Raw genomic sequence first — 72,089 nt, forward strand, 5'->3', positions numbered from 1 at the left:
ACTGCTCCAAAACCGCCACAACAAAGTCTGACTACAGTTTGAAACTGCATATGGGGACAAAGATCGTACTTTTTGGAGAAATGTCCTCGGTCTGATGAAACAAAAAAAGAACTCATTGGCCATAATGACAATCGTTATGTTTGGATGAAAAAGGGGGAGGCTTGCAAGTCGAAGAACACCATCCTAACCGTGAAGCACAGGGGTGGCAGCATCATGTTGTGGGGGTGCTTTGCTGCAGGAGGGACTGGTGCACTTCACAAAATAGATGGCATCATGAGGTAGGAAAATTATATTGAAGAAACATCTCAAGACATCAGTCAGGAAGTTAAAGCTTGGTCGCAAATGGGTCTTCCAAATGGATAATGAACCCAAGCGTACTTCCAAAGTTGTGGCAAAATGGCTTAAAGACAACAAAGTCAAGGTATTGGAGTGGCCATCACAAAGCCCTGACCTCAATCCCATAGAAAAATGTGTGATCAGAACTGAAAAAGCGTGTGCGAGCAAGGAGGCCTACAAACCTGACTCAGTTACACCAGCTCTGTCAGGAGGAATGGGCCAAAAGTCACCCAACTTATTGTGGGAAGCTTGTGGAAGTCTACCTGAAATGTTTGACCCAAGTTAAACAATTTAAAGGCAATACTACCAAATACTAATTGAGTGTATGTAAACTTCTGAACCACAGGGAATGTGATGAAAGAAATAAAAGCTGAAATAAATTGTTCTCTCTACTATTATTCTGACATTTCCCATTCTTAAAATAAAGTGGTGATCCTAACTGACCTAAGACAGGGACTTTTTACTAGGATTAAATGTCAGGAATTGTGAAAAACTGAGTTTAAATGTATTTGGCTAAGCTGTATGTAAACTTCCAACTTCAACTGTAGGTTAAGCACATTAAAGAAAAGTACAGTACAGCACAATAGAGTTGAGTACACTAATGTACTACACTGAACTACTGTTCTGTGTTGTACTCCACTGAGCTCTACTGTGCTGTACTTTGAGGTCAAAACTTGTTAAATATAGACGTCTATGGTTCAGATTTGGCAGATCTGGTCTGGACCAGACCAACCAAATTTGGTCTGGTTTTGGGGGCAGAGCTCAATAAAATATTAGCCAGTGTGTAGAATAATACCAAATATGCAAAGGAGGATATTGCATATTTATACCTATTTAGGATACATCACCATGAAGAGAATGATATTCCTATCCCTAATTATGCATTTATCTGTAGTAGAGACCAGGGACCCATGATGAAATTCTGTTTCTGGGTGTAAATCCACTTCACTTACTGTAATTCAATAACAGAAATCGATTTTTTTCCCAAAGTCAATGTGTCATGTCAAGCTCGCACCCCATTCTTTCTGCAGACATCATTGAGTTGTATACTTTGTTAAACTTCGAAATCAATGTTTTTTGTTTGGCATACATTTTAAGTGAAAAATCAGAGTCAATGCAATTCCATTACCTTGGAATTGCCCTCCGTTTATGGGGAGTCAGAATTTGCACGGTAAGTGCCAAGACACAGGAATATGGGTTATGAAGGTGGTATGAAGTGCTTACATATTAGGTACCCTTCAAACAGTGAAAATTGTGATATTGAATAATCCTCTTTGACGTTTTGCTCTCCTCTCAGCTTGGCAAAACATCTAGCTAAAAACCAACACTTCAACTATGTAGCCCAATGGCTGTGCTTTAATGTGCAAGGTCTCCAAAACAAATATTAAAAGTATTACAAGTGGGGTGGTGAGACCCCTCCTTTGAGGGAGGATTGACTTTTTTGGCAACACTCATCTTCGCTAGGTTCTTAATAAGCACTACAGGACCATGACATGTTTCAGACTGATGGAGATGGAGATTCATTGAGCCATTCTATGTCCTATATTCAAGGATCCGCTCATTCTTTCACAAGACTTATGAAAGCTTCAGGGTCAGTTTCCCAAACACAGATTAAGCTTAGTCTCAATTGAAACAACTTTTTAGCCCAGGTCTAGGCTTAATCTAAATCCAATAAAACATTTCTCAGAGTTCCTGAAACAGTAGCCACAAACTCTGTCTACATTCACACGATGTTAAGTTAACATGTCCAAACCAGACATCAAACATTTGAATGACAATGGCATCGCACCTGGGACACTGACAACACTGTTCTGAAGATTCTAAGTGACGACTGATGTTCTCAACGACCACTTCTCCAATCAATAAAAGACTCCTGCCATGTTTTCCTTGACAACGTCCTCCACTTCCGACACGGTCATCGTCCTCTCTTTCTGCACTTCCCTCCACTCATACCGGTCTACAGCATTCGGTCTCAATCTTCATTCACTGAACAACATGATGCACATAGCTTCTCATAACATTGCCCTGTCCTTGGCTCTTGTTTCACATAACGCTGTGGTCCAGCGACAAATATCGTTCAAAGTTAAATGAGACATCATTTGATAGCAACTGGATTCCTTGGTTGTCAATGGAAGGACCTGCACACAGTGTTGGCTTTAAAGTCACACCAAGAGTTGTGCATAGTTATTGAGGAAAGATATTGCAATTCATGATTATAACAAAAACACTGGGCTCACCTCATGTCATACCAACAGCCATACAAAATGTGTGGTTCTCCAATTTAGGTCCTGGAGACCTAACTTTACTGGGTGATAAGGGATTTATTCCAGCCCATCACCTGACTTGATTCAAATAGTCATCCAAACATGCATCTTCAGTCTGGGCCATAATTTGTAAAGTCAGGTGTGTTACTGAAAGGCTGAATGAACACCGAATATACTGGACCGAATATATACTGGACCGAGTACACCGAATATACTGGACTAGCGTCTCTGGTTTAAAACGTCCAGGCTCTGTGATCTGCTTATGTCAAAACCCATTTGTACAGTTCAAGAGTGGGCATTGGGGTTGAACGTATGTTGTTCAAAGCTCTGTAAACACACACACACAAAATAAGTTTTTGACCGCATCATTAGTTGATAGTCATAACCCTGCCAAACACTGACATTGATTGCCTCTTCTTGCGTGAGTAGCCTAACCATAGCGTTAAAGTATCATATTAAAAGTGAAATTGGGTTGAATTTAAGCAGTAAGAGGCCATATATTAGCATCGAATAATAACAGAAACCGAGCGCTCTACACTACCGTGACATGAGTGGCCACACGGAAATCTTGAAAGGTGGCTGGTTCTCGCTGCGCAAGAAACAAAACTATGAGTAAAATGTCGAGATATACATTACAACTTACCTTTTAAACCCTAGAAGTGTAGATGAATTTCCTTCATGACCTTTAAAGCCATATGAGAAATGTAATACTTTCGTTTATTATAAGTGGGGTGGGGGGGTATCGTTGATTCGATCTTCCACCAATTCAAAAATATGGGGAAACGACCGGTGCACTTTCGGCGCCTCAAAACCATACATGAACTGATATATTCCTTTATGTATTCTTCGGTTCTTGCCTTATAAAAGTACGTCAACCAGTTAACATTAACGTTACTACTCTCCTTTCGACCACCAAGATTCACTTTCCACTGGAAAACGCATCAAAATGATATTATACATCCCAATCGTTTCTTGAATTCTTCACAGTAAAATTATTGCAATAATGATATATCCACAACTTGTAAATTCCCACAAAAGGTTTGTTAAAGCTTTAAAACTATCGAGAGAAAAGAAAACGCTTACGGAATTGATGCAATTCTTTTTTTTCCTTTCCAGCTTCCAGCCAACTTAAACCAGTATTAAATCCAACAATAAACTTTCTTCAAATATTTCATATGGATTATGTTTGACATAATTTCTTCCGTTGGAACATTCCTGTTAGAATACAGAAAATTAAGTTTTCTTCTGAAAATGTGAAATTTAAAGTTGAAGCATTTACTCCATCATGGTGGCCATGTTTAGGAGAGACCTAAGCACTGCCTGTCAACGTTAGGCGCGGAAATAGGTCCATTTAAATATTAAATTACACGTATTATATAAAATAATGGTCCAGGAGGAATAAACCATTTATAAAAAATGAGCTTATGCAAAGGCACAAATACAAATATATGTAAATTGCAGCGTTTTTGGTCAGATCGCGTAATACATGTTATGAAAAAAAGTCTCACTGACCCTGCGGAGTGATACATTGGAGCACTATCCAGGTAAAGAGACTTCTCAGTCATCAGCCAAGAACTCTCAAAAAATGGACCTGGAGTTTTTAAGAAGAGTGGATGGGATTCTGTTCGCGTGGCCATGCATATTCTCTCTATTTTGATTCATATCTGCTGGTTTTATTCAAGAGAGCACAGTGGCAACATACTTATTATTTTGTGATAAGTTATTATGGTTGCAAAATAAGTCAATAGATTATAATTGGTTATTATTGGTATATATTGTTAAAATAAATAAAATAACAATATAAAAATACAAAACATAAGACTATTCTACTACCTGGCAGAAGTGCATAACATCATGAATTGCATTTTGCCTTACGCTACAGAAAATTATTAGGGTAATTGTGGGAGTTCTAATAGAGTTATGAATTGTTTTACTTTGCTAAACATATTATGAGTTGATTATTAAACATTAAGGTATCAAACACACTTAAAGCACATCTTAATGTGCCAAATGTGCCATTTCTTTTTTGTCAAAGGGAGTCACAAATTACATTTAAACACCAGGCATCAACTTCCTTGAGGGGGCAAATAAGACACCCATACATTCACTTACATCCGCCTATCATAGTGTTACTTTATCTATTGATTCTGCTCAGCTCTTTTCTTTAGATTTCTTTTTCTCATTGATCAGTGGGATGCACTCTGGGGGTCAAGGAGGGGATGGAGGAAGTCCAGACTGGTCCAGGTGCAGGAGGAAATGAGCTTCATGGGTTGAAAGAGGCTCCACTGTCTCATAGGACAGTGCTTCACTGATTCACTGAGTGCTCAGACCTCACTTATATCCTCCTCTTGTGTCCTTAGTTCTGTGTGCGTCTGTGTCAATGAAAGTGTGCTTCTTCTCTGCCGTGAAGTGTTTTGAGTAGTGGTAGGACTCGTATAAATATAGTCTGCACTATGTTTCCCTACCCACCATCAGCACACTAAGCCATCACTGTATATGACAATAATGTTTGATTTAAAAAAAAATATCTGTGAATAACCTTCCCCAAAAAGCATCCAGTATATATCCACATCCATATAATAGACGTTGGGAGTTGTTCTGATGGATGACACATGGATACAGTTAGATGATATCCCTCTTCACTCATATGGTATACCACAATAACACACTGTGCTTTTGTTGCAATTATACAGCCTAGATCAAGCTAAAGGTTCATTCAAATGTTACCTTTTGTCATCCCAAATCATTTCTAATTCATTCAAGGAGGTCTTATTTTGAGATAATATTGGATTCATTTTGAATTGCTAATGCAGGGCCTTTCTCTTTCAAGCTCAATTGTATATACCTTGAAAGGGACTGCACCACTCTCTTCCCTGTCATATTATGCAATCCTAATGGAGCCCCCTCTCCCTATTCAACCCAAGCCCTTTGAAACTTGAGAATTCAAAATAACAAAATAATATTAATTGAATTTGCACCAATCTATATAATTGGTCTGAATTAGCCCATTTTCTCACATCATGCAGTGGTTTAACATTGAGAGACGTGGGCAATACATTTACAAATTACTCCAGCTGGAGGTCTCCTGCTGAAGCAACCCAGTGGCTACCACTGTTTCACACCTGTAACAGGCTACCTTAGGCAGTGGCAACTAGAATATACCGATTATATCCTCTATGTCTCCTCTTTTACTCTAATATTTGATGATACAACATGACTGCAGTGAGGTTTTATTCATAAACCTCTACACCATGGTAACTTTGCAATTTTTTTAAAATCCGGACAATAATTATGGAGATGTGATGGAACGACAAATGCATGCCACATACGAGACTAGTTAAGACCATTCCCTCTGGATTTCATGGAGTTAGGTTAAATGGCAACTTCCATTATGTTTTACCTTACAGTATATATCACAATTTCTCAAAGCTTAAATACAACACACACAATCACGGCCGTCGAATGAAGAGGACCAAGGTGCAGCGTGGTTAGCGTACATAATCCTTTATTTATTATGACGCCAACAATAAACAACCCAAAACAACCGTGAAGCTAACGGCCTATGTGCCACAAACAAAGTTAACCTCCCACAAAGACAGGTGGGAAAAAGGGCTACCTAAGTATGGTTCTCAATCAGAGACAACGATAGACAGCTGTCCCTGATTGAGAACCCTACCCGGCCAAAACATAGAAATACAAATTATAGAACTAAAGAACATAGAATACGCACCCCAAATCACACCCTGACCAAACCAAATAGAGACATAAAAATGATCTCTAAGGTCAGGGCGTGACACACACACACACACACATACACATACACATCTGTTTAACACCTAAACACATTGCGAAATAACAAACTAAGAATCATTGGTCTCATGTCTTCTAATTAAGGATATGTTGTTGAACACACTGCTTCTTCACCCCAGGCTTGAACTACTAAATGGTATCATTCAGAGCCATAAGCCCTCCCCAGGCGTCAAGCCTTTTGCTAACTGCTGAAGAACACAAAGAAAAAATCAACAGCAATAAACAAATCAATTAAGAGGAACTGTCTTTCTTTTGTGCTGCTTGACATCCATTTGGTTTTCTGGGCCAAAGTTAAAGGCTGCTGTGCTGTCGTGGTCTTGAAGTCTGTCGGTTGAATGTGGGCAAGGGGACCCTGTTAAAATCAGTAAGTAAGCAAATTCATAATTCATAATAAAATAATATTGAGCCTGTGCATTACATTGATTGATAGTTTGTGCTGACAAAATGAAATCTGGGGGTTGAGCTATCCGGCCTCTGAGTGGGATGTTTTGAAATAGTATGGTTGCTGGTGCTTCAGCAAGCTAGAATCAAGGTAATGCCTTTACAGCCAAGATCAACACCTTGTGAATGTGGATTATGATGGAGAGTATGGGTTATTATTGATTATCAAACATGACAGAGGATATGAATATGCATAATTTTATCTTAATGTTGAGAGAGACATTCAAATTGGTTTTGACTAGATGGGATGCAGATCATATCAGAACTTTGTAGCAGGTTAGAAGAATTAATGTAGCAGGTTGGGATAATTAACATAGCAAGTTGGGATAATTAACGTACCAGGTCAGGATAATTAATGTAGCAAGTTAGGCGAATTAGGTTAAGGTAGGAAATTGGGATTAGGGTTAGCTAAAATGCAAAAAAATTGCAACTTTTGAGGTGACTTTGACATCAGCTGCATCCCTTTTAACCATGATCATTCAAGGTGATTGACAGTATATCTATAAGGCAGCCAATTCTGAAGAACAACAACACAGTTGTGCCCTTGACCACACTTGCTTGTATAGAAAATCTAAATTGCAACATAAAAAACCTTCAAATCCAACCTTTTTGACAGAGTAAGGGTGAGTCGGAGAGATGAGAATTTTGCTTTGCTCTTTCTATGATAGAAGAGAATTGATCTGAACATTTTCAAGAAAATAAGGAGCCTTAAGCCATATCGACCAGGAGCAAAGCTTAAAGAGAGAACACAAAGAATACAATGTGAAATGACTTGGCAACTGCTGGGCGATCAGCACAGACTTGTACTGCCACGAGGCCATTGTGTTTAATGCTTATCGACTGAAACCAACTGCACACTCCAAATACAAAGGATGTCATCATTATAGGTGGGCTATTTATCCCGAACTGAGGACATCCAGAACTGAGGACACAATATAGTTTCCTCCGTTCTGGATGTCAGTTCATTCTAATGAAAAAAATGTGTATATTTACAGATTTCACCTTTAATATTCATATTTCTTCTAACACTGTTGAGAAGTTTAATTAAATAAGCCCAGCTGTCACTCAACAGAGGTCTGAAGTTGAATGTACCTTTTAAACACAACACACAAAAGATTTTCACAACCCATCTATGCAGCAATTTGTCCTAAAGTTGGATGGGTTGGGGGATACATACAGTGTGTGCAACAGTCTATGCTGTCCTTGTGGGCTATTTAGTTAATACCCTGAGGGATAAATCACATGACATGGAACAATGGTGGACCAGAGTGAACAGCTGCTGGAGGGGTGGGTACTTTTACCAACTCCTCTTAGAGTAATAACAAACCATTCAGTGCCTAATTACTCAGTAAGGCTTGCCTTATAGAACAGAGAGCCGTGAAACAATACAGGGATCCACAGGGAGGGAACAAAACCCTGCTATTATGTACAGTACAGCTGGTCTCCGTCAATGAGCTACTAGCAGTCTGGGTTCCACAGGACGCGTGACTGATAGATAATTACTGTGTAATTAGTTGTGTTTCTCCAGGGCATCGCTATGGGATGCTGGCTGGGTGTCAAAAGTCAAAGGATAATTGGGTAGGGTGAGAGTAGTCCTGCTTGAACATGAAGACCCCATTTAAATAGTAGTGCTTGCCAGCTTGACCAAGCACTCCCCATATTACAAGCAAGGTAATAACCTAGGAATTGATGAGGCTCAACAGTCCATGAAACTGTTTTAAACTATTACCCTAAAAATTTACTAGAATAGAGATTAAGGAAGTCCTATAGAGGGCGAGTTTGGTTTGACAGTTATCCCAGACTGTACATGAATCTGGATGACTGACCTACAGAGGCTCTGCTCCATATACTCTACCCTTGAACTGTCTGTGAAATATACTCTATAAGAGTGTTAACAGACATACACACAGACATATTTGTACACACAATCTATTGATGGCTTATTTTATAGAAAACTCTCTCTGTCTAACTGTCATATATCCTCTTTTCCAAAATACTTTAGACTAAAGAAGATCTCAGTTATATGAAGGGTAATTTCACTTTTAGAGTCTACAGTATTCACACCCCACATTTTGTTGTGTTACAGCCTGAATTTAAAATGGAGTCAATTTAGATTTTTGTTGTAACTGGCCTACACATAACATCCCATAATGTAAAAGTGGAATTATGTTTTTCTACATTTTAACAAATTAATTAAAAATGAAAAGCTGAAATTTCTTGAGTCAATAAGTATTCAACCCCTTTCTAATAGCAAGCCTAAATAAATGTAATAGTATAAAATTGCTTAACAAGTCACATAAGTTGCATGGCCTCACTCTGTGTGCAATAATAGTGTTTAACATGATTTTTGAATGACTACCTCATCTCTGTACCCCACATACAATTATCTGTAAGGTCCTTCAGTTGAGCAGTGAATTTAAAAACAGATCCACCACAAAGACCGGGGAGGTTTTCCAATGCAGCGCAAAGAAGGGCACCTATTGGTAGATAGGAAAAAAATAAAAACACCAGACATTGAATATCCATTTGAGCATGGTGAAGTTATTAATTACACTTTGGATGTTGCTTCAATACACCCAGTCACTACAAAAATACAGGCGTCCTTCCTAACTCAGTTGCAGGAGAAGAAGGAAACCATTCCGGGATTTCACCATGAGGCCAATGGAGACTTTAAAACAGTTAGAGTTTAATGGCTGTGATAGGAGAAAAATGAGGATGGATCAACAACATTGTAGTTATTCCACAATAGTAACCTAATTGAAAGAGTGAAAAGAATGAAGCCTGTACAGAATAAAAACATTCAAAAACATACATCCTGTTTGCAACAAGGCACTAAAGTAATACTGCAAAAAATGTGCAAAGCAATTAACTTTTTGTCAGGCAAATTCAATACAACACATTACTGAGTACCACTCTCCATATTTTCAATCACAGTGGTGGCTCCATTATGTTATGGGTATGCCTCTAATCGTTAAGGACTGGGGAGTTTTTCAGAATAAAAAGGAAATGGAATGGAGCTAAGCACAGGCAAAATCCTAGAGGAAAAATTGATTGTCTGCTTTCTACCAGACAGTGGGAGATGAATTCCCCTTTTCAGCAGGACAATAAACTAAAACACAAGGCAAAATGTACACCGGAGTTGCTTTCCAAGATAGTGAATGTTCCTCAGTGGCCGAGTTACAGTTTTGACTTAAGTCTACTTAAATCGCCATTGACCCCCCCCCCCTCCTTTTTGTACACTGCTGCTACTCGTTGTTTATCATCTTTATGCATAGACACTTCACCCCTATCTACATGTACAAATTACCTCAACTAACCTGTACACTGACTCGGTTCCAGTACCCCCTGTATATAGCCTCGTTATTCTTGTGTTACTTTTCATTATTATTTTTTACTTTAGTCTATTTGGTTATTATTTTCTTAACTCTTCTTGAACTGCACTGTTGGTTAAGGGCTTATAAGTAAGCATTTCACGGTAAGGTCTACACTTGCTGTATTCGGCGCATGTGACAAATAAAGTTTGATTTAGGCTGGGTTTCTATACAGCACTTTGTGACATCAGCTCATGTAAGAAGGGCTTTATAAATATAGTTGATTGATTTGATCTGAAATTCTATGGCAAGATGTGAAAATGGTTGTCTAGCAATGAGATCAACAACCAATGTAAGAGACCTTGAGGAAATTTGAAAATAATAAATAGGCAAATATTACACAATCTAGCTGTGGAAATATCTTAAGAGACTAATCGCTGCCAATGTTGCTTCTACAAAGTATTGACTCAGGGGTGTGAATACTTATGTAAATTAGAAATTTCTGTATTTAATTTTCAATAAATTTGCCAGAATTTCTAAAAACATGTTTTCACTTTGTCATTCTGGGGTATTGTGTGTGGATGGGTGAGAAAAAAATGTATCTTGAATTCAGGCTGTAACACAACAAAATGTGGAAAAAGTCAAGGGGTATGAATACTTTTTGAACTCCAGATACAGACTGATCCAGTTTAATTTCCTCCATCAGCTCTATATCACCCCATTTAGACTGCACAAGTTCAACCCTGATATCTCCTCCCTATGTTTTAGTTTGTCTTGAATGTTGTTAATTGGAAAATGCAAAAATAAAATATTGAAAAAAAATTAAGTATTCAGACTATTTTCAAAACATTTGCAACCTCTGTAACAGTTGCCCTATCTTACTTATTTTTTATTGATTTATTATTTTACAAATGACACAAACATCAACCATAATAGCATCCACATCTGGTGGATTAAAATAATCCAACAAATGTAAGAAATAAAATCACTAAAAGTTGCTGTAGTGTCTAATATCAGTTTAACACATCCAGAATCAGAATAGAATTCAATCAATTGAGTTCAACAACATCTTCATAAAAACTGAACACCCCCTTCCATAACACAAAAAGAGGAGCATTTAGCACCTCTTGTACTTGTGGTGGTGCATGCAGCTGAAAACACCTGCTTTCTGTCCTTGGTCACCTCTCCTTTGGAGAACAGCACTCTGTGTGTCACTAGCCTCTGCCAGGCCCTGCTGATGTAGGCCTTGTCAAAGTTTGAAGCATGAGAGGAGGACCACTGTCTCCAGGAGGAAGACGATGAGGATGGCTCAGAGGGCCCAGGTGTCATGGCCCCCACGTCAGCCTGAGCCGAGTGCCCGTAGTTCCTCATGATGGCGTGCGTGGTGGCAAACACCACTATACGGTAGTCTCTCCGCAGCCGATCCAGGAGCTCTGAACACTTCCTGAGGTTGGCTTCCTGCTTGGCCACGCTCTCCCCTCCCCCACTCCGGTCCACCCAATAGAAGGATGAGATGCTGTCGATGACCAATAGGCACATAGTGGGCCGGCTGCTGAAGGTATTCTCCAGGTAGTGCAGTGTGAGAAGCAGCTGGACTGAGCTGGAGCAGTTAACCACAAAGAGTCGGCCTAGGCAGGCTCGCACCCTCTCCTCAGGCTCTACCGCCGCCCCACTAACCTCTCCTTTTGCGTCCTCCCCCAGGCGCTGCTCCAGTACTGTCACCAGCCTCAGCATGTCAAAGTTGTAGTCGGTGTCCACGTACATGACTTCCACTTCCAGGCCCCCCCGGTCGGCTGGGAGGATGCAGTGGGTCACCAGATGGTACATGGTCTCAGTCTTTCCACTTCCCTCGGTGCCATGGAACTCCACTACGTCACCTGGAGAATGAATGTAAAAGAAATGTCAACTATGTGACTACTGTAATAATTTATTTATATGGCCTGATGATGCCACGTTTATACATCAGGGCAAAGTACCTTGAATAGGTCCAGCACCATCAGGAAAGATGTGCGGTTCAATGTCCCTCAATGACCGTCTCCCCTCCAACCTAGCAAACAACTGAAAGAAAATACATACTCATTTAGAAAACAACATAATATTTTCATGATCCATACGCCACTTCTGATTTTACTTTGATAACAAAGTACTTCTAGCTGCTAACTTGAAGTTCAGGTTTACCTTCGGTATTCATATCTGGCCAAAAGCAGGAAAACAGCTGATCAGAACCAGGAAGTGACTGTGAAATGTTTGTAGATCTAAGCTAACTGCGATGTGTCTCTGTGGTTACTAGATCGTTGTATGGAAGTGCGTAACTGTTAACAATGTTAGTTATCGCGTACATACTCGTTAACCTTTATGGAGTGTGTGTCGAAAGGGTTAGAAAAGCACGAAAGAGTTATAAAAGAGCACGTACAAAGAAAGGGTTGGTTAGCTAAGCACATGGGGATATACTTGATGGAAGGGTGCACATCGCCATATACATCATGTTACCACGTTACTTTATTAAAAACCTTTCGTTAGATACTTATTACACTTATATGGTAACGTTAATTTGCAACATACTTGTGCACCGTTCTCTGTCATTTTGGCAGTAGTTGTCATCCCTTGTATCTGTCAGGAAAAAAGAACGCGCTTTTTCAAATCGACTTCCTGCTTTTGGTATTTTACCGTAATACCTGACACAGACGAGCTATATGCATTGTTGCCGAATCTTTGGTACACATAATGAAAAGTAGTTAAGCATAATTTCTATTAATCCTAACTTTATCAATAATAAAGTATATTAACTCGTGTGACATAATATTATTTTCCTGCTTTTCATTGGGCGCGTGAGTAATGGTTACAGCATAACAAGGTTGCCAAAACTTCGCGTCCAGAGAGGAAACAGTGGAGTTCAGATGCCACCTTGCGTTGTTTATATTGAAATACATTGGTGGTATTCTGGCAGCGTTTTACAGGCAGCACAATTCTGATATTTTTTTCCACATCAGATATTTTTAAGAGCTGATCTGATTGGCCAAAATATCAATTAGTGAAACAAATATCAGAATCGGGCTGCCTGTCTAAAACCATCCTTCATTTAGGCTACCGAGTGGCGCAGCCGTTTAAAGCACTTCATCTCAGTGCTAGTGTAACCGATGTGAAATGGCTAGCTAGTTAGCGGAGTGCGCACTAATAGCGTTTCAATCGGTGACGTCACTCGCTCTGAGACCTTGAACTAGTTGTTCCCCTCTGCAAGGGTTGCGGCTTTTGTGGCGCGATGGGTAACGATGCTTGTCGGTGCGTGTCAGTTGTCTATGTGTGCACTAATAGCGTTACCTGTTCGAGCCCACGTAGGTGCGAGGAGAGGGACGGAAGCACTAGAGACATCTAGAGACTAGAGACATCAGACCTTGTTCCGATCCCGGGTTATCGGGAGTCCCATATGGTGGCGCACAATTGGCCAGGTGTTGTCCGGGACAGGCGAGGGTTTGGCCGGGGTTAGGCCATCATTGTAAAATAAGAATTTATTCTTAACTGACTTGCTAGTTAAATAAAGGTTAAATAACAAAAATGTGGTTGTTATAATAAAGTCGTTTTTTTCTTTAACAGCTGATTCAGCAACCATTCTACATGACAGAGCAGAGTATGAGAAACTGATTCACGGTCAGGTGTGCGAGTTCCCAATACTACGCTCGAGTGGGGAACGGAGCCAGCTCGTTTACATTTTTTCCCATCTTCCCTTTGACTCTTCCCTTCCCTTTGACTATGGAAATACGCTCGCTGTCAAACTATTGATATAAACTATTGATATAAATAACGTTAGAGGGAAATAAGCGAGCACGGTGCAGAGCAATCAGCCTTCTATCCAACCTTCAATAATACACTGTATTTAAACGAACTTTTTGATACAGTTGTTGCAAATAATCTATGGTGTTTTGGGGACATTCTTTCGTCATCATGAGCATGGCAGTCCACCCACCACCTTGCGTGATAGATTGTGGGATTGGGTGAGTTTGTTTGCTTGAAAAAGCTGAGCTTGCATTCTAGGTATGTGATCTGCCTCGAAAATTACAGTTACTAAGGTTATGTTGCCAGGTCGCAGTTGTAAATGAGAACTTGTTCTCAACTGACCTACCTGGTTAATTAAAGGTGAAATAAATAAAACATGTTATGCCACCAATCACACAACCTTTTGCCACCCGACTCTGTTCCACTCTGCAAGTGGAAAGCACCTTCTCAGTTAATGGTAACATGATAATAAGATTAATAATATATTATTACAATATATTATTAAAAAAACAGAGTTTAGGTTAGGTATGCTTTTAATGTAAATACAGTGCCAGTAGCTAACTGTAGTATTCTCCTCTATTGAGATAGTAATACTGTAGGACAGAATAGTCTAAACTAGTTTTGAAAAAGTTAAGCTGAAGTTTGTTATTATTGGTTCATGCAGGACACATGACTAAGGAGTAAATAGGTCAAATGGCCTGTCACCTGGAGGGGGGAAAACCCCATCAGAGATGGGTCATAGTGGTATGATTTTGCTGTGGCTTTGCTACATGGGTTGTTCAAATTCTCTTTTGATGGGAAAATACATAACTTTTTTACATTTTATAGCAAGGCTACAAATCATTTAAAATGGATCAACATTAAATCGTATCCAGGCTTGTTGCAAAAACATTACATCTATTAGTGGTATGAGCCTGCAGTAAATTACAGCATAGAATCAAACAAATTAAGATTTTTGCAGACCTTCAGCTTTCTGAATCTGAAGGCTAGGCCTGTACACTCACAGGTGTGATTAACTTGATGAATAACTCAGCCAGTGGGCAGTACATTAGTTAAGGACTCTATTAATTAAACCACTGCATGTTTTGAGTAACAATATCAATTTTAGACGAGATTACTTTTTCCTCCATGATGAATTAGCATGGTTAAACAGGAAGTTATACTTAATCAGAAAGGCTGGGATCGAGACACAACCTGGTGTTGTGAATTTATAATAGGGAACTAATTCCAAAATGTTTCGGTTGTTTCTGAAATGTTAATTGCAAATTGATTAGGATAGAAAATATTGCCAAATGCATTCTGCTTTGTCCGTGGTACAGACAATAAATACAGTGCCTTCAGAAAGCATTCATACCCCTTGACTTTTTCACATTTTGTTGCCTGAATTTAAAATGGATTAAATTAAGATTTTGTGTCACTGGCCTACAATACCCCATAAAGTCAAGGGGGAATTATGTCTTTAGAACTGTTTTTGCATGTACTCACTGTGTGCAATAATAGTGTTTAAAACTTTTTAGGGATAGGGGTTCAGCATTTTCACTTTGGATGAATAGCGTGCCCAGAATGAACTGCCTCCTACTCTGTCCCAGATACTATTGGATAAAAAACACTCTGAAGTTTCTAAAACTGTTTGAATGATGTCTGTGAGTAAAACATAACTCATATGGCAGGCTAAAACCTGAGAAAAAATCCAAACAGGAAGTGGGAATTCTGAGGCTGGTCGATTTTCAACTCATCGCCTATTGAAATTCCAGTAGGATATCAAATCAAATTTATTTATATAGCCTTTCGTACATCAGTTGATATCTCAAAGTGCTGTACAGAAACCTAGCCTAAAACCCCTAACAGCAAGCAATGCAGGTGTAGAAGCACGGTGGCTAGGAAAAACTCCCTAGAAAGGCTAGAAAAGCCGATGATACCCCCGGACAGGGCCAAACAGGAAGGATATAACCCCACCCACTTTGCCAAAGCACAGCCCCCACACCACTAGAGGGATACCTTCAACCACCAACTTACCATCCTGAGACAAGGCAGAGTATAGCCCACAAAGATTTCCGCCACGGCACAACCCAAGGGGGGGGCGCCAACCCAGACAGCAAGATCATGTCAGTGACTCAACCCACTCAAGTGACGCACCCCTCCTAGGGACGGCATGAAAGAGCACCAGTAAGCCAGTGACTCAGCCCCTGTAATAGTGTTAGAGGCAGAGAATCCCAGTGGAGAGAGGGGAACCGGCCAGGCAGAGACAGCAGTGTGCAGAACGAACTTCCAGAACCAGGACGAGAACTGAGGACCCCGGTCAGAGACCATGTCCACTGGCAGTCCATGGATCTAGAAGACGTGCCACACCATGAGCTGGGCCGTCGCTTTGGCAGAGGGTAGCTTGGGGAGAGGAATGAAGTGGGCGGCTTTGGAAAACCGATCCACTACGGTCAGGATGGCAGTGTTGCCATCAGACGGGTGGAGACCCGTGACAGAGTCCAGGGATATGTGAGACCAGGGACGGTGAGGGACAGGCAGAGGTTGAAGGAGACCAGTTGGGGCTTGCAGAGGAGTCTTGTCCTGTGCACAGATTGTGCATGCAGCGATGAACACGAAGACGTCAAAAACCATGGTAGGCCACTAGAAGCGTTGTCACACAAAGGCCAGGGTCCGATGGGAGCCCCGGTGGCAGGCAAGCCTGGAGGAGTGGGCCCACTCCAGGACCGAGGAGCGGACCGCGTTAGGAACGAACATCCGTTTATCTGCCCCACCCCCCCGGGGTTCAGCTGGGAATGCTGCACCTCACGAACATGCTTCCCTATTCCCCAGCTGAGTGCCGTCGCCAGGCACGAGGTGGGAAGGATGGTCTCAGGTTCCAGGGTTGTAGCCGTAGGGCTATAGAGGCGTGACAGCGCATCTGGCTTGACATTCTTGGATCCTGGCCGGTATGGGAGGGAGAAGTTGAAATGGGTGAACAGCAGGGCCCACCTAGCTTGCCTGGAATTGACGCGCTTGGCTGTGTGGAGATATTCCAAGTTCTTGTGGTCGGTCCACATAATGAATGGATGTTCCGCCCCCTCCAGCCAGTGCCTCCATTCCTCCAATGCCATCTTCACCGTGAGCAGCTCACAATTCCCCACATCGTAGTTCCTCTCTGTGGCGTTGAGGCGGTGGGAGAAGGCGGCGCAGGGATGTAACTTGAGGTCCAGGGCAGAACACTGAGACAGGACAACCCCACTCTGATATCCGAAGCATTGGCGTCCACCACGAACTGGCCGGACGAGTCAGGATGAACCAAGATGGGAGCTGTGGTGAAGCGGTGTCTGAGATCCCAGAACGCCGGTCAGCAGCTGGGGACCATGTGAACGGAACCTTGGGAGAGGTGAGTGCAGACAGGGGGGGGGGGGGGGGGGGGAGAAGACGAGGATGTCATTGAGGTAGACGAAGACAAACAAGTTCAACATGTCGAGGAGAACATCATTAACCTGGAACACAGCATGGGCATTGGTAAGGCCAAATGGCATGACCAGATACTTGTAGTAACCGCTGGCCGTGTTGAAGGCAGTCTTCCACTTGTCCCCTTCCCGTATTTGCACCAGGTGGCAGGCTGTTCTGCATAGGTCCAGCTTGGAAAACACGGTGGCCCCCTGGAGCGGCTCAAAGGCAGAGGAGTTGAGTGGTAGCGGGTAGCGGTTCTTCACCATGATGTCGTTGAGACCTCAGTAGTCGAAGCACGGGCGCAGGGTTTTGTCCTTCTCCACAAAGAACCCTGCACCGGCGGGGGAGGCAGAAGGACGGATGAACCCTGCAGCTAGGGAGTCCTCAATGTAGGTCTCCATAGCCTTGGTCTCCAGACCCGACAGAGAGTACAGTCATCACCGGGGCGGAGTGGTGCCTGGGAGAAGGTCAATCCCACAGTCATATTGTCGGTGCGGCGGAACGAAGTGGCCCGGGCCTTACTGAACACCTCTTGGAGGTCCTGGTACTCCGCAGGAATGGCGGAGAGGTTTGGTGCAACTTCCGAGCCCCCAGGAAGACGTCCTGGGGCAGGCTGCACAGACTTCAGGCAATGGACGTGGCAGAACGGGCTCCAGCCCATGATGGCACCAGCAGACCAGTCAATGAGGGGATTGTGTCGTTGGAGCCAGGAGAATCCCAATACCACGGGAACCTGAGGAGACTTAATGAGCAGGAATTGAATCGTCTCGCTGTGGTTCCCTGACACACGTAAGATGATGGGGGTGGTAATGTGGGTGACCTGGCCTGTAGAGCACCTGTCCAGCGCTCTAACGTCCATGGGAATGGAGAAGGGCTGAGTGGAGATGTTCAGCTCGGAAGCTAGTGTACCATCCATAAAGCTCTCATCGACCCCAGAGTTGATGAGTACCTGGAGAGATTTTGACTGGTTCCCCCACAGCAACATGGCATGAAAAATGATGCGAGTAAGGGGAGAGGAACAGTTTTGCGTAAGGCCCACCAGAGTACTCACTCCTACCGGTGAGCCTGGTCTTTTAGTGGACAGGTGGAGGCGAAATGACCAGGCCCCCAATACAGGCAACTCTTAGTGTGAAGCCTGTATAGCCATTCAGCTGGAGATAGCCTAGCTCTGCCTAGTTGCATAGTCTTGGTAAGAGGTGAATCGCATTCTTCGGAGGAACTCGGGTAGCCTCGGATTCTCTCGGCAACAGACGTCGGGGACTTCCGGGATGTCTCAGAGGTGAGGTGGAATCGACTCTCCTTCCTTTGTTCCCGTAGTCGCCCATCGATCAGAAAGGTCAAGGCGATGAGCGAGTCGGAATCGTTCGCTAGTTCCCGGGCTGCAAGCTTGTCCTTTACTTCCTCTGATACTCCGTGCAGGGACAGCGCTTCCGACATGTCAAACAGCGTTCCAGGCACTATCAGCTACCAATGTGCTGAAATCCACCTCATCGTCTGCCGCACTGCGGGAGTCTTGCCGAAGCAACTTCCGGGCAGCCTCTCTCCCGGACAATGGAGCCTCAAAAACTCTTTACCTCCGCCATGAACTCTTCCAGACTGAAGCATATGGCCGACTGTTGTTTCCATACTGCGTAGCCCAGGCGAGAGCCCTCCCGGATATCAGCGTGATGAGGTACGATATCTTAGAAAGGTCAGAGAGGAAGGAGGAGGGCTGCAGCTCGATGATGAGGGAACACTGAGCGAGAAACTTCCCATCTCTTTCTTCCCAGACTATGCCGACAGCGTTGCTTGTGATCGTGCCGCTTTCAACGATATCAAGATTCTGCTACATGGACGCCCGACGTTCGGTATGGTGTGGCTTTTCCTGCACGACTCCGTATAACATACGTTCCAAGACCCCCATAAGGCAATGGCCTTCGTAAATCCAAACATTCTACAGTGGATGGACGAAGCAAATGGCTGAATGTTCACCTATTTGGCGATTAGGGTAATAGACGAATGTGTCTACCACTGCAGACTCAGTCTCTCTTTTGTAGATACTGTATAGCGTTGCCAGTATCAGTTGATATTGTTATTATTAGGTAATGTTAGTGCCTTAGTTCTGGTGAGATAATTCTCTTTTTGGTTTAACGTTTTATTTTATTACCATGAAGTGGCTCGTTTATATTTCTCGATGGTACCCGTATCTAGGATAGATAAAGCACAGTTCTATTATTAGGTTACGTCATTTCTTTAAACACGTTGCTGCTAACTTAGTGGTATTGCTGTAAGATGTTATATCTAAAATGTTTTATACTATCTTTTAAAACAGCCTAGTTTTGAGTTGTAAGTATTTCTTATGCGCAACTTGTTTTAAATCCTTCACTATTTCAGCAGGGCTCTCTACTCGATAGGTTTAGTGTTCCCCACTACAAGCACAATATGTGTGGATATTGTGAGCGGACCCAGTACTTTGAGGTAGCTCTAAAGCAGAAAGGTGGAATAAACGAGTCAGGAGCAGGTTTTCTTAATTGAACAATGTTCTCTTTTGAGGTATTTCTTTCATCTTAAACACTCCAACATAATCAAGGACGATTTTTCAAGGAAAAAACAAATATTTTTTCTCAAGAACAAGGAACACAAGGAGAGTATCTTTAAACTATAACATAAATCACGGGTGTGTCACCACCTTCCCAATCCGTCCATGGAGAGCTCCCTTCGAGTGGTCATACGGATCCATGGTAACCATTCCCAAGAGGTGGTGTCCCCTTCTTCTCCCTTCCAAAAGGTATGTCCTCTCCTTTGTAGAAGAAAACACTCTTTTCTTTCTTCCCCTTCTGCCGGTTCCCTCCTCTCTCTTGTAGGGGAAAGATAATTGCTCAGCTGTGGGTTTGATTTGATTTTGATTTACTTAATTGCCTTTGATCACCTTGACTCACATGCCGGGCTGGGCTACTGTCCGTGGGAGCAGCCTGCCCTCTGGTGGTCCCAGCACAATATCTTTTCATGGGGATTAGCGTTTACCTTGTTCTATTAGGTGACCAGGGTGGGTTTACTTTTTCATACCAGACTTCAGAGTATTGTTTGTTAATGTTTTCTATTTTTCTTCAACTTTTTACATTTTTAATTTGCTATTTTTGAAAAATGTTTAATGGATCAGTTGTTGTAATCTGGCATCTATCCTTTTCTCACCTGAAATACATGGCTAGGCCTAATATCATGAGGGACAGCTGCTTGCTCAGTCACTTTTACTAGCTGGAATGTTACATCTTTAAATCATCCAGTGAAACGTAAAAGGGTTCTTTATCATTTAAATCACCTTAAAGTAGATATCAGCTTTTTTCAGGAGACACATCTCTGCACTTTCAACCACTCTCGTAAAACCTCTTACAGCTACCCCCCCCCCCCCTTCTTTCAATTTCCGCCTGAAGACATACCCAAATCTAACTGCCTCTAGCTCAGGCCCAGAAGCAAGGATATGCATATTCTTGGTACCATTTGAAAGAAAACACTCTGAAGTTTGTGTAAATGTGAATTGAATGTAGGAGAATATAACACAATAGATCTGGTTTTGATAATACAATGAAAAAAACATACGTTTTTTCTTTTTAATTGTTGTATCATCATCTTTAAAATGAACAAGATAAAACAAACATTCAGATATGAATATGGGGACAATTTCAGTGAAAAACATAAGAGGGCAACAGTACTTGTGCAAAGTTTCAGAATGATAACTTCCAAAATGAGTGTGCTACATGACATTTATCATGAAGTCACCCAGGTGTCCCACACAAGTAGCCCAAATGTACCCAAGTGGCCAAATTGGTGAAGCTATACATTTTGAAACAAATAACTATATACAAAATACCAAAATGGTATTCTAACACACCCCCCAAAAAAATGGAGGGGGAAAAATTGGGGGGAAAAAATATTATAAAATATATATACACTTACAAAATAACATGGGTAACTATTTACACACTTTCAATATTTGGAAGACCCTCAGTCCTCTATCAAATCAATTTATATAGCCCTTCGTACATCAGCTAATATCTCAAAGTGCTATGAGGGGTGGCCTGCTGCTGGGTTTTTGCCCTCCTACGGCCTCCTCCACGTCTCCTGATGTACTGGCCTGTCTCCTGGTAGTGCCTCCATGCTCTGGACACTACGCTGACAGACACAGCAAACCTTCTTGCTACAGCTCGCATTGATGTGCCATCCTGGATGAGCTGCACTACCTGAGTCACTTGTGTGGGTTGTAGACTCCGTCTCATGCTACCACTAGAGTGAGAGCACCGCCAGCATTCAAAAGTGACCAAAACATCAGCCAGGAAGCATAGGAACAGGTAAGCATAGGTAACAGCTGAACATGCGTGTTACCGAAACTGCTGTGCGTAACGAGTTTTGCTCCTTCCAGTATGAATCTTCAATGGCGAATGACGGTCTTTACGCCGGAGTTTACTACATGGGTTGGTCTTCCAAAACACAAACATTACATATTGCCGTTTACCTCTGCTCATTGGCTATCTACCCAGCTAGATTTCAAGACGATCAGTGGTCATTGGGTTAAAATACAGTCAATCAACGAAACAGCGGTCATATAATTGGTGCACAATGAGGTCCTTACTTGTTGTCTTCCAATCGGTTTCTTTGGGTCAATACGTCCAGCGAAATGACCCATCAAGTTTGGTCGTGTTACAAACAAACAGTTGATTGCAAGGAAACAAAACATGACTGGATAAAGTCAGGTTTAGTCTGTGTACTTACGTCGAATGTTTTGTCGAAAATTGAATGACACGAAATTCAACGAGATAAGCGTTCACAAACTGTTTCTTGTTAGGCTATAAAAATGGATTTAACCGAACAAAAGACCATTCATTGTGTAACAATGAGCCTTGGGATTGCAAACAGAGCAAGATCTTCAAAGGTAAACTATTTATTTCATTGCAATCTGTGATTTTGTTACACCTGTGCTGGTTGAAATAGTCATTTGGTATGGGGCTCTGTGCTCAGATAATCGCATCGTATTCTTTTGCAGTTAATCCTTTTTTAAATCTGACAACGCAGTTGGATTAGCAAGATTCTAGGCTTTTGAAGCATGTGAGACACTTGTATTTTCAGGAATGTTTAATATGACTATTTGTGGCGATCACCGTATGTTGTCGAATTTAAACCCGGTACCGATATCCGTAGCGCAGAGAAGTTAAAAGGAGGGTAGATCGGTCAATCATATCGTTCCAATGTTCCTTCTAAAACTAGAGGAGCAGCCATTTTAATGAGTAAAAACATACCGTTCTCAATGTTAAGTGTAGAGGCAGACTAAGCAGGCCGTTTCATTATTGTAGTAGGAAGACTGTATAATACACCTGTTATCTTCGCTAACATTTATGCACCAAATTGGGATAACAGTTCATTCTTCACAAATTTATTTTCTTGATTACCAAATATGGACACACACCACCTAATACTAGATGGTGATATGGATTGTGTACTGTCACCCAATCTGGATCGTAGCTCTCCTAAGGTATCATCTTAATCAAAGACAGTATCCACAAATCAGATATTTCTGAAGACAAATGGCATATCTGATGTGTGGTTTTTCCACAATCCTCTCACCATTTCATAAGACCTTCTCATGAATAGACTACTTCTTCCTAGACAATACTTTTCTGCCACTTATCACAGAGTGTGATTACCAAGCTATAGTCATTACGGATAATTCTACTTCTACTATGTGACCACCGGTACTGCTGCTCATTCTGTGCACCAGTTACAGAGTTCTACGTCACCGGCCTCTAGGCGTCACTGAACTGTCTCATTACGCACACCTGGTTCCCATTCTCCACTGATTAGTAATTGTATATATGTGCCCTCTGTTCACCATTGTCTTGTTGGTTATTGTTCCCATGTCTGTTGGTCTTGAAAGAACCTGTGTTTTGTTATTTTGGCTTTTGTGGTGTGTATTGTGTAATCTTGCTCTTTTGTTTGGGTTACATTCCTGTGTTTTTGTATACGTGTTTGTTTTGGGCTTCGTCCCTGTGGCTTTCATGGCATGTTGTATTTTGGGTGGACTATTAAACCTGTCTCCAATCATTTATACAACGCGACACTAAAACGACTTATTGTAGTGAGGTGCGTACTGGCGGCAGAGAAGTCAGGCGCAGGAGAGAGAAAACTGATTTACAACGCCGTTGTTTAATATCCATAAACCACCGTCAACAGAACAATACAATAAATGGGACAAACAAAACCCGGTAAATACCAGCATACAGTGCACAAGCACTACAACAAACAATTACGGACAAGGACATGGGGGAGAACAGAGGGTTAAATACACAAAATGTAATTGAAGGAATTGGAACCAGGTGTGATGGAAGACAAGACAAAACCAATGGAAAGTGGATCAGCGATGGCTAGAAAGTCGGTGACTTCGAATGCTGCCCGAACAAGGAGAGGGACCAACTTCGGCAGAAGTCATGACACTTACACCAAATACACAGCCTAATTATCGCCCTTGACGGCTTAACTCACTACTGATATCAGAAGAAACCTTTTGCTTTTAATAATCTCAAATGTAGATATTTCTAAAGCTAAATCAAACCCCTGCTATGTCTCCTACAACAGTATGGGAATCTTATCTAAGGGGCCAAATTTTCTTGTACAGAGGAAGATTAAGGAACTGAGTGCAATATTCAACGCCTAGGGTAATTTCATTTTGGACATGGCTTATTCACTCTTCATCTGCAGATTTACTAAAACAACATTTGACACTTCAAACAGTTTGCTCTTCTTTCAACTCGACAAGCTGAACATCTAATTAGTACATTTCAATACGAAGGGTACTATGGTGTTGAATGCTGAACTGTAGTCAATGAACAGCATTCTTACATAGGCAATTGCATCGTCCGTGGACCTATTGGGCCGGTATGCAAATTGCAGTGGATCTAGGGTGATGGGAAAGGTGGAGGTGATATGATCCTTGACTAGTCTCTCAAAGCACTTCATGATGACAGAAGTGAGTGCTATGGGGTGATTGTCATTTAGTAAAGTTACCTTTGCCTTCTTGGGTACAGGAACAATGGTGGCCATCTTGAAGCATGTGGGGACAGCAGACTGGGATAGGGATTGATTTGAATATATCCGTAAACACACCAGCCAGCTGGTTTGTGCATGCTCTGAGGACGGACTAGGGATGCCGTCTGGGCCGGCAGCCTTGCGAGGATTAACACGTTTAAATGTCTTACATCGGCCATGGAGAAGGAGAGCCCACAGTGCTTGGTAGCGGGCTGCATCGGTGGCACTATATTATCCTCAAAGTGGCCAAAGAAGGTGTTTAGTTATTCTGGAAGCAAGACATTGTTGTCTGTGACGTGGCTGGTCCAAGATTGTCTGTAGACCCTGCCACATACGTCTCGTGTCTGAGCCGTTGAATTGCGACTCCACTTTGTCCCTATACTGACATTTCTCTTGTTTGATTGCATTGGAGGGAATAACAACACTGTATTTGGTGATATTCCCGGTCACCTTTCCATGGTAAATGTGGTGGTTCGCGCTTTCAGTTTTGCACGAATGCTGCCCTCAATCCACAGTTTCTGGTTCGGGTAGGTTTTAATGGTCACATTGGGTACAACATCTCCTATGCACTTCCTTATAAATTCACTCACTGAGTGAATTTAACCGGGTAAACATCAGGGCCCATCTCCTTGCCTGGAGTTGAGGTGCTTGGCAGTGCGGAGATACTCCAGGTTTTTGTGGTCGGTCCACACAATGAACGGATGTTCCGCCCCTTCTAGCCAGTGCCTCCATTCCTCTATTCGCTCTCGTCGGCCCCAGAGTCAATGAGGACGCGGAGAGATTTGGACTGGTTTCCCCACAGCAGAATGACATGAAAAGGGGTGCAAGTAAGGGAAGCAGGAAAGTTCTCCATATGACCCACCAGAGTACTTGCTCCTACCGGTGAGCCTGGTCATTTACCGGGCAAGAGGACACAAAATGATCAAAAGTCCTGCTACAGACAGCTCCATGTGTTGATCCTGTGTTGCCGTTCCGCTTGTTGAATGTTACCGTAATTGCTGGACTATTAAGCGCACCTGAATATAAGCCGCACCCACTGAATTTAATTGTTTTTATTTATTTTGTACATAAATAAGCCGCACGTGTCTATAAGCCGCAGGTGCCTACCGGTACATTGAAACAAATGAACTTTACACAGCCTTTAAACGAAACACGGCTTGTAACAAAAATAAATAGCCTTTAAACGAAACACGGCTTGTAACAAAAATAAATAGGCTTTAACGAAACAGGCTTGTAACATTTTTTTTTTTTTAAATAGCAGTAAACAATAGCCTACCAAGAAAGTCCTTGGTCACTATCTTCCTCCTGTGCACTGAAACCACTGAAGTCATCTCCTTTGGTGTCGGAGTTGAATAGCCTCAGAATTGCTTCATCCGATGTTGGATCGTTTTCATTGCGCTCTCCTCACTTTCAACCGGAGGCAAACTCATCCAAGCCTCATTTTCTAGTTTGGGCCATCTGCTTTTCTTTCCTCTGAAAACTTTTGTTGTCTTTTTGCACTAAGTCAGTTTCTCACGCTGCTGTTTCCAACGTCTTATCATCGACCCATTAAGGCTCCCGTGCAGCAGCACTATTTCCTTTTCCAACAGCCAGAACGATCGCCTTCAAATTGAAAGCCGCATCATATGCATTTCTCCGTGTCTTTGCCATGATGAGGGTGACAAAATGACTACCGTAATCAGAATGATGGAAAGTTTGAGCGCGCTCGATTTACGTCACATTATGTGACGGTGCTCAGTTTTTTGGCCATGAATTTGTGAAAGCGGGAAAAATCCATAAATTAGCCGTGTCATTGTATAAAGCGCAAGGTTCATAGCGTGGGAAAAAAGTAGCGGCTTATAGTCCGGAAATTACGGTATATCCTTTTAAGCTTTGAAAAGAGACTTTTACACCCAGACTTGGACCACACACCCACTCCACTGAATAGCAGGCTAGTGATTGCTTTGCAATGCTTGCAGTTAGTCACTGATTCCTTCCAAAGCAGTCATTGTTGAATTTGCATTTTCCAACTTCTTGTGTAATGTTTTTGTCCAATGGCCGATGAGCACCGATACATTTTGTCTATAATTTCTCTCTTCATTATTTCTCTTGAAATGACAAGGATTGAAAAGGATTTGCCAGTAGATTGTCTACTTGATTCATGATGATGACTGCTAGCTTGCTAGCTAAGATTTTGAAAGTATGATGTTGACATGATCAGTCTACGGTAGATATAATATAACGTGATTTGACGTCATTTTATCTGTGGCCAAAGACCTTGAGCCTTCTTGGATGTACACTTCTAATGTAACTCTATGGCAGCACCCAAGGGGCTTGAATTTCCGAGCTCTACCCGTAGATTTTGCGGTGACGTAGTGTCCCATGAGTGACAGAACACTGAGCCAATCACGGCGCAACTAGAAAACATTACCAACCCCTACGCTCCGCATTTTCCGCTGGCTTCCCCTCCATCACAGAAAGCACTGAGCTAGGCTGAAACACCTGTATTTTGGAGCTGCCTTACTCAAGAAAGCAAAAGAGACCAAGTTTGTATATATAAAAAAAATATATTTTTTCCATTGTTTGCATACTGATATGCCAAAATAACATGCAAAACAGGCAAAAAAAATGTTTTTATGACGGGTCTTCACTGAAGGGGACGATTTATAACCATCCCTTCCCTGATAGAAACAGCCCTGTACCATGGGTTTGTTTACCCAAGTGTTGTATACTGCTACATCAGTCCAGACATTGTGAAGGAATTCACCAAACATGACAAGGACCCTGGGAAATGGACAAAGTGGTACAAAGGCATAAATGCCATCAGTAAATCTGAATCCAACATAGAAAGCGTTCCTATCCAACGTCTTTGTCCAGAAATATTATTTCATCCAGATGTATTTATTGATATTCTGATTTCTGAATATTGGCTTGCATTTATTTTACACTACACTATAAGTATCTAGTGAGAACTATCATGACAACAGTTATCAACTAATGTTGTTACCCAATAAGGATCCAATTTTTATAAATCGCTAATTTGAAATAAGTATCTTCGAAGAAGCACCAATTGTCATCATGTTAGTTATCAGCAATAAACAGAAATCATTGTTATGCAGAATGAAAATGTTGGATTATTCTCATTTAAACATTCACTTTTAATACCCACTAAATCTGCTCCTGTGTTTTACAGTTGCCAACCCAGATTTCATGCAGCCCATCTCAGATATAGTCGATGAGGTTATAATGAACTGTCCAATAGATGTCAGAAGACCTCCATGTAATGTATGATTTCAACACAGGGCATTCGACAGAGTGGTGTAATAGGGAAATGCATATCTTTCAAGTTTAACCATTCAAGTAGGAATATATATATTTTTTTATATGTCAGACTTGCTCTACAATACATTTAGTACAATAATTTATTGAGTGTCGTGTTGAATTTAAGTGTGGATTGAGAATAGTTTTTCATATTTTGTCCACCGGGCGTCAGTGTGTACCTTGTTGACTTACTGGCAGATGCATGTTGGCCTTGGGTGGAAGTAAGGAAGGCTCCCAGACTTGAACACGCAAGCTGACTTAGTCAATGGCCATTTCAGTTCACTTTCTACTCTTCATGATAGCTTAATCTCTTGGCAGTTAGCTTGGATAATACCAACACAACATAAAACTCTTCTAATACAGAATGAGTTAAAATTATCTTGCTCTCATGTATTGTACATTTTTATGATCCCATGCCACTCATTTGCATATCAAATTAAAATATAATTTACAAGAGGAAGACCTGTGTTATAATACTAGAACAGTCACTGCATCTCTGCAAGGCAACAAAATAAACAAATATAAAAATCAACAGAAATAGGGATTATATTGTATGATCAAAGCTGGTAAACAAACCATTATGCAAAAACGAACAATAGAAAATAAACATTTACAAAAAAACACTGAAACATTGAGACAAGTTAATGAACTTGTAAGAGCCCAGTGAGCTAACTGCCTGAATGAAAATCCTGATAATCTTCTGGACAATTTAATACATTTAACAATTCATTGACCATCCTAGCTAACAAGCAGCAGAGTCATAACATCTGAGGTGGACTATAAGCCCAAATTGAAAGGAGGTCATCTGCAGTGAAACGTTCTGCTGCTGGGCTTTCATCTCCTCTGACACTGCTAGTTAATGGATTCAGAAAGGAAAGAGGGATGAAGGAAGGAGAAGGATGAAAAATAAAGGGAGAGAGGAACTTTTTATTATTCCAACCCATCCCAATCTAAACAACAGCATACATTTCCTCCCAAAGCCTCCAAAGTTCGTTAACAAAGGATTTAACCTCTTGACCTGTAACGACGAAGGATCGCTGGTTGATCCCATATTATCGCTGGGCGTTAATATTTAATTTGGGTCAAGTGAGCGGGTCCGGGTATCCCTGAGCCTTGTCATCTCTCTCTCTCTCGGTCTCGTCTCTGTCTCTCTCTGTCTCTGTCTATATAATCTCTGTCTACTGTAGTAATGTCTGTATAGAACCACTGTCTAATGTAGTAATGTCTGTATAGAACCCCTGTCTACTGTAGTAACATTGCTCGTCCATGCATAACATTGATCTAAAAGTTACTCTAGAAATAGTACTGGTGGGAGATCTGGAGAGATCGGGTCAGTCAATTACTAATATACTAATACTCTTAGTAAAATTTTTTATCTTCAACTCGCAGTCTGTGGATTATATTCGATTAGATAGATTGAAATTGTATGTTAAACATCACAGCATAGTTGAAAGATATATGGTGTGTAGAAAACTGAAGAGGGTGGCCAGCAGAGATAGGTGGGATGGGCTAAGGGAAGCTGAGGGTTGTGGAACTGGAGACAAGTGGGAGTGGAGTTACTGGGCAGGGGATAGAATGGCGGTTAAAGATAAAAGTATAAAAAACAAAGTTAAAACATAACAAAAAGTTGTTTGAATGACACCGAGGGACAGTTTTTTTTTTTTTTTTTACAGCTAATGCCGGTTTGACTGAGGATGATGCTGTGCAGGTGTTTGTACACATGCATATACACACAAAGTCATTAAAATAAAATACACGGACACACACACACACATGTAAATAGAGCCATACATGCACTGAAACATATACAGTTGGCCTCGCTGTTATGATTTTTGTTGTACTTGATGTCTTTTGTTTTTTGCATTGTTATTTTCTGTTTCCTTTTGTATTTCTCTTTTTTTCTCTTTTGTTCATTTTCTTGGTCTCGGTGGGGGGGAGGAATGGAATAATTATTTTATTTGTATCTTATTTTCTCGGTGGGGGGGGGGACTGTGGGAGGGGGGTTTCGTAGCTTGGGCCGGTGGCTGATGGATCGCTGGTTCGGGTCCCCATTTGCTCGTCTATGTTTTCATATTCTTAATTCCATTCCTTTACTTGTAACGGTTCTCGTCTGGTGAAGGAGAAGAGGACCAAAATGCAGCGTGGTAAGTGTTCGTCATAATTTAATTGAAACTGAACACTACACAAAAATAACAACGAGGAGAAAACGAAACAGTTCTGCAAGGTGAACAGACACTAAAACAGAAAATAAACACCCACAACCAAAATGGGGAAAACAGGCTACCTAAGTATGATTCTCAATCAGAGACAAACGATCGACAGCTGCTTCTGATTGAGAACCATTCCAGGCCAAACACAGAAATATAACCACATAGAAAAAAGAACATAGACTACCCACCCCAACTCACGCCCTGACCAACCTAACACGTGACATTACTAGATTTGTGTGTATTGGGTATATGTTGTGTAATTGTTAGACATTACTTGTTAGATATTACTGCACTGTTGGAGCTAGAAGCATTTCGCTACACCCACAATAACACGTGTTAAACACTTATATGTGACCAATAAAATTGGATTTGATTTGATTTTATAGAATCTCTGTCTACTGTAGTAATGTCTATATAGAACCACTGTCTAATGTAATAGTAGACAGTGGTTCTATACAGACATTACTACAGTAGACAGTGGTTCAATACAGACATTATTACAGTAGACAGTGGTTCTATGTAGACATTGTGGTAATGTCTGCATAGAACCACTGTCCACTGTAGAAATGACTGTATAGAACCACTGTCTATTGTAGAAATGTCTGAATAGAACCACTGTCTACTGTAGAAATGTCTGTATAGAACCACTGTCTACTAAGCCTAATGATGCTATGTCTGGTCTTATCCAACCTGATCTGCTTTGAAGTGCTGAGATAAATTCTCTTGTTGTTGTTTTACATTTTTCAATCACAGCCTGAGATTGTCCAGGTTTGTCACTCAAAAAAGGACTATGAGGAGTATCTGCTGCCATAACCCATTGTTTGGTACCATGTCTAATGTTGGAACTCCCACCTACCTACAGAACTTGTTGTTCACCCCGGCCTGGATTCAGTCCTTGCATCATGATTGTTGTCCTTACTTTTCCACCGTAGCACTCTAACCTACCACACGAGAACCCCTTCGACGTTGACGCACAATGAAATGTGTCAACTACAGTATATTGTACAATCAAGGCGTATTTCCACTTAGGACGTACCCCAGTGTTTTACCCAAAAGGCTCAGGCTTTTGTGTTTTGAGTTCCACCTCCACAGCCTGGCCCCGCTGGACCTGCTCTTACTTGGAGCCAAGGCCCTGGCCACTGGTACTTTTCAGGAGGCATTTATATAACAATGGCTAAATGTGAACATGGGTTAACACCATACCACGGTTAACACCTTCGCACAAAGAACTGTCTTGATGATGCAAAGGTTGTTAATTCTTCTCTTCACAAGTCCTTAGCGTCAGCCCTAGCGATTTGGAAACAGAGTTCGCCAAAAATAACACTAGAGCAGACATTAAATCACTGGTGACACACTGGGGCTGTATTGGAAAAAAACCATTAGTTTACAGTAGGCTACTTAAAAGTAATGTAAAGGACAAAAGTCATTGAATTAGACAGACCTCCTATAGCACAAAAACAGTGACTGGTAAATATTCTCATTGCAGTATCATTGCAGACTATTTAATAGAGTTAAAGAAAGAAACAATATAAACTGGAACACTTTGGTTGAAGCCATAAACTGAAGACTGTTTTCTTGTATCGACTTTGTTTGTTTTACACTCTTAAGACTACCTTTAGATCCCAGGCTGCATGAATCATGTGGGAAGGCAACCAATGCTACTTCTGGAGCAGCTCAAGTTTGTCCAATATCCATAGAATGTCATGCTTTGAAATTGTATATAGAATATATAAATACTTCAGAATGAGTTTATATTTGTATTAAGTATAGTTGATCAGAATATGTGGGTAATAAACAGATGTAGACCATGTGCTGTACTTCATTGACTTGAAATAGTGTATATTCATATGAAATCACACTGTATTTGTCACACGCGCCGACTTCAACAGGTGTAGTAGACCTTACCTAAATGTGAAAGAAGAGATTTAGTTTTATTAGGTCTAAAATTATTGATCCAATTATTTTTGTCCGCCACATAGGATGGATTAACCTTAAATTATCTAAAAGATATAATAATATTTAAGTATTTATTCATGTATTATTGGGTATTAGACTTTGGATGTTATATCCTTAAGGACATGTGCTCGCTAAAAATACAACTAAAAACTGCTGTATGAGGCTAATGTGAATAAAGGTACTTGGCACCTTCATGGCTTTTTGTTTCTGGTTGATAGTTAATGCGAGGCTTTGCAAGACAGACATGCAGTAAATTACTGTTTTTAGTACCGGGAAACAATTATTAGTGACCTAATTAATTTGTTTATTATAGCCATTTCAAGAAAGTATATTCTGTACGCTTTGTAGTCGTACAAATTCAGCCAAATTGCAAAATTATTAGAGTTGTCACGACTTCTGCCGAAGTTGGTCCCTGTCCTTGCTCGGGCGGCATTCGCCGGTCGACGTCACCGACCTTCTAGCCATCGCTGATCCACTTTTCATTTTCCATTGGTTTTGTCTTGTCTTCCATCACACCTGGTTCCAATTCCATCAATTACATGTTGTGTATTTAACCCTCTGTTTCCCCCCCATGTCTGTAACTGTTTCTTGTAGTGCTTGTGCACGGTATGCTGGTATTTACCGGGTTTTGTTTGACCCATTTATTGTATTGTTCTGTTGACGGTGGTTTATGGATATTAAACGACACCGTTGTAAATCAGTTTTCGCTCTCCTGCACCTGACTTCTCTGTCGCCAGTACGCACCTCACTACAGGAGTGCAGTTTCCGTCCTGGGGTTTTTCAGTCACTGTGTCCAATGTCTATGGCCAATGGATTGTATGGTGTAAAAATACTACTGATTTTCTTATTTGTTTCATGTGATATTAATAGCATAAGTATTCTTTCTGATATTAGCCCATGTCATGGTACCCTATTCTTCCTGATCAGAGTTCTATCCGGTAACGCTCAACATTAGAAACATTAAGAGGCTGTCTTGCAAACTTGGACAACAAGTTTCTCCAGGGCCTCAACACACCATAAAGATGTCCTCTTGTTCTTAATGATCTCTCGGATTGCTTTACACTGGAACTAGGAGCTGTCTGGGTGAATTTGGCACAACCCTCCCAGGACACACAGTAGCTTTGATCCAGAGACAATCTGTGGGCGTCACCTGTCAATTGTTCTCTCAGCAGTTTACCTGAGGAATAACCTTGGCGGCCCATTGACCTTCTTCTTGCACTGTATTATGTGTATTATGGTATGCCTAGGATCAAACAAGGGCAACATTTTATGCACCTTTTAAGACTCTGAAATGTTCCACATGGAAACCTGTTGTAGATAGATGAGCTCTTGGAAAGTATCAGAATCAAGGCACTATTACTTTGGGGCAGGGTCCTCAAACCAGATTCCAGATTCACTACAGCTCACTGTTGAATTAGGTACAAGGTTTGGGAAATGCCCTTTTAAAACATCATCCAACATCTTTACGGAGAACGGTTCTATTAAGAATGCTTTAAAGAACCATGCAGGGGTATTTTGTCTTGTCAGCTATATTATATTGATATAATTCCATTTATAATTGGTTCGTAATTGTGTTAATTGACAAATGTTGAATCAGGTTTGCTAGCGCCCTAAGGAGAGAATTGAGAACTAGTTGACACAGGGACATATGTCAGTCTTTCAGAAGACACTGTCACTGGCAATAGTCATATTTGAAATGTAATGGCATAACAGAACAGATTAGATAAACTGGAATGTATGATACTTTCACTCACGGGTACACAAAACATGACTTTGCGCAAACCACGGCACCCAAATATTTGAATGAGCCACCGCCCCTACATTTTAAATATCATTAAAAGAGGAAATATCCCTTTTCTGAACTACAAAGACCCATTCAAGGGCTCTAAGGTTTCTTTTAGTCATTATGGGACCACATAGGACCATCACCCTTCCCAAAGAACCCTTGAGGAAGTGTGAAGAGAAGATGCATGCATGCTACCGCAACTCATAAAGCGTGTCTTTAAAATTGCCCTGTGGGACACTAATACGCAGTTGTGGTTCCTGAGTTAAACAATTGACATAATGCATTGCACTAATCTCCCACAAGACTCTCACAGATCAAACACTATATCTTTCAAAGTGATCATCTAGTATTTGAGCAGGCTTTTGACAAAGGAGTTCCACCGTTAGTGTGGTATGTACCCTGAAAAATAGGAATCGCTATCCGTGATGACATCTTTCCTTGGCAGTTCATTGTATAAAAAAAGTCTATCCGAAATGACATGGTGGATGGAAGTTGCAGAGGGAAGCCGGGTGCTGATGCCAGACAAGAGGGATGTAGCCCTGGCCAGTGAACAATGTGTCAAACCGAACTGTCATTTGTTTATGCTGTGAAACCAGTGGACAGAAAAATGTGGGGCTTTGTCAAATAACATGGTGAGTTCCAATGAGTTACTCAACATTGGGCATGGCTATTACAGTATAACTGTTAAAAGTGCCCGTAAGCTCTTGATACCTGACTAAATAACAGCCATTTTGATTCAGATGAACATTTACTTAGCTGCTCCTGACATACCTTGGAGAAATGTTAAGTATACAGATGTAGGATCTCAATTTGAGCCAGGAAACAGCAGGAAACTAGTTCTGAAGTAATAGTACAATTTGAATTACTTCAGAAGCCTTTTTAAACCTCTAATACACTACAAAGTTACTAAGTTTAAAATTTTTTGCATTGCAGGAATGTTCTCCTGCAACAGGGCGATCAAATTGAGATCCTACATCTGTAGCAGTCTACTGTTGCTGACCAGGCTGTACAGAGACATACCATTATTCTATGCCTTACAATAAGACACCATAACAAGCTTCCAATAGGTAATAAAGTATTATTCCTGTGATACTTTAAGTAAAGTGTCCCCAAAGTTTTTCCATTATTTTGTTTCCCCTTCCTTCACTGCTTAACTTTGTCCTCCTTTATCAGGCCTGGCTATTATCTCTCTCCTCCTATTAGAGGTGTGGAATCTGGATGCTCCAGTCCAGCGGGACTCATTACAGAAGGGAAAGTCTGGGTGGATGTCACCCTTGGTTTGGAGCTCATATCTAATTAGAATTAGTACATAATCAGACCCTATCAACATACTGTTACCCTGCACACAGGGGGGAAATGGAGGCCAATGAATTCCCATACAGTCAAACACTGGCCTAAACAGTATCTGGAAACATTTCCTTGTTTGAATCATTTATTACATTTTGTTAATATTTTCTTTACTTGTTTATTGGGAAATTTTTAAAGGCAAAATAACTAGTAATTCTCAACAAAAATAGTGCCTGCCTGCCTGCCTGCCTGCCTGCCTGTCTGTCTGTCTGTCTGTCTGTCTGTCTGTCTGTCTGTCTGTCTGTCTGTCTGTCTGTCTGTCTGTCTGTCTGTCTGTCTGTCTATTTCTGTGTGTGTGTGTGTGTGTGCGTGCGTGCGTGTTTGCACACTCTTGCTTGTGTTGGTGCGTGCATGCATGTGTGTGCTTCCATGTACTGTCTGTCTGTGTGTGTGTGTGTGTGTTCAGTGTGCGTAGCGATTAGTCTGTCATATCTTCTCTCCTCCCACACCAATAAATCTGGTTATTATATTGTGCACAAATTACCTCACATCAGCAGAAATGCTGTTGGTAGCAGAGCAATTTCATGACCTGCACGGTCCGCAGGGAATCATTAAATCAGTGGGACAAATATTTAAATCAAATGTTTGTTGAGAAGGAAAGGAGTATCTGCGAAATGGCCAAACTCAGCTGAATGTTCATTGTTTTAATACAGATATATTGTGGGACAGCTGTCCCCAAAAGCTCATGGATATCTTTACATGAATGTCTATATGGGTATATACTGTACGTGCAAGGCGCAGGCTGTCGCAAGATTATTATTTGCATAATATGTCATGATGCATGACAGAGTGACACATTCAGATAAGACGTGATGTGTCACAGCAGTAATATAACGTGTTAGCTAATGATTTGAATTTAAGTATATGAAGATTCATATGTAAAATTAACCAAGACATAATATGAACCAAAACAGACGACGTGTTTGTGTAGCCTATTCCCCACAACACTGATTAGCAGACAAACTCACTTTATCTGCATTTCAAATACAATGGGGGAAACCGTGGTCGTGTGTTGCTCATCAGACGTTTTTGCTAAGATTCTGAAAGGGTCTGTGTAACAAATGCATTCCTTATTTGCAGGTTCTTGTTAAGTACATGTAAGGAAAATTTGTTTTGATCAAAGAAGTTTCAATCAATGCTGTGAATGCAAAATGGACAAAATCCAGCTGTCCTCCAGCGACACCATGGTGCTACCCTACAGAGTTACATGTGAATATATCTAGTAGAGTTGAATTTAAAAAGGATCAATATATACATATATTTTTTAATTCAGTGAGGAGGATGGTCCTCCCCTTCCTCCTCTGAGGAGCCTCCATTGCTGTAATTGAAGTGATCGATTTAGGCTTTCAGTCAGTGGGACAAATATTTAGGCTCTCAGCCACAAGCTCCCCTCACATAATCGTAATCACATAAAGAGCCAATCCGCGGTTGAAACAATAACAAGCGGACACACCGCCTCTGTTTTGGTAAAGAGCTGAGGGATGGGGCAGGAGAAATGTAACAATTCTCAAATTCATAGACCGAGCTATGGATGCAAGGACTGACCATCCATGATATCAACAATTATAATTTGAACCATATTTTGAAGTTACACCGTGTTTGTTTACATTTACATTGTTTACAAACATTGGGGTAAAACAATTTAAAGTAATACTGATAAAAATGAGGCAAAGCAATTCACTTTTTGTTATGTTTGGGGCAAATCAACACAACACCGTAGAGTGGAAGGTAGTCTAGTGGTTAGAGCGTTGGGACGTAATCATAAAGGTTGCTTGTTCAAATCCCTGAGCCAGCAATGTAGAAAAATCTGCCCTTGCATAAGGCAATTAACCCCCACAACTGCTCCCTGGGTGCTGATGATGTGGACATTGATTAAGTTGTTTGGTTAAATGCAGAAGACACATTTCGATGGAATGCATTCAGTTGTGCAACTGACCAGTTATTCCCATTAATGAGTAACACTTTCCATATTTTCAAGAATAAATTGAATGGAAAAATCCTAGAGGAAAACCTGGTTCAGTCTGCTTTCAGCAGGACAATAACCTAAAACACAAGGCCAAGAAGACAGTGAATGTTCCTGAGTGGCTGAGTTACAGTTTAACTTAAATCAAATTTTTATTTATTTATTGGCAATACCTGAAAATGGTTGTCTAACAATGATCAACAACCAAATGGACAGAGATTGAACATTTTTGAAAAGAATAATGGGCATAATTACCCAGAAAGACTCTGCTTCTACAAAGTATTGACTCAGGGGTGTGAATGCTTATGCAAATCAGATACTTCTGTATTTAAATTTGAATACATTTGCAAACATGTCTTAAAACCTGTTGGGGATGGGGGCGCTGTTTAGACTATTTATGCTAATTTGGCTAATTTTTGAAACGGCTTCCCACAAAATCCTTGATCGTACAATATGCATATTATTATTATTATTGGATAGAAAACAGTCTATAGTTTCTATAGGAGTTGAAATTTTGTCTCTAAGTGGAACAGAGCCCATTCTACAGCAATTTCCCTGACATGGAGTCAGATTTGAGAAATGTTGGCCACTCTTCTGAAGTCAGTTAAAAGGGCACTGTCGTTGCTATGACTATACGGACACTTCTTACGTCTTCCCCTGGATGCCTTTACGTGATGACGATTCCAATGGGGTCGATTGCGCGTTCACAGGCCCCACAAATGAAAAAACCCTGAAGCTAGTCATTCTTTTGGAGCTGCGTCATGCGCCTAGAGGACACCGGCCCGCACCTTTTCCAAGCATTAGTGAAGGGGGTAATATTACTCGGGTCATGTTTCTACTCGTTATGGGAGTTAAAAACATCATAAGGTAGTTAATTTAAAGCGTTTTATAGCAATTTATATCCGTTTAGTGCGATTTTGGGACATTTATTTTTGCAACGATGTGAAAAGTTGGGCACGCTTTTCAGTTCATCCCGAACGCAGTTGACATTTCCACATGGCAAGAGGACAGCTTTCCACCAAAAGACGATTTCTCCCAAGAAAGGATCCTTTGCCCAAGATACTGATGGAAGAACAGCTCAAGGTAGGACATTTTTATTATGATAAATCGTGTTTCTGTCGAAACATTTTAGTGGCTTAGGACGCCATGTTTTTTGACGTAGCTTCGCTTGGCGCAAATTGTATTGAAAAGTAAGGATAAATTAAAAAATGTAATAACGCAATTGTATTAAGAATTAAATTGTCTATCAATCCCTGTCCACCCTATATTTTTTAGTCACGTTTATGAGTATTTATGTATAAGAGTAGATCACTGTCTAAGTGGCGCAAGGACTTTTTCTTTACCAGCTTGTCTACATTTCACATTGTCTAACCATGATTTTGGTGGCTAAATATAAACATTTTCGATCAAACTGTATATGCATGTTGTAATGTGATGTTACAGGAGTGTCATCGGAAGAATTCTGAGAAGGTTAGTGAAAAAATTAATATCTTTTGGCGATGTTGACTTTTATCGCTCACTTTGGCTAGAATCAATGCTGGGCTGCTAATTGCTATGTGCTAAGCTAATATAACGATTTATTGTGTTTTCGCTGTAAGACACTTAGAAAATCTGAAATATTGTCTGTATTCACAGGATCTGTGTCTTTCGATTCGTGTATGCTGTGTATTTTTACGAAATGTTTGATGATTAGTAGTTAGGTAAACACGTTGCTCATTGTAATTATTCTAGTCCATTTGTGACGGTGGGTGCAATTGTAAACTATGCCATATACCTGAAATATGCACTTTTTTCTAACAAAACCTATCCCATACCATAAATATGTTATCAGACTGTCATCTAATGAGTTTTTTTGTTGGTTAGGGGCTATAAATATCTTAGTTTAGCCGAATTGGTGATGGCTACTGGTGTTGGTGGACAAATAAAAGATGGTGGATTATGCTAATGTGTTTTTAGGTAATAGATGTACATCTTTACATATTGTGTCTTCCCTGTAAAACATTTTAAAAATCGGAAATGTTGACTGGATTCACAAGATCTGTGTCTTTCATTAGCTGTATTGGACTTTAATGTGTGAAAGTTAAATATTTAAAAAAAATATTTTTTTTGAATTTCGCGGCACTGGTTTTTCAGTGGGGGGGGAGGGGGGGGTGTGCCGCTAGCGCCACGCTGATCCTAGACAGGTTAAAATATGTTTTAACTTTGTCATTATGGGATATTGTGTGTAGATGGGTGAGAAATAAAATATATTTAATCCATTTTGAATTCAGTCTGTAACACAACAAAAGGTGGAAGGGTGTATAAACACTTTCTGAAGGAACTTATATTATTAATTTACAACTTTGAAAATTGATGTAGTAACTGCAGATTGCCCTTTTCTGCTTCGATATTGATACACACCAAGGTCAGGAGTACACACACACACACACACACACACACACACACACACACGCACACACATGGCTAACACTTGCCTTCTTGACTGTCAGGGCTCTCAGTGTCCTTGACTTGATTGATTGCATATATTCGTTTTTATGGTATAATTGTTTTCAGGGTATGTTTTCATATGGTACATCTTGAAGTAGAGGGATATGTGTTGTACGCTCCTATGAGAGGAATTTAACAACAGGACTGAACCAACATATGCTGTGGCTTTGAGATTTGACTTAATGTTTTTACAGCTTACAGCCTATGGGTTTCTGATCCCTGGATCATTAAGTTAACAAATTTGTTCCAGTATGTCAAATTATTCCAAAAAGATTGTATCAGACATTATATTATCTGATTCGTTTTTATGTGGTCCTCCTCTCTTGCATATTTCTAGGACACGTGGTTTGAAGGAGATGCCAGAGAGGTTCTGTGCAGTAGTGGGAAGGACGTTTGGCAAGGTACATTGGACAGACATTAGGTGAGTATCATGAGAGACTTCATAGTCAAGCTCAGATATATGCTTCCCAAAGGGGGATCATATTTGGCTGTGAGACTTCCCCTACCTACGCTACAGTAGTAATCCTCCCAAGACCCACATGGGCATGCTATTAGGAATGTTAACCTAACATTTTCTTTGTCCTACATGGCCAGTTATGGATACCCACCCTATCCGAGCACACATCTATGACATGGTCCTATTGGACAGGAGTTGGTGCCATGGTACATTAGTCAACATGACATATGTCAATTAGATGTGTGTCCCTCAAATCGGCAAATGGGAAGTAGTGTACACAGAAGAGACATATTATTCTCAACAGATCTGGAACGAGGCCAAATTATTTCCAAATTTTATTCCTGTATTCTATAAATTTAATTTATTATGCAAGGAAATTGTTCTGTTTGCAATCATGGCACTGAAGAATGCCCAATACAGAGAGTACTCAGTTACAGTAGTTATTCTAATCTGTCAGTGATGCTTTCTTCTTGTTTGAAGAAGCAACTTCATCCATACACACACATTGCCAAGTTGACTGATCCTTTTAGAGTCTATTTTTGGCCCAGTGCAGTCAAAAACATGATTTACCTGTGATTTATATACACTGCTCAAAAAAATAAAGGGAACACTTAAACAACACAATGTAACTCCAAGTCAATCACACTTCTGTGAAATCAAACTGTCCACTTAGGAAGCAACACTGATTGAAAATAAATTTCACATGCTGTTGTGCAAATGGAATAGACAAAAGGTGGAAATTATAGGCAATTAGCAAGACACCCCCAATAAAGGAGTGATTCTGCAGGTGGTGACCACAGACCACTTCTCAGTTCCTATGCTTCCCGGCTGATGTTTTGGTCACTTTTGAATGCTGGCGGTGCTCTCACTCTAGTGGTAGCATGAGACGGAGTCTACAACCCACACAAGTGGCTCAGGTAGTGCAGCTCATCCAGGATGGCACATCAATGCGAGCTGTGGCAAGAAGGTTTGCTGTGTCTGTCAGCGTAGTGTCCAGAGCATGGAGGCGCTACCAGGAGACAGGCCAGTACATCAGGAGACGTGGAGGAGGCCGTAGGAGGGCAACAACCCAGCAGCAGGACCGCTATCTCCGCCTTGTGCAAGGAGGAGCACTGCCAGAGCCCTGCAAAATGACCTCCAGCAGGCCACAAATGTGCATGTGTCTGCTCAAACGGTCAGAAACAGACTCCATGAGGGTGGTATGAGGGCCCGACGTCCACAGGTGGGGGTTGTGCTTACAGCCCAACACTGTGCAGGACGTTTGGCATTTGCCAGAGAACACCAAGATTGGCAAATTCACCACTGGCGCCCTGTGCTCTTCACAGATGAAAGCAGGTTCACACTGAGCACATGAGCACATGTGACAGACGTGACAGAGTCTGGAGACGCCGTGGAGAACGTTCTGCTGCCTGCAACATCCTCCAGCATGACCGGTTTGGCGGTGGGTCAGTCATGGTGTGGGGTGGCATTTCTTTGTGGGGCCGCACAGCCCTCCATGTGCTCGCCAGAGGTAGCCTGACTGCCATTAGGTACCGAGATGAGCTCCTCAGAGCCCTTGTGAGACCATATGCTGACACATGCACATTTGGACAGTTTGATTTCACAGAAGTGTGATTGACTTGGAGTTACATTGTGTTGTTTAAGTGTTCCCTTTATATTTTTGAGTAGTGTATATTTCCACACTATGAGGTTAGAATAATGATTATAATGCTCTTTTAGTGTAAGAGCTGTTTGAAAAGACAGCCTGTCATTTCAGCCTGTTTTGGTGCGATGGAGTTTTGTCCTGCCTGGTGACCAGTTCCAAACCTCTCTGCCAATAAAAGCTACTTTTCAGTTTTCCTCCCCACTCAGACCACTCCGTCAGTCCTAGCAAAATTCTTGCTTGAGAAATTGCTCTTTACTAAGAAGATATTTTTTATTATTTTTGACAGTTTTAATTGACAACAACCATAGTAACATATTTAATTGTTACCCAAATTTGATGATATGATATTGAGATAAAAAATGCATTGGACCTTTAAGCATTAGGGTGGCCTCTTATCAAACAACTAAGTTAAACAGCTAAATGAGCTAAATGAAATGCTTCAAGCCAGAATGCTTCAAGACATCTAAAATGTCTATCAAATGTTCTACAACTGAACTTTGGTTTAAGGCCTTGGAAATTACATTCTCAGGACTCATGTGTCAACAGGCCCAGACAGAAGGGGGGGGGGGGGGGGGGGGTGATAGCCAGGTTCTTTCTTGGCAGAATGATAAAGCTACATTTGAATTACAGATTCAGAAAGGGCATCAATCGTTGCAAAAGCCTGTTTGATTACATGGCTGTGCATTGATCAGGATTCAGAGATAGGCTATCTGGACTCACGGGGCTTACTGAGACTCTGTGTCTCTCAGAGCCGGTGTTAGATACTCGTTACAGTATTTAAATGCCTGGGTCTGTGTTAACAGTAACAGGCGGGTTCTTCACAAAGCTACTTGGGTCATTTGTCTGAAAGGCAGCAGAAATTGTTTTTAAATGATCTGCCGGCTAAAAGCCTCAGGTAGTGTTGTAGACTGTAGACACCGTCCAAGACTCTGTGGGGAGAAGAATGAATTCAACATAATGGAGGCAATAATAAGCACTCACATTGTTTTGTTTCCGAACTTGATCATGTTTAGTCTTACAGCAATGGGAGCTTTTAAAATGGTTACAGATGAATTTGGGGCAGTGGAGAAAATGTTTTTGTATTATACTGTTAGTCAAGCACCAATTTGACAGGACAAGGTTGTGTCTTTATGTGTGCAGATTGGAGTTTTCCTTATTACATCTCGCTGTAAGGGCGAGGACAGAAAAAAATGATTGGATAAATGTGGGCATGAAATGTGATTGGTTAATTTATAGCAAGTCATTCCAATTGGTATGATTAGAGTTTGGGTTATATTTAGGTGACTGGTTAAGATTAGGGTGGGACTTGAACCAGAAACCTTGTGTATGACAATCCATGTGTTGCGACCTCTACTAGCAAGCCTTTAATTTATTTCACTCTCACAAGGTGTTGTAATCTCAGCCACTGACTGTATTGAGCTTTCATCCAACCAATCACATTCACTTTACCCTCGAGGCACAGCTGTCCTCAAAACAAGTTTGAGTAAGGAAAACACCACTGAGTTTATATGCACGACCAAACAAGTCCCGCCTCATGCTAAAGCATATGAAGAATACAGTTAATGGTATTTGCTGTGCACTCAGTCCCCAGATTTTTGCAAAGAACCCAAATACACCACCATCATATTAACATTCACTTCCTCTGCCTTCAACGGTACTTGAATGGTGTTTCATCAAATCCTCTGTATTCAAACAAACACTTCCCCACGGTTATAACATGCCCTTTTATTTCATACGTGACTAGCTTGGCGCCTTAGAAAGCATAACAACACAATGCTGATTATCCGCTCATGGCCGTGTCTCGCTCATGTTTCACCACACACATTCATCACGCCACAGTGTAGAAAACTTCACCTGAAGGACACAGTCTTTTCAAGACAAGGACACACATCTGTCACCCATTCTTTCTTCAATGTTATTTAGATTCCTACTTAGCAAGATGAGCCTTCTTCCATCACTTCTTTGACATTAAACAGCCAGAGGGTGGCCTTGGTGTCTGGTATCCATGTAGGTCTACATATGTTTGGCCTTGGTATCTGGTATCCATGTAGGTCTACATATGTTTGGCCTTGGTATCTGGTATCCATGTAGGTCTACATATGTTTGGCCTTGGTATCTGGTATCCATGTAGGTCTACATGTGTTTGGCCTTGGTGTCTGGTATCCATGTAGGTCTACATATGTTTGGCCTTGGTATCTGGTATCCATACAGGTCTACATATTTTTGGCCTTGGTATCTGGTATCCATACAGGTCTATATGTGTTTGGCCTTGGTATCTGGTATCCATACAGGTCTACATATGTTTGGCCTTGGTATCTGGTATCCATGTAGGTCTACATATGTTTGGCCTTGGTATCTGGTATCCATGTAGGTCTACATATGTTTGGCCTTGGTATCTGGTATCCATGTAGGTCTACATATGTTTGGCCTTGGTATCTGGTATCCATGTAGGTCTACATGTGTTTGGCCTTGGTATCTGGTATCCATGTAGGTCTACATATGTTTGACCTTGGTATCTGGTATCCATACAGGTCTATATGTGTTTGGCCTTGGTATCTGGTGTCCATGTAGTATACCTGTCACCTGAATGCTCTCTAGATATGCAGGTAGCCTGGCGGTTAAAAGCCTTGGGCCAGTAACCGAACGGTCGCGGGTTTGAATCCCTGAGCCGACTCTGTGAAAAATCAGTCGATGTGATTTTGAGTAAGGTACTTAACCTTAATTGGTCCTGTAAGTCGCTCTGGATGAGAGCAACTACATATGCTAAATGTAAAATATGAGCAAAGTAACACTCAGGTACTATATGTGGTTGGTGCCATTGAGAGGGAAGTGTTTGGTGCCATTGAGAGGGAAGTGTTTGGTGCCATTGAGAGGGAAGTGGTTGGTGCCATTGAGAGGGAAGTGGTTGGTGCCATTGAGAGGGAAGTGTTTGGTGCCATTGAGAGGGAAGTGTTTGGTGCCATTGAGAGGGAAGTGTTTGGTGCCATTGAGAGGGAAGTGTTTGGTGCCATTGAGAGGGAAGTGTTTGGTGCCATTGAGAGGGAAGTGTTTGGTGCCATTGAGAGGGAAGTGTTTGGTGCCATTGAGAGGGAAGTGGTTGGTGCCATTGAGAGGGAAGTGTTTGGTGCCATTGAGAGGGAAGTGTTTGGTGCCATTAAGAGGGAAGTGTTTGGTGCCATTAAGAAGGAAGTGTTTGGTGCCATTGAGAGGGAAGTGGTTGGTGCCATTGACAGGGAAGTGGTTGGTGCCATTGAGAGGGAAGTGTTTGGTGGCATTTAGAGGGAAGTGGTTGGTGCCATTGAGAGGGAAGTGGTTGGTGCCATTAAGAGGGAAGTGTTTGGTGCCATTGAGAGGGAAGTGGTTGGTGCCATTGAGAGGGAAGTGTTTGGTGCCATTGAGAGGGAAGTGTTTGGTGCCATTGAGAGGGAAGTGTTTGGTGCCATTGAGAGGGAAGTGTTTGGTGCCATTGAGAGAGAAGTGGTTTGTGCCATTAAGAGGGAAGTGTTTGGTGCCATTGAGAGGGAAGTGTTTGGTGCCATTGAGAGGGAAGTGTTTGGTGCCATTGAGAGGGAAGTGGTTGGTGCCATTGAGAGGGAAGTGTTTGGTGCCATTGAGAGGGAAGTGGTTGGTGCCATTGAGAGGGAAGTGTTTGGTGCCATTAAGAGGGAAGTGATTGGTGCCATTGAGAGGGAAGTGGTTGGTGCCATTGAGAGGGAAGTGGTTGGTGCCATTGAGAGGAAAGTGGTTGGTGCCATTGAGAGGGAAGTGGTTGGTGACATTGAGAGGGAAGTGGTTGGTGACATTGACAGGGAAGCAGTTATTGACAGGGAAGTGTTTGGTGCCATTGAGAGGGAAGTGGTTGGTGCCATTGAGAGGGAAGTGGTTGGTGCCATTGAGAGGAAAGTGGTTGGTGACATTGAGAGGGAAGTGGTTGGTGCCGTTGAGAGGAAAGTGTTTGGTGCCATTGAGAGGGAAGTGGTTGGTGACATTGAGATGGAAGTGTTTGGTGCCATTGACAGGGAAGTGGTTGGTGACATTGACAGGGAAGTGGTTGGTGCCATTGACAGGGAAGCATTTATTGACAGGGAAGTGTTTGGTGCCATTGAGAGGGAAGTGGTTGGTGCCATTGAGAGGAAAGTGGTTGGTGCCATTGAGAGGAAAGTGGTTGGTGCCATTGACAGGGAAGTGGTTGGTGCCATTAACATTCCCCTCTAGCGAACACTCTCAGAGCTATGTTCTCCTATAATACTTAATTTCACTTCTGGTTTGTTAGGGTTGATCCTCAACTAACCAAGTAAATAGTTGAATCAACTACTAACACTTGACTTTAGGTCACTGTCATAAGACTGCATTATGATATACAGTATATATATATATATATCATAACACACAAATACTTTTACTCATTATAGTGATATTGTTTGTCATGGTCTATTTTAAAACAGCAGATATTACCGTCACCACGACATAATGTCATGGCAACATTTTCAGCTTAAAGAACTGCAACTTAGCCCCCCATGAAGATGCAATTATAAACATTCAACTTTTTAGGACAGGCACTTTTTCTGTTGCTATTGAAGTCTGTAAAGGCTCCTGTCTCATCATATTCTGTATAATGACACTTGTGATATTTCTGTGACATTTTTGGTGATACCTTTTTCACATTGCGATCCCTGTGTCCCATTTTCAATTACAACTCTGTGTATCTGTAGACAGCAGCATAGAGGGACAAGTCATTGGCTTCATTTGTTGGCAGACAACCTATTAATTCAGGAAATCAGTTTGTCATAATAATCTCTATTAATGTCAATTTTGTAGTTTTTCTTTTAGGTTCAGTGTATTGTAATCTCAACCAATCAGTAACCAAGCCAAGGGTTAAATCGATAGTCCACCTTCTTGTTGATACGCTTTAATGTCCTTCTGTATTTTGTTAAAATTCCTCAAAAGGTCAGTATCTGTAGGAGACTCAGTGAAATATTAGTTGGCACATATCCAGGACTCTATGAGGCAAGCAAAACTTTACTACTCCTAGAATACAAATTGAGGCGTCCAAAGCCTTGAGCAAAACTGTAGCTAGGTAATTGTACTAGGTTATGTGGGTAGGGTCACTGGTTCAAGGCTATCTATTTGCAATTTGCCACAACATACTGAATACAGTTAACCTACATGCAAGTCCTAACTTCCAATAACCTCACGTTTAAGTTCGAGCTAGACATGACATAGCCACAAATAAGCGCTAGCTGAAAGCCTCAGCCTAAATCCCTTGCACAGAATACTGTGGCAATATCTTCCCCTTGAAAGCATTACCTTCAGGCAAAGCTTTTAAAGAAAGCATTACCTTCAGGCAAAGCTTTAAAAATGTCCCATCCCTCGTGCTTTGCTTTCAGACTAAAAATAAAACATCAATTTGAGAGCGAATCTATTGTATATAAGTGAACGGTTAGTGATGGTTATATGAGTTCTTATTTTAAGATATCAAATATGGACAGCTTGTGCCCTAAGCTTGACTTCCCTGGCAATGGCAAAAAAAACATCCTGTAATCTCTTCAGTTGCATGATGTCCCACAGTGAGTGAAAGTGATGTACTGGGGGAGTCCACTGCATAACCCCCCACCCCAAACAAATGACAGAGAGAGAATTCAGATTTGATCTTTCAATAGAAGCAGGGACAGTTTGTGCATTATTGTACTGTACTGTATGCTGTGTCCCTCCAATTTGTACAACTCAGAGGTGCCTCTGAGCGTGACGTATAGAATAAGAAGTAATCCGTCAGTGAAGACAGGTTACCGTGGAGTTTTTACGATCACATCATATAGTAAATAAAACGTAAGTACTCATGCATAAATCTTTTAGCGTATGCATTGGTGGCTATACATCTTCTCAAAAACTCTTTAGTATGCGCACCATTTTAAATCGAACAGAATATGACCTTTACACAAATACAATTGTTATAATAACAGGAAGGGGCCGGGTTTCTTTTCAACTCTCTCTCCATTGACTTTTTAAAAGCTTCATGACCCACAAGTCTAATCGTGACAGATTAGGTTGCCATGGAATATCAATCCGTACCATAAGTGTCTTCAGGAAGCACACAAACCCTTCAAATGAATTAGACCATAATGATTTGTGCTAATTTTCCTAACTGTAAATAATGAACTGATGTGCCGTTATGGGTTTCCAACCATTTTAATTAAGAAGAAAATCGATATGTTCATCAATGGTGTGATATTTCTCATGGAAACTGTTGTGAAGTGCAGTATTGAAATGAGGCAGCGTGTTGAACAATAAGCTCTTTTAGGCTATTATATGGGAGAGACTGTAAAACCAATACAACAGGTAGGTAGGTAGGCTAGTGGTTAGAGCGTTGTACTAGTAACGAAAAGGTTGCAAGATCAAATCCCTGAGCTGACAAGGTGAAAATCTGTCGTTGTGCCCCTGAACAAGGCAGTTAACCCACTGTTCCTCGGTCCGTAATTGAAAAAAATAATTTGTTCTTAACTGACTTGCCTAGTTAAATAAATGAAATCTGTTTTTGATCATTCCAACCCTCTTTATGCTTTGTCTGTTTCAAGTGCAGAGTTGGATAGTATTTGATTACAAAAAAAATGAACTCTAATTAGATTTTACCAGCAAAAATATTGTAATCAGATTAAAACTAGATGATTACTTCTTGGATTACTTAAAAAAATGTAAATAACAATATGACACCTTTCTGTTTTCTCAATTGCATTCAATTCAGCATTGAAAAAAGGTGCAAGTTTAAGTTTGTTCCACCTGACCGAGTCTGACCAAACGTCAGAGACCACTATGACACACAAAATGCGTTTGATGGATCCTTTGTCTTCTTCTAATTCCTCTTATGGTGAAAGTAATCAAAAAGTAACTGAAAGTAATCAGATTACATTTCTGAGTTTGGGTTATCCAAAAGTTACGTTATTGATAGAAATGTTGTATAGGTAACTAGTAACTGTAACGGATTACATTTAGAAAGTAACTTTCCCAACCCAAATGCATGAGAATAACCATTGTAAATGACAATGTGACCATTTTAATGGCCTTACCGTATATACCCTAATACTGTGTGAACACATATTCACTCACAAAGGCTGACATAACAAAATGGCTTTGAGGTTTGCACTTCAGAATCCCATTCTTTACACCCTCAGAACTCCATGTATCTGTCACTATGAATTCCTAACGTGACATGGTCAAAAATAAATAGATTTCCGCAGTGTTTCTTTTCCTAGCAATCGGAAAGATATTTGGCAAACCAGTTGACTCTTTTCAATACACGTGCTCATTATTTTTTATTTATTTAACCTTTATTTACAAGGACAGCCTACCCCGGCCAAACCCTAACGATGGTGGGCCAATTGTGCGCCGCCCTATGGGACTTCCAATCACGGCCGGTTGTGATGCAGCCTGGAATCAAACCAGGGTCTGTAGTGACGCCTCTAGCACTGAGATGCAGTGTCTTAGACCGCTGTGTCACTTGGGAGCCCATTGATGGCTTTCCTAAGCCATAGAATCTCAAACTTTATTCTATTAAAAGGAAGAAATTAACTATGGAAAAAACACCATTTTCATTTAATTGAATACAGTCTTGCCCAGTTCTATTGTTGGACAATCTTGATAGGTCTGATTTGACGTTTTCTGTTTGCCACTGACTGCCAGTTTCTCTTGCACCTGCCCTCTCAAATAACACATGTAAAGACAGTGTGTGTCTACTCTGCTCTATGGTCTGAGAGGTCTGATATTTGCATGAAGGTCTGAAAGTCTGGAAATGTGGATCCCTAGGCCCCTGACATCAGGCCCTTCACCCTCATTATAACTGGAGTTGTGTGAGAGGAATGTGAGTTATGGACTGCAGTGCCTGTTAAAGAGAGAGAGAGAGAGAAAAGTGAATGGGGGAGAAGGTAAAAATGAGAGAAACAGGGTGTGATAGGGAGAGAGGGCTCTGATAAAACGAAAGCACTCTTTAGACTGTGAATCTGTAATCAGTGAGATAAGAGGCTTGAGCATGAGAATCAACTACCTGTTTCTGTCTCCTCATATGTTTCTGAAGGATGACTTTGTATCAGAGGTCAGTGTATGTCAGAATTCATAACCATTAATGTAATGTCTGTCAATGTGGGAGTAGCGATGTTCTTGTTAGAGTATACTAAGGTCACGTAACTTTGACATTGTACACGAACCGTAGACTAGACTGAAATATTTCCCCTTTCCCTCCCTCTCCTAGTTCCTTGTTTTTGAAGAGCATACTCCATAGTAGGGTGTACATGGTTAACCACTCTGTTTATTTACCACAGGCAGATTTACTTAAGTAGATAAGAGGACATTTGTAGTGCTCAGATAAGAGAGGCCCTTAAGTAACATATCATAAGTTAAAAAAACAACAACAAAAAAACAGATTCCAATCTTGTAGCCTCAGCGCTAGAATGCCAGTGTGTTAATGTTAAGCATCCGCCACTTTTTTTCAATGTTCACCTTAAATGACATACCCAAATCTAACTGCCTGTCAATGTAATAGTCCGGTGGCCATTTGATTAATTGTTCAGCAGTCTTACGGCTTGGGGATAGAAGCTGTTAAGGAGCCTTTTGGTCCTAGACTTGGCTCTCCGGTCCCGCTTGCCGTGCGGTAGCAGAGAAAACAGTCTATGACTTGGATGACTGGAGTCTCTGCCAATTTTATGGGCTTTCCTCTGACACTGCTTGGTATATAGGTCCTGGATGGCAGGAAGCTTGACCCCGGTGATGTACTGGGCTGTACGCACTACCCTCTGTAGCGCCTTACGGTCAGATGCCGAGCAGATGCCATACCAGGCGGTGATGCAACGGGTCAGGATGCTCTCGATGGTGCAACTGTAGAACTTTTTGAGGATCTGGGGACCCATGCCAAATCTTTTCAGCCTCCTGAGGGGGAAAAGCTTTTGTTGTGCCCTCTTCATGACTGTCTTGGTGTGTTTTGACCATGATAGATCGTTGGTGATGTGGACACCAAGGAACTTGAAACTCTCGACCCGCTTCACTACAGCCCCGTTGATGTTAATGGAGGCCTGCTCGGCCCGCCTTTTTCAGGTAGTCCACGATCAGCTCCTTTGTCTTGATCACATTGAGGGAGAGGTTCTTGTCCTGGCACCACACTGCCAGTTCTCTGAGTAGCGACAATGTTTAGTACAATCTGGAATATATTTGATTTCACCCGTTTTACAACTGTTTATTTTCAAGTTATAGCACTCATAGTCACAGTGTTGATGGTGGGAATCACACAGATAATTCTTAGGTGGTAATAAACATCTTCAGAACTGCCTTACTGTAAGGGAAATATCATCAAACTAATGTATGAAATAGGAACAAATATATAGAACATTTGTATTTGTTTCTGTAGACCATTGTAGGCCATGCAGTATGCAAAATGATACAATATAGAAATGCATTTGGTCTTCAGACAAGCTCACTCAAAGAAACAGTTGAAGTCGGAAGTTTACATACACTTAGGTTGGAGTCATTAAAACTCGTTTTTCAACCACTCCACAAATGTCTTGTTAATAAAGCATAGTTTTGGCAAGTTGGTTAGGACATCTACTTTGTGCATGACACAAGTCATTTTTCCAACAATTGTTTACAGACAGATTATTTCACACCTCTTTGCTTGACATCATGGGAAAATCAAAAGAAATCAGCCAAGACCACAGAAAAAAAATTGCAGACCTCCACAAGTCTGGTTCATCTTTGAGAGCAATTTCCAAATGCCTGAAGGTACCACGTTCATCTGTACAAACAATAGTACGCAAGTATAAACACCATGGGACCACACAGCCGTCATACCGCTCAGGAAGGAGACGCGTTCTGTCTCCTAGAGATGAACGTACTTCGGTGCGAAAAGTACAAATCAATCAAAAGACCTTGTGAAGATGCTGGAGGAAACGGGTACAAAAGTATCTATATCCACAGCAAAACGAGTCCTATATCAACATAACCTGAAAGGCCGCTCAGCAAGGAAGAAGTCACTGCTCCAAAACCGCCATAAAAAAGCCCGACTACGGTTTGCAACGGCACATGAGGACATCGAACCTGGGTCTGTAGTGACACCTGCTGCTGCGCCACCAAAATAATCTTGCTGAAGAAAACACAAGATTACAAACTGTATGATGTATCACAGAAACAGCAACATGTAGCTTGACATTTTGAAGCACCACATTAGATTCCAGCATTACCACACAGGATTACCTGGTTTCATAAACAATCCAAATATGATGTTATGATGATTGTCTGGAGTGAAAGAACAGTGTTAAAACTAGGACATCGCCCCATTCGGCATTCTCCTGGGACCCATCTTCCCCAGTGTGACAGTGACAGACTGGGGAAAACAAACACCCCCACAGGGCTTGCATACCACAGTGTTTCGACTACTGACAAAGATACAGTATACTGAGGAGACATTCACTCTACTAATTCTCTCTCCTACGGTGTACATTTTAGGACAACAAAGGGTGAGACTGTGGGTGTCCTAAAATATACATCTCTCTTCCCACAAAAAATCTCCCCTTAAATCCCCTCAGAAGAAGCCATGGGTTCAAATAGTCATTTATATCTTTCAAATATGTTAGCGGTGCTTGATTGAGCTTGTCTGTAGCAACGGAACCAATGGAATAGTCCCAAAAGTGCAAATCCCGCCATATCTGAAACTCTAGACTAAGCTTTAGCAGACGCTCAAAGTATTTGAAAGAAAACAAATACTATTTGAACCCAGGTTTGCTCAGAAGGCCTATAGTATCACAGAAGGCTTATAGTATCCATTGATACAGGTTAATTCGACAAAAGCAATGTCGCAAAAATAATCATTGCGACATGTGTGATGAAAACGGCAAACATAAGAGAAATGTTCTAAAGATCTGTAACATTTTTATCCGTTCGACAGGGGTGGATTTTTCTTCTGTCTAACTTTCTTTATTGCGTCAAATTATGATTGAAACTGTGTTTTTCAAATAAATTGTTATTGGTGAATACTTTTGAAGGTACACTAGGCACGTGATGTCATGATGTAACTTTAAGTTTCACGCCACATTTATTTCTAAATGCCTACTGTTTGCAAAATAAAAAAATGGATCTATAAAAACAATGTTTCTTTGCAGCACAATGATTGTCCTGACTTTCAAGAATGTCTGAATTACTTCACCTAGCTTTTCTGGTTGACTGGCAGGTTTCATCATCCAATCATTTTTTGATCTACAGGAGTGCAAGTCTCACCATGGCATGGACTAGCCTAGGGAGCCTACTTTCGCACATGAGAATTATTAGAATATGGCCAATATTAGTCAATTATTCCATTCTATTCATGTTGGGTTTCGCGGGCTACCTGAGACATGAAACAGAGCAGGTGGGAGGGCATACAGACTGTTGCCAATTTATTAATACTCAATGTGCCTAAATGCGTAATGAAAACACTACATTTTTATTCAACACTAGGTGTGTAATCATTACGTCCAGACGTTTTTATCAACATTTTTATTTTTTTAAACATTTAACTAGGCAAGTCAGTTAAGAACAAATTCTTATTTACAATGACGGCCTACCCCAGACGACACTGTGCAAATTGTGCGCTGTCTTATGGGACTCCCAATCATGGCCGGATATTTTACAGCCTGGATTCGATCAAGGGACTGTAGTGACATCTCTTGCACAAAGATGCAGTGCCTTAGACCTCTGCGCCACTCGGACACAAGATAGTTAAAATGGAAACGCACATTGGCAGGCAATTGTCAATAAAAATCACTGGACAAGTTAATGGCAACATAGCTAGTGCCTTTGTTTTGTGATCTCAACTGATGTTCTCATCTTCCTAACGAGAAGTGTTTCATTCAGTAGCTGCAGAAAGAAAGAGAGCCCTAAAGCCACACCATTTGATTAAACAACAAACACCAGTCCCTTTTGCAGTCCCTCTATCTCGTGTTGAATGTCAATGAAGCATTCTATAGCACGTTGTTCAAGGCCATCGCATCAGTTCAAGTCTGTGTCTCTTGTGTCACTTTGATTTGGCGCAAGGTTATAACATGTTGGGAACTGTTTGTGTGAAACCGATTGGGTCTCATTTTCAAGAGGCTCGTCTGAAATGTAGCTAAGGTATTTCAAAGACGAAACCCACCTTTGTTCTTGGAACCTTCCGTCAGACACCAAAGATAGACAAAAGGTGTCCTTTAAAAGAACCACACACAGATTTGAAGTCATGCCTCAGTCATGTCCCGAGGTATTCAATGAAGAGTGAAGAGTGAAGAGAGATTTCAGAGAGTCAATGAGAGTCGTTAGAGCCTCGCTGTGTGAAAGTAGTTAGTTAATGTTAACTATAGTACTGTATATTGGTGTCATGTAATCGAATAAGCCATTTGTGAGCATGTCCTCTGTAAAAAGGTTAGTGTTAGGTGCAGGGGCGCAACTTTGGTTTTAGAAGAGGGGGGGCATTATTTTTATTTATTTTTCATCTAGTCGGATGAACACTCCAAAGAGCCTATCGGACCACTCGGAGGCGTCCGCATGGTCCTAAAGCACACTGTTGCCTTGTTGTGTATCACATTCCAATGATAAAACTGGGGGGTGGAGAATGCAATGCAACTGTAACTTAGAGAACTGCCCTCGAAAAGGGGTGCATTCAAGGCCGACATTGTAGAATTGTTAGTGTTGCGGTAGGCATCCTGCCGATGTTTCACGACAACACCATGTTAGTGTGACACACCTCTAACCGATTGGGTCTCATTTTCAAGAAGCTCATCTGAAATAACGTGTTGTTTTCTGTGGGTGTGTGTGTGTGTGTGTGTGTGTGTGTGTGTGTGTGTGTGTGTGTGTGTGTGTGTGTGTGTGTGTGTGTGTGTGTGTGTGTGTGTGTGTGTGTGTGTGTGCGTGCGTGCGTGCGTGCGTGCGTGCGTGCGTTCACACCTGTGCATGTACAGTTTGACTGAAGACCCTGAAGTAATATACAACATCCTCTTGTTCTGAAGCCTCAATTCCCTCCACCCCCATCCAAATAATATTCTTCCTTCATTAAGATGCATCCCACGGTCAGGTGAGCTTTCATAGTGTGACAATCCTAAACAAATGTTCTTCTTCAGGAACGTTTACAATCTCATCATACCATGTTATGATAGTGTGGGAGGATATGGATATGTATTAAGGACCCCCTGGTGGATAGAACAGAAACAAGCATCTGCAGATCCAAGGCCTTTGGTTATGATAAGTCAACGATCCCAATCATCTGAAGAGTATTATCATGGTTAACGTCGTTTTGAGCCTTGAAATACGAGCGGTTTCTAGCCATAAGCTAAAAGAATTGGATAATAGTTTGATAAGAATATTTGTTCATGTACAGTATATGCCTTGGGAGAGATTCTGAATTTGAATTTCCCTTTGATTAATTTGGTGGGACAGTATGAAAACATATTTCTCTAATTCTGCACACCCACATACATTTCAAGATATGCATATTAAAGTTAAATGTAATTTAAGCTTTAGACAAATATATTTTCACAACATTCCTCCAATGATTAAACAGAATCATATCAACAACAACAAGAGAAGACTCAAAACCAAATCTGAGTGATGAAAGCGGTGGAAGTTTTGCATTTCAAAAACATTCCCGGACACCATATCCTATTGATGACAACTGTGCATACAATTCCCAAAGACCCTGGCGTGACAGCTTTTATTTCACGGCTGATAAATCTCAATCTGTACACGTTGCAGTAGAAAAAGCAATATGGCACTACAGAAAGGCATTTCCATAAAGTGTTTTTTTGCTGGCAGGATTTGTGCCAGACGGAGAGAGAGAAATATAGTAATACAAGTAGTAAAGTGTGTTATTTATATACATTAGCATTGATATTCAACCACCACACAGCAAGGACAATGCTTTGTAACAGAGACATAGTAATAGAATGGAGCTTGTGCTACACATTAAATCAGTCCAATGGGTCCTTGGGTACGAATTTAAAGGCATAAAGGTGTGAGTGAAATTATCCACTTGTATAATGAAAACATGGACAATGTTTTCCACTCACTGAAGTATGAGTTTATAACAAAACTTTTTTGTTTTGTTAAACTACCTTATAGCCATGTAATTAGCAAAGTACTTATTATGGTCATGAAGCTTGAATAAGGTTTTAATGTCATTAAGTATGATTCATGTTATTGGAGTACGATCACATTTTAAATTAAGGACATAGTCCCAGAGGCATAATTCAATGTTGTGATTTTTTGTTTCTCCAATGCTGTTTGCATATAACAACTGGGACGCCATCAACCCCATGCCATCGGGTACTATTTTAATGTATCTTTTGCCAACAAATAAATTGGATATTATGTGCTTTCAATAATAATACATGTGCTGGAGGTTTGTTTAATAAAAACATAAAATGTGGAGTCAGGGGAAAGCTTGCTGCTACACAGACAGACATATTAGAAGTCTGCCTGGAATGGCTAAAAGGGCAGGGTTTTAACTTTTGGGGACATTTTTATTGGTTCCAATGCAACAGACAAGCTCAACCAAGCACAGCTAAAGTATTTGAAATGATTTAAATTGAACCCAGGTCCGGAATTCATAAACATTTCATACAATACATCCTACAACTTGTCTTCAGAATGCATCACACTGCTATTATGAGAGGATAGAATGAAATATACAGACCTGACCTTACTATGATATATTATTATTCCATTACAATATTATTACACTTAGGGGAATAAGGAATGGGATTTAATGTCACCCACTGATAAACATATATTTTGAAATACCCTGTGGAAAAAACATGAAATTAGATTCAACAACACTTCCAAAACACAAGCAGAATGAAACAGCTCTATTGCAAACTAAAATCCCTGGCCTTAGGCTAGCAGAGGCAGCAGCCACCGCTTGGCAGAGAGACAAAAAGGGAGACAGAGTTACAGAGAGAGTGAGAAAGAGAGACACAGAGAGAGCGGGAGAGGGAGAGACAGAGAGACAGAGAGACAGAAAGAAAGAAAGAAAGAAAGAAAGAAAGAAAGAGAGAGAGAAAGTTCACCCATCTGTCTCACAAGCAGTGTCTATGGTTCAGAGACACAGGTTTGATATTCCTTCCCAGTTCCCACTTCCTCCCTTATTTCTATTCTGCCTCTCATCACCTGTCTTCACAGGGTTTTCCTTCTGTCCTTCGAAATGGCTGCCTGTGTGTTGGATTGGGAGATTCACTACATTGCCAAAGGTATGTGGACAACCCTAAAAATGAGTGGATTAGGCTATTTCAGCCACACTCGTTGCTGACAGGTGTATAAAATCGAGCACACAGGCATTACATTTCCATAGACAAACATTGGCAGTAGAATGGCCTGTACTGAAGAGCTCAGTGACTTTAAACGTGGCACCGGCATAGGATGCCACCTTTCTAACAAGTCAGTTTGTCTAATTTCTGCCCTGTTAGAGCTGGTCTGGTCAACTGTAAGTGCTGTTATTGTGAAGTGGAAACGTCTAGGAGCAACAACGTCTCACAAGCTCACAGAACGGGACCGTCAAGTGCTGAAGCGCATAGAGGGTAAACATCGTCTGTCCTCGGTTGCAACACTCACTACCGAGTTACAAACTGCATCTGGAAGCAATGTCAGCACAATAACTGTTTGTTGGGAGCTTCAGGAAATGGGTTTCCATGGCAGAGTAGCCGCACACAATCCTAAAATCACCAGGCGCAATGCCAAGTGTCGGGCTGGAGTGGTGTAAAGCTCGCCAACACTGGACTCTGGAGCAGTGGAAATGCGTTCTCTGGAGTGATGAATCAAGCTTCACCATCATTCACCATTTGCCAGGAGAACCCTACCTGCCCGAATGCATAGTGCCAACTGTAAAGTTTGGTGGAGGAGGAATAATGGTGTGAGGCTATTTTTCATGGGAAATATTAACGCTACAGCAGAAAATGACATTCTTGACGATTCTGTTATCCCAACTTTGTGGCAACAGTTTGGGGAAAGCTCTTTCCCGTTTCAACATGACAATGCCCTGTGCACAAAGCAAGGTCCATACAGAAATGGTTTGTCGAGATCGTTTTTGAAGAATTTGACTAGCTTGCACAGAGCCATGATCTCAACCCCTTCAAAAACCTTTGGGATGAATTGGAACGCCGACTACGAGCCAGGCCTAATCGCCCAACATCAGTGCCCAACCTCACTAATGCTCTAGTGGCTGAATGGAAGTAAGTCCCTGCAGCAATGTTCCAACATCTAGTGGAAAGCCTTCCCAGAAGAGTGGAGGCTGTAATAGCAGCAAAGGGGGGGACCAACTCCATATTAATAGCCATTATTTTGGAATGAGATGTTCGACGAGCAGGTATCCACATACTTTTGGTCAAGTGGTGTAAATAACTCAATGTCTTTTTCTCTTGTGTGTATGTATACAGATGTAGGATCCTATTCTGAGCCAGTCTCCTACAGCAGGAAAATAATCCTGCAGCAACAGGAAATTATGTGGATTATAATTAATGGACATTTTTGTAGCGGTTGATACATTTTTCGTAAGTGAAAAAGAAGTCTGAAATTTCTAAGTGGAAATTAGAAACTTTACAACCCTTTTTAAACCTCAAATACACTACCACACGTTTGAAATGTCCTGTTCTCCTGCAACAGGGTGATCAAATTTAGATTCTACATCTGTAGATGTGTTCTGGTCACCCTCTACAGATGCTGTTTCTTAATGTCTGGCAAAGGCCAAGCTCTTCCCTAACTCGGTCTTGTTATTAACGGAGGAAAGACGTTGGGTTTCATGGAGCGTAGGATAGAAGGTAGAATGAGATCGTACATACAGTCGTGGCCAAAAGTTTTGAGAATGACACAAATATTAATTTCCACAAAGTTTGCTGATTCAGTGTCTTTAGATATTTTTGTCAGATGTTACTATGGAATACTGAAGTATAATTACAAGCATTTCATAAGTGTCAAATGCTTTTATTGACAATTACATGATGTTGATGCAAAGAGTCAATATTTGCAGTGTTGACCCTTCATTTTCAAGACCTCTGCAATCCGCCCTGACATGCTGTCAATTAACTTCTGGGCCACATTCTGACTGATGGCAGCCCATTCTTGCATAATCAATGCTTGGAGTTTGTCAGAATTTGTGGGGTTTTGTTTGTCCACCCACCTCTTGAGGATTGACCACAAGTTCTCAATGGAATTAAGGTATGGGGAGTTTCCTGGCCATGGACCCAAAATATCGATGTTTTGTTCCCCGAGCCACTTAGTTATCACTTTTTCCTTATGGCAATGTGCTCCATCATGTTGGAAATGGCATTGTTCGTCACCAAACTGTTCCTGGATGGTTGGGAGAAGTTGCTCTCGGAGGATGTGTTGGTGCCAGTCTTTATTCATGGCTGTGTTCTTAGGCAAAATTGTGAGTGAGCCCACTCCCTTGGCTGAGAAGCAATCCCACACATGAATGGTCTCAGGATGCTTTACTGTTGGCATGACACAGGACTGATGGTAGCGCTCACCTAATCTTCTCCGGACAAGCTTTTTCCGGATGTCCCAAACAATCGGAAAGGGGATTCATCAGAGAAAATAACTTTACCCCAGTCCTCAGCAGTCCAAACCCTGTACCTTTTGCAGAATATCAGTATGTCCCTGATATTTTTCCTGGAGAGAAGTGGCTTCTTTGCTGCCCTTGCTGACACCAGGCCATCCTCCAAAAGTCTTTGCCTCACTGTGCGTGCAGATGCACTCACACCTGCCTGCTGCCATTCCTGAGCAAGCTCTGTACTGGTGTTGCTCCGATCCCGCAGCTGAATCAACTTTAGGAGATGGTTCTGGCGCTTGCTGGACTTTCTTGGGCACCCTGAAGCCTTCTTCACAACAATTGAACCGCTCTCCTTGAAGTTCTTGATGATCCGATAAATGGTTGAGTTAGTTGCAATCTTACTGGCAGCAATATCCTTGCCTGTGAAGCCCTTTTTGTGCAAAGCAATGATGACGGCACGTGTTTCCTTGCAGGTAACTATGGCTGACAGAGGAAGAACAATGATTCCAAGCACCACCCTCCTTTTGAAGCGTCCAGTCTTATTCGAACTCGATCAGCATGACAGAGTGATCTCCAGCCTTGTTCTCGTCAACACTCACAGCTGTGTTAACGAGAGAATCACTGACATGATGTCAGCTGGTCCTTTTGTGACAGGGCTGAAATGCAGTGGAAATGTTTTTGGGGGATTCAGTTCGTTTGCATGGCAGGGACTTTGCAATTAATTGCAATTCATCTGATCACTCTTCATAACATTCTGGAGTATATGCAAATTTACCTTCATTGTATTCCATCCAAGAACCAAATCACAAGTTGTTTTTCCAAATCAATATCAAGGATAAGTGATAAAAATGACTAGAATAGAAAGAGGAAAAGGACTAATTTAGAAAACATATGTACACTTTCATAAATCAGACACAAACACAAGCTGTCAAGCATCAATTAAGGAATGTAAAGAACATGGAAAACCATCTAGTTTCTGCCTTGCTGTAAGCGAAATTAAGAGGGATCCACTTCTTTCTCTTGGTGTGCTGTGATAATGTGACAATGTCAGCTACGTCTGACACTGAAAATAAAGAGGTTCTGGAAAGAAACATTATTGAAGGAAAGAGGTCTGCCTGGTTCATTTCAGCCCCCAAAGAGACATGAAGAGTCAAAGTGGTATCCATTTGAAACTGCCAGTCACATATACACATCTTAATTTCACAAATTAACTTTTAACGAGGCTCACCTGTTAATTGAAATGTATTCCAGGTGACTACCACATGAAGCTGGTTGAGAGAATGCCAAGAGTGTGCAAAGCTGTCATCAAGGCAAAGAGTGGCTACTTTGAAGAATTTGTTTAACACTTTTTTGGTTACTACATGATTCCATTTGTGTTATTTCATAGTTTTGATGTCTTCACTATTATTCTACAATGTAGAAAATAGTAAAAATAAAGAAAAACCCTTGAATGATTAGGTATGTCCAAACTTTTGACTGGTACTGTACATTCAGCCATGCATGTGAGCACACGCAAACACCCACAACCACTCCTTCATCTAATCTCTGGTTCCCTGGAAAATCACCATCACTGTTGTATTTGTCGACTCACCAAACTTGAAATCCAATGACAGGATAACAGATTTCTTGATTTTGCACACCACTGGCCTTTTTCATCACTAGATGGAAGCCACCCTACTGTATGTCTCTCGTGTCATATGTTATTCCAAAGTGTAAACATTTTCCTAACGACCCCTTGTTCCTTGTAACTACCAACAGAAAGTAAGTCCTGAATGCAAAATCTGTGGTCATCATAAAAAATTTACTGGAGGTTGGTGCCACCTTAATTGGGGAGAACGGACTCAACCTAATGACTGGAGTGGAATCAGTGGAATGGTATTAAATACATCAAACACAGGGTTTCCAGGTGTTTGATTCCATTCCATTTGCTCCATTCCGGCCATTATTATGAGCCGTTCTCCCGTCAGCATCCTCCACTGGATTATACAGTATATGATGGTGGTCATCTATAATTGATAACTTTTCCATAGGTCTCAGACCGCAGAGCGCTCCATACATATTTTAGCAACCTCTTAAGGTGATATGTCAGGTTCTAATGTTCTAACCCCTGGGACCTCTAAATGACCTCAACATCAAACCGATCAGGAAAATCTGTTTGTTTTTCTATGCACTGCACCGCTTGAATAAGCTATACATTATACATACATTATTTTAAGTTTGAAGTCAAGCACTTGAGCTGCTATCTCTTAAAGAGAATTGACAAGTAGTGTACATACTGTAAACTCTCCTTCCTGACTCACATTAAGCATCTCCAATCCAAAGTTAAATCTAGAATTGGCTATATTTTCACATTCCCAAAGCCAACACCTCCTTTGGCCGCCTTTCCTTACAGTTCTCTGCTGCCAATGACTGGAACGAATTGAAAAAATCACTGAAGTTGGAGGCTTATGTCTCCCTCACTAACTTCAAGCATCGGTTGTCAGAGCAGCTTACCGATCGCTGCAGCTGTACACAGCCCATCTGTAAATATCCCACCCAACCAACTACCTACATCATCCCCATATTTAAAAAATATGGGGATGCACACCAGTATTTCTACTTGCACATCCTCATCTGCACATCCATCACTCCAGTGTAAATTGCTAAATTGTAATTACTTCACCACTATGGCCTTTATTGCCTTACCTCCTTACTTCATTTGCACACACTGTATACAGATTTTCTATTGTGTTATTGACTGTATGTTTGTTTATCCCATGTGTAACTGTGTTGTTGTTTTTGTTGCGCTGCTTTGCTTTATCTTGGCCAGGTCGCAGTTGTAAATGAGAACTTATTGTCAACTGGCCTACCTGGTTAATTAAATAAAGGTGAAATAAAAAAATGACATTAAAAAAAATATATTGTTCACTAGGTTGTTTTGCTTTTCTGGAAAAATTGGTCAAAAGACATTTACCCCTGGTTGATTTACTGTATATTGCCAAATGCTGTGGTAGCTCTTTTCCCAAGATTCTCTCTTTCTCTCTCTCTCAAAACATCTAGTGCTCTTGAGAATCCTTCATTCGGACTCTTTCCCCATACATAGCAACTTCTCTTCCAACAGTGGAGTCAAGGACCCAAGGAGCTTAAATTTAGTCCCACGTGGACCTCCAATCCATTCTCCTCAACACCAGTGGAAAGTTTGGTCTGGCTTGTCTGATCAGCATGCTGTGCCTTGAACTCACAAGGTCAGAACTGGCACAACTGTTGTGCACATTTAGAAGCACACATCTCCTTCAAACCTTCATCTTTCTAGTGGGAGAACAAAGTCCATCTGTTTAGGTGTGTGGAGAGGACAAATAAAAAAATGGGGTATCCATAAAATGGAGTGTTTTACGTTATAAAGACACTAACCTCCGCTAGTGCCTCTTTAAGTTTGCCTGGAGTTTTGGTAAACGAGTTGTGTCCAGTGGTCAGTGCGAGAGCGTTTCTATACAGGGCCATTTTAAAAAAAGCTTTATGAGCACTCCAAGGTCTAATTACATACCCTTCTCTGCAGGTCTGATGTTATGGGTGGTTTTCTGATGTGCAGTGTTCCATTTTAATTGGTAACATGGATTACATGAAGTCTAGGTCATTAATGTTTCATCTCACTTTTCCTAACTTTTTACTTTGAAGTTGCTTTTAATTTTGCTCTAGCCATACTGTGATAGGTTTAAGTGAAAAGGTAGACCTTAAGTGGCTTAATTATCACTGGTGTTTGCCTTTTCAAGTATTTTTCAGCATCTAACCAGTGAGGTCTCTAACAAGTTGATCATCGTTTCTGCCTCGTCAATATCATTACACTCTTAGAAAAAAAGGTGCTATCTAGAACCTAAAAGGGTTATTCGGCTGTCCCCATAGGAGCACAATTTGCAGATTTGCATTTTTCTACATTGAACCCTTTTGGTTCAATGTAGAACCCTTTAGGTTCCAGGTAGAACCCTTTCCACAGAAGGTTCTACATGAAACCCAAAAGGGTTATTCCTGGAACCAAAAAGGATTCTCTTATGGGGCCAGCTGAAGAGCCCTTTTGGAGTCCTCATCCTCACTACTAAGCTACAGAGGCCATAACCTTGTTCAAACAACTTTTGGTTTGCTTACATACAGTATAGGTAGAAACACGTGCTCTGTACTCCAGAAAACATGGTCATAATCTAATTATATGTAATTATATGACCACTTCTTTGACCTAATTTTAATAAATTGAACATCTCCTTATCTTCACAACAGCTACAGTACTTTCACATGCAGAGGCAATTCAATGTTACCAGCATATTGCACCATTGTCATATTGGTACCAAGAAGCTGTGCCTTTAGTATCAACAGATTCATCTTTGAGTGGTCATGATGTGCAGCTCTACACTATGAAGACCACACCTAGATTAAAACCTCTCTGGGATAGGGTCTAGTTTCCTGAATTTCCACCTGACTGATGTGCCCAAAGTAAACTGCCTGTTACTCAGGCCCAGAAGCCAGGATATGCATATAATAGCATTGGATAGGAAACACTTTGAAGTTTCTAAAACTGTTAAAATAATGTCTGAGACTATAACAGAATCGATATGGCAGGCAAAAATCCGAAGAGGTCCCAGGCTCTTATAACGGAACCTATTGTTCCTATGTAATTCCGTCTGCCAGATTGCAATTCCTATGGCTTCCACTAGATGTCAACAGTCTTTATTCAAGGTTTCAGGCTTGTGTTTTGAAAAACAACCAAGAATTTTGAGTTTTGGTGAGGAGATCACCGGAACAATATCAGTCTTTTGGCACGCGAGGGAGAGTGCGCACGCTTACTAATTTTGCTTTCCTATTGAACATACTACTTCCCATATGAAATATTATAGTTCATTTACATTTAGAGTACCTAAGGATTTAATAGAAAGGTTGTTTGACTTGTTTGGACGAAGTTTAGCGGCAGCTTTTTGGACTCCTTTGTCTGCATGTTGAACGAGTGGATTACTGAAATTGATGGTGCCAACTAAACAGACCTTTTGGTACATAAAGAAGGATTTTATCTAACAAAATGACCATTCATGTTGTAGCTTGTACCCTTGGGATTGCAAACAGAGGAAGATCTTCAAAAGTAAGGGATTTATTTAATCGCCATTTGTGATTTTATGAAGCCTGTGCTGGTTGAAAAATATGTTGATGTGGTGCGCCGTCCTCAGACAATCGCATGGTATGCTTTTGCCGTAAAGCCTATTGTAAATCGGACAACGCAGTTATATGAACAAGAAGTTAAGCTTTTAAATGATATAAGATACTTATATGTTCATGAATGTTTAATATTACGATTATTTATTTGAATTGCGTGCTCTCCAATTTCACCGGATGTTGTCGGCTGGTGTTCCGCTAGCGGGACGCCTATCCCTATTAATCAAAAGATCAGTATCAGGACACGATAAAACTAAAATTATACTCAAATTTAGAAGAGTAATGCAGAAGTACAATGTAGAACTTTATATACTCATCTCAATGCTCAAGGCTGCCCATCTTTAATGCTACTTTTTATGATTAAAAAAGATGATGGTATTATTTGATCAAATTCAATTAATCGGACCAGAAGAAGATCAAATTAAATGCATAAACAAGGCTGACGTTTTATATATGCAGAGATTTATATTTAGAGTGCAATACTCATTGAATTGCCAAATTGCATTGAAGAGATAGTTCAGAATACTTTATACTGGCATTCCAGACTTTATACTGGCATGCTCACTTCACAAGAATTTCTGTACAGCTCATGCAACGGTCATCGACTCATGTTAGCATCAAACCTCAATGGTTCAAACTTAAGATGTGTGAATGAATACAAACAGACTCAGGCTTCAAGGGCATCCATCTTGTACGTTGTTCAATTGTGTGTTCTCCAGAATGCCTCTACAACTCCCCCAGAGTGCTTTTCTGGCTTAGTACTGCAGCCAAAGACTGGTCATTGATCAAAGGGACAGAAAAAGGCCCCGAGCTGCACTCAGCTTCAATGCCTTGTTGTTCCTCCAACACAAACCAGCTACGGCAAAAAAAGCTAATATCATGACCACAATTGAGACTGACCAGTCATTCTGTCAGCTGTTTTCTGTAAACATTTGATTAAAGGCTCAGAGTTTGTTTTCTGTCGTTTCTACATGAGTACAGATTCCATGGAGACATTAGACTCTGCATGCCTCAAATAATGAATACCTCCAAAGGTCTTTCGTTTGACCATATTCATTCCTTGCAGAATACTGAATTCATTTTGTGGGAAAAAGAAATCCCCCTGTAATATTTATGCCCATGTCTTTCGAGGCTAGTCCCATAGCATTTCAGATTCCTCTGCCAGCGATGGCATGAATTTGATAAGGTTAAATTTGAATTATTTATATGTTGCATTTGGAATGAACAGAGCATTGGCTTCTGATTGCTGGATCAGAAGTCATTGGATTTTTTCAATGTTAAACTAATGATGGGAAAGATTAAGACAAAGAACCTAGATGACTGATGGGATTATTCTGCGTTGTCATTCAAAGCCTCATTTAACCAAATGGGCGTGTGTTCATTCGGTTAAATCAGTTGATGAGTGACGGAGTAAGTAAATGTAACTTATTGAGGGAAGCCTTTGTCACGTGTACTCCTGCTCCCCCTCTCCGGTGCTCGACTAACCACCGGTCCTGGCAACCCATCTTTACACACACCTGCGTCTCATCATCAGTCACACCTGGACTTCATTACTCCCTGATTACTTACCCTTTATATGCACTCTTTTGTTATCAGGTATCAGGTAGTAATGGTTATGTTTCCTTGTCAGACGTTGCTCTTGTTTTGTATTGTTCTATGTTCGTTATTATTAAACTCACTAACTGCACCTGCTTCCTGACTGCCTGCGTCGACTTTAACGCCTTGTTCACCACAAACCTATAACATGGTGTGTTTCTCAACAAACTGAATCAACGAGTGAGCAATTTACTTTACTTTAATTACTTTAACGTTTAATTTTCAAGAGTTGTGAGATACAGTATTATTCACACTTACACAACTTTGAGATCACCTTAAGTTCAGTCTTGCTAATAATGTGTCAATACTGATCCATATTCAAATACGGAATCCGCACCTGAAAGTAAACAAATTGAATGTTCATTAGATTGTGCCTCTTTTCCTGTGTATGCAGTCTGCATTCATACTTTGTACATAAGGGTTGTGATTAAGTCCGTTATCACACGTTCCTTATTATTAATGTCTATTCAGATTGTAATCACTGGACTGTTAACCCTGAGGCTTCACAAAGTAGGACGATAAACAGCAGTGAGTGCACAATCCCAATTAGTTTGACTGATCAGCAGTACATAGATTGGAATTAAATAAAAACCACTGTGTAGAAAAAAACATAGTCCCTGCATCACAAAAAACTATCTTACAATTTTAGGTAATCTGAGAATATGTATTGGAAGAAACAGGTCTAAACTACCAAAACTATCACTGTCACTTTTGTTTTAATCGACTGTGTTTTGTATCTTAATGTGTATTTAAAATCAAATCAAATGTTGTGTCACATGTGCCAAATACAACAGGTGAAATGTGTCACGATCGTCTTGACTTGGAAGAGAGGACCAAAACGCAGCATGTGAAAAAAACATTATCTTTTATTAGAGAGACGAACAACGAACGAAACAAAACAACAAACTGACGACCGTGAAGCTATATAAACAAATGGTGCTGACACTGACCACTACACAATGACATAGACAATTACCCACAATCACCTAAAGCCTATGGCTGCCTTAAATATGGCTCCCAATCAGAGACAACAATAAACAGCTGTCTCTGATTGAGAACCAAACCAGGCAACCATAGACTTTCCTAAACCTCTCTCCTGAACACAACCCCATACACTATACACAACCCCCTAAACAATACACACACCCTAAACTAGACAAAACACACAAACATCCCATGTCACACCCTGACCTAACTAAACTAATAAAGAAAATCAATATAACAGAGGCCAGGGTGTGACAAAATGCTTACTTACAAGCCTTTAACCAACAGTGCATTTCTAAGAAAAATAAGTGTTATTGAAAATATTTACTAAATAAAATAAAGTAAAAAATAAAAGAGCAACAACAATAACAATAACGAGGCTATATACAGGGGGTACAGGTTAGTTGAGGTAATTGAGGTAATATGTACATGTAGGTAGGGGTAAAGTGACTATGCATAGATAATAAACAGTGAGTAGCAGCAGCGTAAAAAGGGGGTGGGGGGGGGGGGGGGATGTCAAAGCAAATAGTCCGAGTAGCCATTTTATTAGCTGTTCAGCAGTATTTGTATTTATTATGGATCCCCATTAGCTGCATGGGTCCAGCAAAATTAAGGCAGTTATACAATTTTAAAAATATTACAATACATTCACACATTTCACCACACACTGTGTGCCCTCAGGCTCTACCACTACCACATATCTACAATACAAAATCCATGTGTATGTGTGTATAGTGCGTATGCTATTGTGTGTGTGTATACATGTGTCTGTGCCTATGTTTGTGTTGCTTCACAGTCCCCACTGTTCCGTGTATTTTTATCTGTTTTGTAAACCAGTTACTTGCTTTGGAATAGAGTTCCATGTAGTCCTGGCTCTATGTAGTACTGTGCGCCTCCCATAGTCTGTTCTGGACTTGGGGACTGTGAAGAGACATCTGGTGGCATGTCTTTTGGCATATAATTGGGTGTCCGAGCTGTGTGCTGGTAGTTTAAACAGACTGCTCGGTGCAATCAAAATGTCAATACCTCTCGTAAATAAAAGTAGTGATCAAGTCAATCTCTCCTCCACGTTGAGCCAGGAGAGATTGACATGCATAGTATTAATGTTAGCTCTCTGTGTACATCCAAGGGCCAGCCGTGCTGCCCTGTTCTGAGCCAATTGCAATTTTCCTAAGTCCCTTTTTGTGGCACCTGACCACACGACTGAACAGTAGTCCAGGTGCGACAAAACTAGGGCCTGTAGGACCTGCCTTGTTGATACTGCTGTTAAGAAGGTAGAGCAATGCTTTATTATGGACAGACTTCTCCCCATCTTAGCTACTGTTGTATCAATATGTCTGACAATGACAGTTCACAATGCAGGGTTACTCCAAGCACTTTAGTCATCTCAACCTGCACAATTTCCGCATTATTTATTACAAGATTTAGTTGAGGTTTAAGCTTTAGTGAATGATTTGTCCCAAATACAATGCTTTTAGTTGAATAAATATTTAGGACTAACTTATTCCTTGCCACCCACTCTGAAACTAACTGCAGCTCTTTGTTAAGTGTTGGAGTCATTTCAGTCACTGTAGTAGCTGACGTGTATAGTGTTGAGTCATCCGCATACATAAACACACTGGCTTTACTCAAAGCCAGTGGCATGTCGTTCGTAAAGATTGAAAAAAGTAAGGGGTCTAGACAGCTGCCCTGGGGAATTCCTGATTCTACCTGGATTATGTTGGAGAGGCTTCCATTAAATAATTCCATTAAATCTTCTGTTAGACAGGTAACTCTTTATCCCCAATATAGCAGGGAGTGTAAAGCCATAACACAATTGTTTTTCCAGCAGCAGACTATGATTGATAATGTCAAAACCCGCACTGAAATCTAACAAAACAGCCCCCACAATCTTTTTATCATCCATTTCTCTCAGCCAATCATCAATAATTTGTGTAAATGCTGTGCTTTGTCACGAATCCCCCCGGCTCATTTCGTTCACCAGCTCCGGAGGTCTATGTCACCGGCCTTCTAGACGTCATTGAACTGGATCATTACCACCAACCCTGGACTGTCTTGTCTCATTACGCACACCAGGTTCCCATTCCCCCTGATTAGTATGTGTATATATGTGCCCTCTGTTCCCCATTGTCCTTGTCGATTATTATCACATGTCCATTGGTCTTGTGAGTACCAGTGCTCTGTTGTATCGGCTTTCGTGCTACGTGTTATTGTGCACTTGTTATTACGGGTCTCGTCCCGTGTATTATTTAGAGGTTTCCACCTCGCTCTTTTGTTTGCTTTACATCCCTGTGTTTTATATATATACGTGTTTGTTTTGGGCTTCGTCCCCTTCGTTTTCATGACGTACTTTATTTTGGGTGGAGAAATATAACCCCCTATTACGTATTCCTGCGCCGGTCTCCTATCATTATACAGCGTGACACGCTTGTTGAATGTCCTTTCCTATAAGCATGCTGAAAGTCTGTTGTCAATTTGTTTACTGTAAAATAGCATTGTATCTGGACAACTTTGAATATTTTTATTTAACCTTTATTTAACTAGGCAAGTCAGTTAAAAACAAATTCTTATTTACAATGACGGCAAACCCGGACAACACTGGGCCAATTGTGCACCGCCCTATGGGACTCCCAATCACGGCCAGTTGTGATACAGCCTGGAATCGAACCAGGGTGTCTGTAGTCACACCTCTTGCACTGAGATGCAGTGCCTTAGAACGCTTCGCCACTCGGGATCCCTATCACAATTTTTTCCAAAAGTTTACTAAGGGTTGGTAACCGGCTGATTGGTCGGCTATTTGTGCCAGTAAAGGGGGCTTTACTATTCTTAGGTAGCGGAATTACTGGAGGAAAGCTGAATTGCTTTCCTCCAGGTCTGGTGGAACACACTTTCTAGTAGGCTTAAATTGAAAACATGGCAAATAGGAGTGGCAGTATCGTCCGCTATTTTCCTCAGTAATTTTCCGTCCAACTTGTCAGACCCCAGTGGCTTGTCATTGTTGATAGACAACAATAATTTTTTCACCTCTTCCACACTCCCTTTACATAATTCAAAATTACAATGCTTGTCTTTCATAATTTGGTCAGATATACTTGGATGTGTCGTGTCAGTATTTGTTGCTGGCATGTCATGCCTAAGTTTGCTAATCTTGCCAATGAAAGAATCATTAAAGTAGTTGGCAATATCAGTCGGTTTTACAGCTGTAGAACTTTTTCAGGATCTGAGGAACCATGCCAAATCTTTTCAGTCTCCTGAGGGGGAATAGGCGTTGTCTTGCTGTGTTTGAACCATGGTAGTTTGTTGGTGATGTGGACACCAAGGAACTTGAAGCTCTCAACCTGCTCCACTACAGCCCTGTCGATGAGAATGGGGGCGTTGTCACGATCGTCTTCTTGAGAAAGAGAGGACCAAGGCGCAGCGAGTGAAAAATACATCTTCTTTAATGAAGGAAAAAACAAACACTTACAAAATGAAAAAAACAAACAATTGTGAAGCTAAACAGAACTAAGTGCACACATGCAACATAGAACAGACATAGACAACACCCCACAAAAGCCTACTGCCTATGGCTGCCTTAAATATGGCTCCCAATCAGAGACAATGAATGACAGCTGTCTCTGATTGAGAACCAATCTAGGCAGCCATAGACATAACTAGACAACATTACTCTACTCTGCCCCATACACATACAACACCCCTAGACACTACAAACACATACATTCCCCATGTCACACCCTGACCTAACTAAAAAACATAAAGAAAACAAAGAATACTAAGGCCAGGGCGTGACAGGCGTGTGATGTGTATATTGTCTATATTTATGTTTATCTATACTTGCCTGTTGATGTGCTGTTTTGTATTGCGCAAGGCTAATTTGCAAAATATACTTTAGTCTCAATATGACTTCCCTGTTTAAATAAAGGTAAAATAAAACAAAGAATTTAGTACAGACTCGTGTGAATCATTTAGGGGCTTGTCTGGGATCAGAGCTGAATTATTTCGGGAGTTGGTAGTCCCTAGCTGCTATCAAACTTGCGACCTTTGGCTTTCAAGGCTAGTACACTATGATTGATTAGATGTGTATTTTATTTCAGTGCCATACACACACACACAGAAATAAAATAACACATAGCCACAAGGATGGTTAACTGGGTGTTCTTAACACTTTGGTCACATTCCTGTAGCCCAAGAAACAAACACTTAGCTTTGTAGTACATATGGAATTAAAAAGGTTGAGGAAAGGGAGGGTTACTGTCAAAATGATTCTGAAAAAAAGTAATAAATAGATGACAGGTGCATGGACCCCAGAGCTCATGCCCCCCCCCCCCCCCCCCCCCTTGCTGTGGGGGTGTCCGGTAAGCAAGTGACAGAACAACATCTGTAAACCCACTGATGTGCATCTTGGCTCCCATTCCCTCGATGGACTGTCAGTCTCCTGTTTGTTTGTTTGTTTGTCTCTCTGTGATTGGCACAAATCCACTCAGCCGCACATTACAACGATCACCCTCTGCAAAGCACCTTGGGAAATGTCTGGATTCGCACCCAAAAGGAACTATTGAACAACAATTGTTATTCTGTAATTATTTAAACATATTTAAAGGTATTCCATTTTATTCCATGTTAGCTTTATGAGATGGTGTTACAGCCACACTCTAAAGTTGTGATGTTTGACAAGAAGTCTCATAACAGATTTTAATGACCCACTCGTCTCAGTGGAAATGATCCCTAAACCTTTTAAATTCGAAATGAGTGTTTGAATTGTCAACATCTATCACCTTCCTTCTCTCCAAGGATAGGTGGTTCAATTCAAATGTGAATTAATGAGAACAGATTTGTCTTGGAATGCAAATTAAAGATCTAAACACAAGCAAAGGTATCAATCATGCGTGTTTCAATATGTGGAATAGATGTTGAAATTATGTCTGTGCTCAGTGGGAAGGCACATTATGTCAAAACCCATTGTTGAAGCAATCATACCATTTCTTACACATTTATAAGGTGGCAGTACTTTCTTATGCAATCCACCACACAACAGCCTGGCTAAGAGCTGCTTTCCTCCTCTTTTCACCACATCTTTTCTAAAGACAGAACCGGTGTTTGTTTTGCTGCAGACAGCAGCTATCTCCTATTTTCAGTGAACCAAACAGAAGGGGGAAGGCATCAAATGTGAACTATGTGCCTTCTCACCACCTCCCATTTAAATCTCATCATGCTTTTTCTCCCACTTGAGCAGTTTACAACGATGCAAGTCATGTAATT

The 72,089-nt window shown here is 41.0% G+C and overlaps 2 protein-coding genes across 12 annotated transcripts in view; both read right to left on the reverse strand.

The window, feature by feature from the left end:
• The window catches only part of kmt2ca (lysine (K)-specific methyltransferase 2Ca), a 230,290-nt gene extending 226,172 nt beyond the window's left edge, over positions 1-4,118 (reverse strand). For 9 of the 10 annotated variants that reach the window (XM_055881825.1, XM_055881829.1, XM_055881831.1 and 6 more), the window contains exon 1: positions 3,244-4,118. The gene's annotated coding sequence lies outside the window, so the exon portion shown is untranslated. The remainder of the gene's footprint in view (positions 1-3,243) is intronic. The other variant, XM_055881823.1, reaches the window with a different exon arrangement.
• Positions 4,119-6,088: 1,970 nt separating this feature from the next.
• On the reverse strand, positions 6,089-26,278 carry xrcc2 (X-ray repair complementing defective repair in Chinese hamster cells 2). 2 transcript variants are annotated; one of them, XM_055881838.1, is made up of 3 exons: positions 24,386-26,278; positions 12,139-12,220; positions 6,089-12,039 (listed from the first exon to the last, which is right to left on the reverse strand). In XM_055881838.1, exons 1-3 carry the CDS (start codon positions 24,419-24,421, stop codon positions 11,234-11,236), a joined length of 924 nt encoding a protein of 307 aa, XP_055737813.1. In that variant the 5' UTR covers positions 24,422-26,278; the 3' UTR covers positions 6,089-11,233. The 2 variants fall into 2 exon arrangements, with proteins under 2 accessions (XP_055737813.1, XP_055737812.1); XM_055881837.1 differs by lacking the exon at positions 24,386-26,278 and adding an exon at positions 12,725-12,808.
• Between the last annotated feature and the right edge of the window lie 45,811 nt (positions 26,279-72,089).

This window comes from Salvelinus fontinalis, chromosome 25, assembly GCF_029448725.1.
Source record: "Salvelinus fontinalis isolate EN_2023a chromosome 25, ASM2944872v1, whole genome shotgun sequence".
In the NCBI taxonomy this organism is placed as follows: domain Eukaryota; kingdom Metazoa; phylum Chordata; class Actinopteri; order Salmoniformes; family Salmonidae; genus Salvelinus; species Salvelinus fontinalis.

Excerpts from the sequence above, each read along its gene's own strand:
- xrcc2 (XM_055881837.1), bottom strand. The coding sequence starts at position 12,763 with ATGACAACTACTGCCAAAATGACAGAGAACGGTGCACAA. Across the intron at positions 12,221-12,724 it reads TGACAGAGAACGGTGCACAA|TTGTTTGCTAGGTTGGAGGG; the intron begins GTATGTTGCAAA and ends ATTTTCTTTCAG. Across the intron at positions 12,040-12,138 it reads TGGTGCTGGACCTATTCAAG|GTGACGTAGTGGAGTTCCAT; the intron begins GTACTTTGCCCT and ends TTCATTCTCCAG.